Raw genomic sequence first — 67,081 nt, 5'->3', positions numbered from 1 at the left:
AGCAAGAACACCAACCAAGGTATCATAACTGAGATTCTGACAGAGCCACCAGAAGATTGATTACTTAAGCACCAGTAACATTTGGGGATTTGCAATGTTATAACAATGATTCATCACTTTCATGTCTCTACTATATTGTTTCAGCAAAAAGCTTATTAAACACACATATTTAAAGAGCATATAAAAAAGAAAAAGAACTTTATTTCAAGACTATTCCATCCTGCCTTCATGAGAACCTGTTCAAGTGTCATACTACAGTTACTTGCCTTTGTCCACCCTGCAGCTCTGAAGCAAATTCAAGTTCCAGATGTTACCAAAGAAGCTGAGTTAGTGCTACTAAATGCATTAATGACCATGAGCTTAGCAAAGGAGAAGAACTACATAACAAACTAATACAACATGAAAGATGGAATATTTAGCTCAAAGATGATAACATTCATCACCAGAACGCTTCAACTCAGATTTACAGCATCTGCTCTAGAGTTTCTATCAGCAACTAGACAGTTGCCAGGCAAAAAAGCCGACCTGAAACACCAGAGACACAAAAAAATCCCTTTGAATAATACAAGACAAGACCAATTCTTAATCATAAGACATAATTACAAGCAAGTTCTTTCTCCCAGTCTCTCCTTCCCGTGCAGTGACTCCTGACCATTTAAACCACCACACCTGATGTAAAGGAAACAGACAGAACAACAGACACCTCAGACACTCCCAACAATTCCCATTTTCCATCCCTTTCCATCCCCCTTCTCAAAGCCCTGCAGGTCCCGCTTCACTTCACACTCCTGCTTTTTTTGGACAGGAAAAAGCCACTCTCCCATAACAAGTAATATTTACAGCAGCAGAGACAACTAGGAGGTCAGAAGGACACTATGAAAACAACAACTGTAGCAATAACACATTATTTACTCATCATAACCGAAAGAACCGGAGAGTTGAACTCAGGCTCCCTGACCACAGGGTCCCCAAGTCCCCTTTGTCTCCTCGTTTCTCAACGCCCCGAAGCCACAGCCCCAGCTGACAGGGCCCCACGGCATCGCACACACTCCCGGGCCTCAGCAAACGGGACAGATTCGGATTAAAAACCAATAATAATTACCTGTCGGGAGCTATTATTGTTTTCCACAGCGCTGCCCCTGGAACACACTGAGACAGCGACCACCAGGAGAGACCCCGCCCCCCACGAGGCTCCCAGCATCACGTGACACGGGTGGAACCCTCCAGAAGCAGAAACCACCTGAGGGGCTGAGGGACTCAGCTGTGGGCCTACCCGCCTTTATACTCTAAAATGACTTTACATTACGTGGGTTTGCAGGGTGGGCACTGCCAGGCAGCTTTTTCTGCAGGAAGAGAGGGCAATGAGCTGTGCAATCCCTAAGGAGCCTTTGTTGATGAGCTACACAGGTAAGTTCTCTCAGCTTGTGCCGGGAGCAGAGGCCCCACAGCTGCACCCAGGCCCCTGCTGAGGGGAGGCAGAGGGGAAAAGGCTTCGGAAACCTCCACCTCAGCCTTGGGTCACTGCACAGACACCTTTTTGTTTGTTTTTAATCTCAGGCAGCAACACTGAGCCAGCACTGGGCCCTTGTGGCCAGGAAGCCAATGGGACCAGGGGTGGGTTAGAAGGGGGTGGTCAGTAGGTCAGAGAGGTTCTCCTGCCCCTCTGCTCTGCCCTGGGGAGACCACACCTGGAATCTTGTGTCCAGCTGTGGCCCCTCAGTTCCAGCAGGACAGGGAACTGCTGCAGAGAGTCCAGCGCAGCCACCAAGATGCTGCAGGGAGTGGAGCATCTCCCGTATGAGGAAAGGCTGAGGGAGCTGGGGCTCTGGAGCTGGACAAGAGGACACTGAGGGGGGACTCATTGCTGGGGATCAAGATGGAAAGGGGCAGTGTCAGGAGGATGGAGCCAGGCTCTGCTGGTGACAACCAGGGACAGGACAAGGGGCAATGGGTGCAAACTGCAACACAGGAGGTTCCAGTGAAAGAGGAGAAGCAACTTGTTGGGGTGAGGGTGGCAGAGCCTGGCCCAGGCTGCCCAGGGGGTTGTGGAGTCTCCTTGTGTGCAGACATTCCAACCCGCCTGGACACCTTCCTGTGTAACCTCATCTGGGTGTTCCTGCTCCATGGGGGGATTGCACTGGATGAGCTTTCCAGGGCCCTTCCAATCCCTGACATTCTGTGATTCTGTGACACTGCCTCACACACAGACCATTGCAGTCCTGCTCCCTGTGCCTCAGCATTTCTGGCAGGCCATGTGTTCTTGCCCGGCTGGGCACCCACAACCCTCATCTTGCCATCTCACAGGAAACCCCGACTGTTCATATAGGGAGCACTTTGTGGGAGGTTTCCAGCAGGTGCCTTGATTGTGACTGCTGATGCCTTTGCTCAGACACTCTGGTGGTTTTTTTTCAGTAGCAAAGTTTGTTTGAATTCCCATTATACTATAAGAATGTTGACTAAACAAAGAACCTTCCCTGCTTTGAGTTTTTTTGTTTAGTTTGTTGTTTGGGTGGGTTTTTTTCCACCACTTTTGATGCCACATTGCATCCCTAAACTGAATTCAAGTAAGTGTCTGTCTGAATACAAGGGCTGGAAAAATCTGGCAGACATACAGTGCTGTGCAGAATTTCAATTCTAAGCTGTCCAATGGAAGGAAGTTACCTGCAAATTCATTATTCCATTATCTAAATTCAGATTATCTGAACACCTCTGATCCAAGTCTTAGGTTACTCATTCTTCACTCGATAGAAAGTATTAATATTTTGTAGTTTCCTGAGGTAATGTATTTTAGCCTGCTGAACAGCAAAGTAAAATATTCATAGCAAACAGCCTTAGGGAAGAAAAAAGATGTGTTGGCGTCTACCAATATTCCCCTCCAGTGCAACAAATTTGTTAAGCAAAAACAAAACCGAAATTAAAAAAGCTGCATAAGGCTATGCTAGCAACTTCTTATTTATACCCTCCTTCAACTGTATTTTTAGGCTTCATTAACAATGCTTAGGTGTACACTCGGGTCACATTGATCTTTTACCAAGACCATTTTCAAATGCTCTGAAGAACACAAGTGTGGGCTGTCTGTAGAGACAAAGATGGAGTCACTCTCTTAAGAAAAATTCTTGCTGTGTTTCACTTACTTAGCATGACATACCTTCAGGATTCATGCTTTTGAAAAATACAGAACAGCTTCCTGGCTGACAACAGGTTGGACAGCAATAAGCATAAAAATGTGTTTCCTAGAACTGAAAAGCAGATGCTTCCAGTATGTAGAAGGAAAACTAGTAGGAGATTGTGAACCTTGAACATCAGAACATGTAGCAGGCAAGGCCAGCAGCACATTACTTATTTTGACTACTGAGAAGTTATGGCAGTAGCAGGTCTGCCAGACTGGAGCAATCAAAATTATTTCCAGTACTATAGCAAATTACAGACCTTCATATAAAGATTTCATGCCAAAGCATTTTTTCATAGCCACAGGGTTAGTATCAAATATAGGAGTATGAATTATTTTTGCTGGTATTATCCAGACTCGTGTTCCTGCTGCAGTCTTTCCCTGCTAGGCTTTATTACACAACCACATCCAGTTCACTCCCAGAGGCAAAATTTCCCTTTTTATATAAGGCAGCAGCAGCAGATGCATTCCCCAATCTGAGTGGAAGAAGGAAAACTATCACTTGAAGTGAAAATATGCTTTACCTTGACTATTTTCTGTCATAAGCTTCAGCCCATCTAGCCTCCTTCAGCAAATCTATGCCTTATTTGAGTTTATTTACATAGTCTGTAAAAGAGCATGAGCTTTGCTATGTAAGCCACAACATTTTACTGTACAAAACTGGGAGGCAAGAGACAGGGACTGCATACAAAAGGGTGGGGGGGGAAGAGGTGTCCTTAGCATACCAAGAGTGAACATAAAAGCTCTAACTGAGCTAGAGACCTCTTCCAGGACACAGACCACCTAATTCCAGAGCAACAAGCCTTTGAGTTCCTTATTTCAATCAAGAATACATGTTGCCTTCCATGTTCAATCAACATTTTCAAAGTGCAGCTTGAATTGCTAACCACTTGACAGGTAAACCGATTGCTACTGAGAACACTGGTTACCACAAATCATCTGCTCTCCAGGGATGCCAGCAGGACACCACTGAGAACCTGGACGTCACATTTCAGGACTGAACATCAGAAGCTAGCAGAAGAGAAAAAAGGGAATATTAAAGAACAGAGGCAGCATACCACTTCACCCAAGAGCATCATGCTGTAAGTACAGACACCATTGTGCAGGCATACATGCATTCCTATATGACATTACAGGCTGGAGAGTTGGGCGGGGAATAACCTAATGAAATTTAACAAGGAAAAGTGTAGAGTCCTGCATCTGGGCAGGAACAACCCCAGGTTCCAGTATCGGTTGGGAAATTACATATTAGAGAGCAGTGTAGGGGAAAGGGACCTGGGGATCCTGGTGGACAACAGGATGACCATGAGCCAGCACTGTGCCCTTGTGGCCAGGAAGGCCAATGGCATCCTGGGATGTATTAGAAGGGGGTTGGTTAGTAGATCGAGAGAGGTCCTCCTTCCCCTCTACTCTGCCCTGGTGAGACCACATCTGGAATATTGTGTCCAGTTCTGGGCCCCTCAGTTCAAGAAGGACAGGGAACTGCTGGAGAGGGTCCAGCGTAGGGCAACCAAGATGATTAAGGGAGTGGAGTACCTCCCTTATGAGGAAAGGCTGAGGGAGCTGGGTCCCTTTAGTTTGGAGAAGAGGAGACTGAGGGGTGACCTTATTAATGTTTATAAATATATAAAGGGTGAGTGCCATGAGGATGGAGCCAGGCTCTTCTCGGTGGCAAACAATGATAGGACAAGGGGTAATGGGATCAAGCTGGAACACAAGAGGTTCCACTTAAATTTGAGAAAAAACTTCTTCTCAGTAAGGGTGACAGAGCAATGGAACAGGCTGCCCAGGGGGGTTGTGGAGTCTCCTTCTCTGCAGACATTCAAGACCCACCTGGACATGGTCCTGTGCAACCTCACCTAGGCGTTCCTGCTCCAGCAGGGGGATTGGACTAGATGATCTTTTGAGGTCCCTTCCAATCCCAAACATACTGTGATACTGTGATACTGTGACATATTTGCGGAACATCTTAACTCACACTATCTAGACCATCTTCATGAATGCATAAATACCACTGCTCAGTGACAGATGTCAGAGCCCCTTACAAGTTTTGGCCTTACTTGACAAAGCTTCCTTTTTGTGCCACTGCCTTCATCCACACAGGAAAAGAGACCAGCACTTTACACATAGCCCCTTCACTAAGGAATATTCCAGCACACCTTGGGTTTTAAGTAGGCTGCCCCTTCCCATAGATCCTCAAGGAACTCTGGCATTTTTTTCCCTAGCCTTCCGTGTCTTTCAGCCTGGAGAAGCTACTCAGATGTCAGCCACGAAACCCCAGTGAACAGGATGTGGTAGGGCCTAGCCTCTTTGCTGCATGCCAGCAATTGCTAGAGTTATTTTAAGCTTTTTGTAATTGACTTAATTTGCATGCAGTATACTCTGGAAGGCAGGAACTGTATTTTCTTCAGTGTTTATATAGCACCTAGCAAAACAGACTTTTGTCCATGCTTCAGGTTCCTACATACTAAATGATAATAGAGTTATATACCCTGCTGCTGAACTATTTCTAGCCTGGGAAATAAATACGGTACCTAGGGAGTGTTGCAAGTGAGGTCTTCCAAAGTATTCCAAGTGACAGGAATCAGTCAGATGCATGGTCTTCAACCATGTGCCCTTGAAAGACCTTTCCTGATGTCAGATGTACCATTAGTGTATTCTCCATCACATCCCTAATTTTAGATACCCCTGCTCTAAGTTCTCAACTGTGCGTGTTATATAGGAGAACCCAGCCCTTATATGCCCTCTTAGGCCTTATTATGTGGTCTAGAGCACAAAACACATGCCTCTTGAATCCTTATATTAAGCAACTCAGAAGACATATTTGCATACATTCGTTTGCATGAAATTCTTTTCCATAGCAAAATGTCCTTCCCCCACCAGCAAAACACAATGTATCCAGACTAGTTCTTAATTAGCATTGCCTAATAAGCACCTTCCAGCTTGAATTTGCTTTCCTCTTATGCTAAATAGCAGCCTTCGCAGCCAGTCTTACACAAAGGACTTTCACCCAAAAAGCAAATGATTGCATGAAATCTTGTTAATTGCTCAAGTCTGGCTCCTCATTTTGCCTTTAGGGGATTTTGGTAGCATTCTGTAACAGAGGAAAGCATACACAGGTATTTGCAAAGAACATTGCTAGGACATTGCTGTGACATCTGTGAACAGCTGAAGCAGCCATCTGTTTTCTATACAGTCTAACTATATTCCTGTTAGTGCCCACTGAAATGTCTGTGTACAGGAGATGAGTAGACATACTTGCAGATCATCCTGGTTTTGCCGGTGTATATGGCCCAGTAGTTTGTTTCAGAGCATAAACTCTGATATTGGGCACCAAAATAACATTTGTTTCCTGGAGCATTTACTACGCAATGAAGAGCACATTCTACATGTATAAAACTAACAAGCAGCAGTGGAAAGCAGCCACCAGTGCACATCGCTGAAACAGTGCAGAACTTCGAGTGATCACGCAGTATTTCCTTTTGATGGAATAACCAAAACAAGAAGATACTATTGGCTTTGAAATAAAGCCAAAAAGAACTAACTTCAGACAGAAGTACCACATGCTATTTAACACCAGTAAGCATACACCATCAGGACCTCACTCTTTCACACCACAAATGCATCTCACATAGTATGTTGTCCAAAGTAATGGGGAAAAAATCCAGTGTAAATCATTTCTGCTCAGACTTCATGAGTTATATTTAAAACTCTTTATTCAGATGTTAACCTAGGCTAACCTTGCTTAGGTTGCATTGCCAGATAAAAATAATGACCTAAAAAAAAATTTACTGTGGAAAGTAGCAAAAGAGCATGCTTGTAATTGAAGCACAAGGAAAAGATAGATAAAAGCACTACGGGAAGGCATTAAAGTTTATTTGGAGGCCTGGAGAGAAACATATTTAAGCTTTAATGTGGTATGACATGAGTAGGCTTTGTAAACTGTTAGATCATGATCCAACCTACTGCAGCCTCTTCCCTCAGTTCCTAGCAGGGACAAAGCACCAGGCTCTGGTCAAAACTGCCTCAGTTTTTTCAGGCTGTTAAGTGCAATGGATTTACTGGGGCAATTCCTTTTATCTCTGCCTGACCTGTGTAGTAATTTCTTTATCTTCTGGATCAGCTCACGCAAAGATATAAGCTTCAACTATTGCTCTTTCCTCCTTACCCCACTAACCCTTGCCTTGCAACTGCTTCCGGACTTTTTGCTTACCAGAGTGTGTTCAGCAGATGCAGCAGTAACTGAAAACAGAAAGGCTCAGCAAGGGCTCCATCTACTGGGACACAGGACAGGCCTCAGGCTCTGCCAGCCCTTCATCCCCACACAGGAACTAGGAGCTAGCAGGCAGTTTGGGTGCCTTAGGGTAACAGCATTAATTCATTCACAATATTCATACAGCTGAAAATCCAAGGGGCAGACACTTGGGTAAGACAGACAGCATGTCCTGTACTTATGCAGGCTCTGAGCTCTGCTGACACTCATTTTTCATCCTTTTGGCTGCTGGACTCAAGTGATCTCTGCTTCCCAAAGCATTCGTGATTGAGAGCTTGAGAAGAGAAAAAGATACTTCACAAAGCTACATTTGGACAGAGGCTTCAGCTCTAGACTAGAGCAAACACCTCCCAGCCAACTAGCTGCCTCCGTTTTATCTTCCTTTGCATCTTCACATCCCCTCACTACTTGTAGTTTCTATGCTAAGCATGTTTTCTGATGGGCCCGAATCCTTGTCAGACAGTGCTTATTCTGTATATCAAGATAATCAATGCTAACATGTAAAAACTGTTGGCAGTCTCCCCTAGGAGTGCTTGTTATCAAATGGAAGCAGAAGGGTTGTTTCTGGTTTGCAGGCAAGCCATGAGCTCATTTCATACACACTTGTTCCTGGTGACAGAGAAATCTACCATTTCAATGGCAGCATGAACTAATAGAGCAGCTATTTCTTCACAGGAATTAAGGAGACCTAGTCATAGTGGGGAAGAGGATTCTTACTTTTTTTTCCTCTTGCAAATGAGTAGAACAAACCCTATAACTGTCCTGTGCTCTGCTATTAACAGAATTGTTTTCTTCTGTTCATCACTGTCACAAGCTATCACAGCATGTAACAACTATTTTTGTTGATGCTGCAGGGCACAGAGTCCAAGTGTTCTCTCCATCACGCTTGCCTTTCAAATCGTGCCAGATGTTTTCTCTAGGAGGAAGAAAGGTACATCAACTCTTCACAAATCAAGTGATCTAATTCTTCAAAGGCATCTCGTCGATATTGGTAAGTGGAAGGGTTACATGACAGCCCTAGAGATTAGAAATATCAAGAACTTTGAGGAGGCTACTTCTCCATACCTTGTCTATCTCAGGTGGATGTGAGATTTAACTACACTAACCAACCTGTGAGCTAAACCCTTTGAAATCTTGAGTAAAGGAGCAGTGTTCAGGAGGTACAGGTTAATAACATTTCCAATGAGTAAGCTACAGTTGCCATTTTATTTCCTTGATACATATTTGATAGAGGTGTCCAGAAATTCCAATTTAAAACCTGCTGCTTTTAAAACTGCAAATGGGAATCCACTATGTAGGCATCCTCTTACTACAGCAGCAAGAAGCTGGAAGTAGCAGGTAGCAACTGAGTAACTAAGGGTAAAAAGCAATCGTTAACAAGAAAATTGTTAGTAGGTAAGGCTGTATAATGGTAGAATAAGTAGAACATTTGCAAAAGCAAATACCACCAGCCTTTCCAAAGCACTGGGAGCATGCTCTGCTCCTTGATTTCTTTCCAGCCTTGCCCAGTCCAGTCAGCCCCAACATCTCACACAGGACCATCCTTTGCACCGACCAAGCCCACTAGATGGCATCGGTACGAAAAGAATAAGAGCCTAGAAATTCATTATTTCACAATTTATTAACCAAGAGTCAAATACAAAACCCCAAGCTTTTACTGAAGCTGGAAACCACATTTTCATGGAAGACGGTGGCATTTTAATGCCAAGTTTTCCCTTAGCTGAACACTAAGAAATAAAAACTCAGTATGTGTTCTGCGTTTTTAGAGCATCTAATGTCAACACCCCCAGTTCTGAGTGAGGCTCTTCATTGCTACTGTAAATCAAATGACATTCAGCTGCCCCCTCTGAGGGACAGGATGAAACACAGAGGCTTGCATCAGTATAATTTTTAGCTTTAACAGCAGCTACTGTCTGGACTCTAGTTTTAATGAACCTGTGTTTAATGCCCCAGAGCTTTCATCCTGTTGTGCATCTCCTCTCCAGTCCTAATTTTCATAACAATGACATCAACAGAAGCTCTCCCATCAGTTTCATTGGTTTTGACATATGCCTCAATATTTAATGACTAGAATAGACCACTGTCTTCCTTCTCCATGTCCCTTGTTCCATTTCAGGTTAAAAGTCTGAGATTTTTCCTATTTCACCATCAAATGATAAATATGCTCTGACTTTCTGTTAAAATGCTGTGGCCAGCAATTGCTGAGAAATGTTGCATTTCTGTTTAACTCAGTATAAAATAAGCAAAAATTTTACCCACTACAAACCACTAAATAAGGATCAAAGAAGCCTCTGAATCAACTCACGTGGGAAAAAGAATGTATCCATAATTTTAAAAATTGTCTTATTGCTGTATAAGTAGGAATAAGAAACAATCTTATTTCCAATTCCATTAGATATTGATAGCCAGGCTAGACAATTTCTATTGTTTCCTGCAGAGAACAAAAGCAGCAAGAATCATGGTTTCTGCTGCTAAAGATCATTCTGTCCTTCTCTAAGATCATTGTAATCAATGTGACAGAGGAATCTGAAACAAGGTGACATTTTCTACTTCACTGTGCAAAACACAAAGTAGGAATAGGTTGCATTCCCAAGCTACCAGCAATCATAAGCATCTTACCAACTGAAGGAAAAAATTAACAGACAAATACCACACACTCTGTGGTGTGTGTGCATATGCATAAATGGCAGAAGCCCTCTGAAAAATGGTGGGTATGCTTTCCCGCCAGAGGAATGACAAATAACAGGCCCAAAATGTATTCTGTTTTTTCCCACACGAGTCAAGTTTCTGTTCTTCAAACACTGAAACCACATTACACATGAAAGGCTTCCATCGTGCCCTGAAAGCAAGGCAGGCTATGAATATCTCCAGTGCATTGTTCTTGTTTCTCGTACCCGTCATTTTCCAGTTTGGGATTGGCTTTTCCCTGAGCTCCTGTGGAAGAGAGAGACCAAAACTGGAGAGACCAAAACTCAGTTCCAAGAGGGGACTACCCCACATACCCATTATGAATTGTCTGCTCTTCAAACACTAATGGGGTAAGAAACATTAAATGATATTCCTCCTTTCACAGATGGGTAACCTAGGCACTGAGAGATAAACAAGTAGCTCCACATCACCCACAACTTCTGTAGCAGAGCCAGGACATAACCACTGAATGCAGGAGTCCCAAGACTATTGCTATTCTCTCAAGGATCACTTCTCCTTTCTCATCAGGCACTGAGATGTACACTCAGCTAATGCGAAGACATGGGTTCACCTAGATAACAGCAGCTTCTGGTTCTGTTCTCATACTAAACTGAGCAAACATAGGGCAGTAAAACCAAATGAGAGAAGACCTCCTCCTCTGGCTTAAGTTAAAGAGGATTAACCTGTAAAAACTGGGAATTAAAACAAGGAACAGAACCTAACAATATTCTGAGAGGATACTGGTCGGCATGGAATTTATGCCACATTAATGGATGGCTTTCACTGCAGTTCTCATTCACAACCTGTTCAACAACAAATTTATGGAAGAGAAAACAATTTAATCTCCTTTAACAACCCAGCTCCTTTTGAAGATGAAGGTGGTGGTGTTTGTTACAACAATGCATCCTCATTTTTCTTGCAACTTGTTTGTTCGTCTGACCCTACAGCTTATAAAAATTAACATTCAGTAACCAAGATTCCAGCACAGAAGCTACAGAAAACCAGGAATGTTGATAGCCATCTGCCCAGTTAGAGGCACTAATCCTAACAGAGCATGATCTGTGAATTATTCATTAAGCAACATTTTTCTTCCCTTTTCGCAGTTGGACACGGAAAAGCCACAGTATCTGTAACATTATCTGTAACAAGTCGCGTATCTGCCTGAAACATATTTTTCCTTTTAACAGGCTTCTAGTTATGTTCAGTAGAGTGTGGAGCTTCTGTGTCAAGGGACGGCTCCCCAAAGGTCCGTGTAGGCACATCAGAGGCAGGCAGGCCCAGAAGACTCAGCAAGCATCGTGGAATCCAACTCTAGAGGTGCACATCCAGCCTTAAACTCCCGTCACAACGCTGGCATCACATTTTTGATCAGCAGATGAGATACTCAGGTTAGTGTCCTGGCTTCCTTCTCTCTTACGTAACTACTTCAACCCCCTTTTTCCCTTCAGACGTCCAGTCATTCCACTGTAATGAGGTCATGTCAAATTTGCCAAATTATTCTGAGGAATGGATAAATTGAGGGCTGCAGAGCTGTCAATCTAGAACTTGAACAGCCGCTTTCAAGACAGAGCATCAGTCGACAGAACAAGCAACAAATCACTTGACCTTGATAGCGCAGAGAACAGTCTACATTTTAGAGTCAATCTCTTTGATTCTCATAACTAAGGAATATTTGTTGCTCCTTCCACATCCACCTTCCCGCCCCTTAGTGTTCCTTCCCACCCCTGTCACCCACAGTCTAAATGGGAAACAATGTTCACATCCCAGTGAAGGTGGCAGTGCAGGAAAAGCCCCAAATCAAAACAGCAGCGCTGTGTGGTAGAAACCTGCTGCAAAAGAACTAATGGAAATTCCCTTTATTCTGAAAGGCCGAGGTCACTGTATTTAAACTCCATGCTAATGTCAGGCAAGGGTTACACCATGGCCTGTTCCATCTGTTAGCAAAACCAGAAATACCCCTCTTCGGATAGTTATAGCAGTATCAGTGATCAAGTGTACCCTTTTCCCAGAAAATGTACTTCTCAGTGAGTTAGCTCACTATGAAGATTGGGATAACGGCATAAGAAAAAAGCTACGTCTGTATATTTTACAGTGCCAGAACTTGCTTCCCCCCAAGTGGCAGACCACCCAGCTTCCCCCTGCTCAGAGACAGCAGGGCACAAGTTCCTACAATTTATGTTCCAAAGAGCTTTTTGTTTTATCATCTCCCAGACATGTTATTTTGTCTTCAGTTCCAGAAAGACACACAATGTACTTATGAAAGATATTTACATTTTTAAAGCATTGCTATTAACTGGGTTTTCTTTCTTCCTTTCTTTTTGAAGGTCATTTGTAAATAATTCAGAGCTACATACTGAAAGAACATGCAAAGCTCTACTTTTTACATACACTAGAGTTAAAGGACCAATTTTTCCATTAACAGAGAATCATAGACAGGGTAATCTGTGTGCTATTACATACAGTATGTAAATCTATTGAAACGCAGGAGTAATGCAGCACTAAAACACATGAGGTACCTCAAGGAATTCTGTTGCAGTGTTGCACAGGCATACTTTATCCTGGATCAAGCAGATATTGATAGGCCATCTTATCTAAATGCGTAGTTATAAGCATAACGAAGCATACAGTGACTCACATTAAAGCCTAAGACTATTTATCCTTTCTGAAATTTCACAGCAGCAATAACATGGGATGCTAGATAAAACATCGAGCCATATACATGTCACAAACCAGCACCAATTCATGAATAGCCTGGATGAAAACAGCAGGTTTTCTCTTGTTCCAAGTTCCAAATTTCCCCAGCTCTGTTGAGTTAAAATAGTTTATGTTTTCAACCCTCAAACACTGGGAGGCAGTTACAGCCTCTGGCTCAAGGAATCTCCAGTCACTTCTTGTAAAAACATCTGGGTGATGCAAAGGAGAAGGTCGTACTGTGCTTGCCTGCTGCTTGTACTCGTGCACTGAACTAGCACCTCACAGAGAACACTGCCATTTCTGGACTTCTGATCAAGTAGAGTTGTTCTGCTCTTTAGATTTTAGCTTTCACCAGGCAGGGAGAATATTCTTGTGTGTAAGCACAGCTAAGGCAAGACTCGTAAGTAACACCACAGCAGTGGAGTAAGATATGATGCAGCAAAAGTGCTCATGCTTCAGGAATGTTGTCATCCTCACAAGGACACAGGCACACGCTCTTCACCTTCTGCTGCCTTGTGAGCTCTGAACTAGCCACTGTCCTCTTGGCCTGAGGCTACATGAGTATATAACTTAGAAAACTTCTATGAATTAACTGGTTAAAGCACATTATCTTCAGCACATGCCTCAGGTCTTAAGTCTGCATCTTATCCCAGTCATAGGCTGCAGGGTTGATTAATTCCATTAAATTTATTGCCATGACAAAAGACACAAATGTTGCCCAAGACAGATCTGTCATGTATCTGTTAGAAGCAGGAAATGAGTCACCTAAATTTGAGATCTGCTTTCTTGTAGCATCTGTTCCTTATCCGATGGTAGACTACTAAAAAGCACAATACTGAGAATTAGCTTATGTACAGGAGACACATATTAGAATCTAATACACAAAAGAAGGTGCAGCTGGTAACCCAGGAGAGGGTAGCAAAAGGACCTGACTGCTGAGCAGTTTTCTCCATGTGCACCTGAATGATGAGAAGGAAAATCCTGTTTGAAGCGCAGTGGTTCTGGCAAAGGCACAGTATTCTGAATGACTAAGCCAGCTTGCAATTGAGCATCTTCAACTGACTAGCAGTGTACAAATGAGATTTCTCCCCCACACTGCTTTTCCAAGCTAAACAGTTTCCATTTCTACCTTTAACCTCTCTGTCCTTCCCACTCCCCTGCACATTTAAAAAATATTTTGTATTTTTAAGTTAGTTGCAAAAATTTTGTTTGGAGCTTTTCCAGGTTGGAGCCTTCAAGTCCCTGTCAGCAGAAGCCTGTGAGTTAAGAGAAAGAAATTTGCAAAAATCTGACACCTGCCACTTTCCATTGAGCTTTGGGTGGAAAATGTCCCTGGCCTCTTCCATTTTTAATGTCAGACTCAGCCTGGCGGAAAAGATTACCTCCAGGTAAAGTCATTCAGAACAGGAGTTTGCCTGCCAAGCCCCTCCTCTTTCACCACCCCGCTGATGTACCAGAACAGCCATGTGTGCTTAGGCTGAGCATCGCTTTTTCTTCTACGGGGGAGATGCATGCGGTTTGCACAGCTGGGATTGCTGCCTCTCCAGTTGCTATTTGTGAGGCTAGGACTATAACGATACTCTGATGAGATTCTCCTCTGCAGGAACGGAGCCGGCTGTCCCCTTGGCAATTCTTTCACAATAATAACCAGCACGTTTCAGGGGCTGGAAGAGATGTCAGAAGTTAGCCATGTGGGAACCTCCAGCTTCACAGAATCACAGAATGTCAGGGATTGGAAGGGACCTCGAAAGCTCATCCAGTGCAATCCCCCCATGGAGCAGGAACACCCAGATGAGGTTACACAGGAAGGTGTCCAGGCGGGTTGGAATGTCTGCACAGAAGGAGACTCCACAACCCCCCTAGGCAGCCTGGGCCAGTGTCTGTCACCCTTACTGAGAAGAAGTTTCTTCTCAAATTTAAGTGGAACCTTTTGTATTCCAGTTTGAACCCATTACCCCTTGTCCTACCATTGGTTGTCACCGAGAAGAGCCTGGCTCCATCCTCCTGACATTGGTCCTTTATCTGTCTGTAAACATCAATGAGGTCACCCCTCAGTCTCCTCTTCTCCAGGCTAAAGAGACCAAGGTGCCTCAGCCTTTCCTCACACAGGAGATGCTCCACTCCCTGCAGCATCTTGGTGGCTGCGCTGGACTCTCTGCAGCAGTTCCCTGTCCTGCTGGAACTGAGGGGCCACAGCTGGACACAAGATTCCAGGTGTGGTCTCCCCGGGGCAGGAGAACCTCTCTGACCTACTGACCACCCCCTTCTAACCCACCCCAGGTACCATTGGCTTCCTGGCCACAAGGGCCCAGTGCTGGTTCATGGTCACCCTGCTGTCCCCAGAACCCCCAGGTCCCTTTCCCCTACGCTGCTCTCTAATAGGTCATTCCCCAACTTACACTGGAACCTGGAGTTGTTCCTGCCCAGGTGCAAGACTCTAGCTTCCTGGATATTGAGCAGTCCTCAAATGCCCTCAGTCTTCAAGGGCACAATCTCAGTTGGAATAAATCAGTTTTGTTCCAAAACCTACAGGATTATTCATTTTAGCTCTTTTCAGCCTGGTCCACATCTATACTAAGAGAACAGCCTCCTCCTGTGCTTTGTATCTGCTGCAAATAGGAAAGAAACAAGCATGTGAAGTTATGAGAGTTTACTTGAGCCAGAAAACTATTGGACATATTCAACATTTGAATGGAGGTTGGTCAGCTTTAGGTTTAAATACATTTGAATTAGAAGCAAATTGCATTGAAATACTCGGATTAAACCCCTCCCAGAGATCAAGATCTCCAGCCCAGCAGAGGAGATGCTGCATGGCAGAAGCGATAAACCCACATTCCTCTTTACAAGGGAACTGCATCATACAGAATCAGCAAGGTGATACCACCAATTTACAGTCACAATCCCTGACCACATACCGAAAATCCACCAGCTTGCTCTGCTTGCGTCCCTCCATGTGCTTATTGGGGAACCTGCATTCCTGATGTTCCTGCAGGACCTCTCCAGCCTGAAGTTGGGGCATTCAAACCTGGCAGCCAGCTATATCAGACACCGAGGGGCCATGGAGAGCGCTCAGGGAAGCCGTACACAGCTGCTCATCCCCCAGTGAGCTTAATGGATTCCTTTCGTGCAACACAAAGTACTTTTTTAAAAACAAATCCCCAGAAACGTGCTTCAAGTGTCATTCTGAGCTGAATATTATAACCTGAATGTTCTAAAATAGAAGGAAATAAAAGCAAAAAGAGATGTCATTCTTTTCTCACTAATGTCATAAGATACTGATGCTCATTATTTATTGATAGAGTACTCTCACTCCAGAGCCTAGCAATCTCAACATCTTCATGAATATTTCTATGCACACAGGAAGGAGATCCTTCTGCTGCTCTCCTTACTGCTGAGACCATGAAAACCGGTCTCCTTAGAGCTGCCAGGCTATTGTCATTCAGCTATCAAGAAACTTGAGCAAGCCCATCTTGTCTATCTGCTCTCCTTAAACTAGAACTCCTTACAATCGACTGAAATCCAGTTCCAAGTCACCAGGAATACCTTTTAAGAAAAATTACTCATTTAATAAGATGGTTAATTCACAGCACAGTACATGATGTGTGACAAGGCTTTTCCAAACAAACCCATTGCCATCCGCCAAGAATAGTCACAGTAGGTGGAAGAAAGTGAATAACGGTAACTCCGTAGTCAAACTTACCAGATGCAAAGTCCTGGACTTATAAGTCCTGCATGGTGTCAGTCCAACACACCGACCTTAACATCTGTACAAAAAATGCCAGCAGGAACCAGGCTATAATGCCTCAGAAAAGATGAAAATATAAACATATGGCAGGATAGATGTGAAGTGGAAGGAGAGAGGAGGCTAACTTCACTTCAGCAAGCTAAGGCAGGGGTCCAGAGACAGCATCTGCTGAGGTGCTGCCTCCTGTGAGACAGCTGGCTTGTACAGAAAGCACTTAAAGGCCTGAGCAGTTATCAAATTACCTGTATTAACCATGGTCCTGATTCTTCCAGGCTGCCCATGTGATCTGCCCATCACTCTGATCACCAGAGAAGAACATGAGACCATGAGGAAAGAGTCAAGGGATTTCCTGCATTAGCCTGCAGCATCCACTGCCTTTTCTATTTCACTGCTTGAGCTCTTCTGAGGAATGGGGTGGATTTCACCCAGCTCGATAACAAAGGGAGAGCTATAAAAGGAACTTTTAGGAACATTGCCCGCATTGGCATCATAGGTTCCTGTGGCCTGTGTCCCTTGCCGGTGTTCAGGATTTCCTATCACCCCTCAAAGGAGTCCTTTGGGTTTAAATGGCTTTGATTGGTGCACCAGGGACTGTCAGAGAAGGTTTAACAACTGAGCAGTGAACCTTTCCAAGTGTCTTTTAGCTGTACAGAGTCAGTGTCACAGCCTCAGTGACCACGCTGGCGTTTTAAGAGGAGCTGAAAGAACAGATCTTGGAACCTTCACTCCTTACAGTTCACATTAAATTAGTAATATACATTAAATGATTATCTTAGATGGCATTATTTAAACATATCCTCACAGGACATTCGCCTCAAGCAAACTGCAACAGAAAAGCTGAAAGATTATGTAGCTTATATATGCATGAGTGTACAACAGCATGTTTGCACATGTAAGTGTGCCCAGGCAAGTTCACAAGCTTCAGCATTTATTTGAAGCATAAGGACACTCAGTGCACAAACCCAGTAAGAGTCCATACTGAAAAGCCAGTGGTTTATAGTTGATACAGCTGTTTGTGAACAGGCTTCCAAGTTGAATTGGGTAGTAGTCCACAGATGGTTCATTGGCAGGGTTTTCAGATGAAACAGAATAAAACCCGGCCTTGTTGGTTATGGCTTTGCTTTTCTTGTGCTAGGATGGGTCTGAATTCTGCAAGGAGGAGTTGTTGTTTCCTTATGCTGTTTTGTTAGGCTAGTTGGTAATGTTTTCATTGAGGGAATGTTTGTTGGCTTTTTTTGGTAAGCAAATATCTATTGGGGCTTTGCTTGTAGACAAAAGCTTTGTCTTATAAAAATATATAAAGCTGTTAATACTAATGATAATGGAACCTTGTAGGTTTTTATTTCTCTTATATTGTAAAATGAATAGCACAATATGAGTAGTTTGCCATGCTTGGTTTTAGTTATTGTAGCAACAATATAAAAGTAATATAAAAATGCTGGGTTTATGTGTGAGGAACTCTATTTTTTGTTCCTTCAAGTATAAATACAGAGTGTAGTAATAGTTTTACATAGAAAATAAGGCTGTCTAAAGGACTAGTAAGGGTGTTTTCTTTTAAAACAAGCATAAAAACAAAAGTTACAGTAACAAGATGTGTGGATTCAGGCACTTCAAACTAACTGAAGCTGTAAAAAGGGTGTTGGTTGTTGTTTCTCACATGTGATTACTGACAGTGGAAGTGCTAAGGCTTGTTAAGTGAGAATTTTTACTCATATTAAAAGACTAATAGTGCTTTTATGATCAATTATTGAAGCCTATGTGAGAGATGAGGGCTTCTTAAAGAACAACTAGTTTTTAAGTCAGTATCTGAGTCTTGATATAGTATAAAGCAATCTTCCTACCAGTGATTTATTATGAAAAGAAACTTCTGTGAAGGGTTTTATTTTTTATCCTAATATTTTTTGTTCTGTGTTTTGGGCTTTCTTGTTTGCAGACTGCTTTGTTTGTGTGGTTGGCTTTTTCTTTGTCAGTATTTTTGTGCCTTTTTTAGTTGCAAAGCTACAAGCTAAACAGAATGTGGTTTTGCTCAAGAGATTTTACGTGCTTATCTTGCTCTACTGGTGGATGAACCCAGTGCTTCTATTAGCTCTGTTAATAGAGTTTTCAAAGAATTTAAACTGTGTGAGACAAGTTTGTGTTGGGAGCCCTAAAGAACAGACAATGAGGAATGAATACAAGAGAGTAGCTGAGTAGCAATGGTCTGTGTTACTGCTATGTAGTAAGTTATTACAGGCTATTTGTGCAAATGTGAAAGGGGCTGAAACTGAGCGCTAGGGAGAAACCTGGTTTATGGCTCATAAGGACCTGCACAGATGTTTGTATACAGCTGTTTTAATGTGAACCTACCTTAGACTTCAGAGTTAGAGCCTGTCAGCAGCAGTACAGGAACCATCAACCCCTACCTCCAGTTTGTAAAGGTTTTGTGAAGCCTTTTTCCTTAATGCTTATAATATCAAACATCAGTTTCTCTCTTTTGCTTTTCTGCCTGCAGAGAAGCGTGTGATGCACGTGTCTCATGCTGTGCCAGCCTGGTGTAGTGATTGGTCGAAGCATTTACCAGTCTGCTAGAAGAATTTGCACCTTCTGGAAGAATAATGTACTACAGGTAGGCCCTATTGCCTGAAACACAGCCAGCAAAGGTCTTGTGCTGGTGTGAGCGTGATCCTTGTACATACTTACACCACCCTTACTTGGCTCTCAATAGGGCTATTCAACAAATGAGATGCTCTTGCTATAACAGGCTTGAACACTAGAGGGAGAATCCCCTCTGAACCCCAAAGTGTGACTTGCTCTTAAGGAGCTTCCTGAAGGGGCTGAACGTGATGTAAGAACAGGCAGCGGGATGGCTTGTACAAGATAATACAGAGGAGATTTTGCATGTGTAGCCTTCTTGCATTCTCTGCATCCTTCAAACATCCCAGCTGTGTGGGTTTTGGTGGAGCTGGGCGACAACACTTTGCTCTGTCTTGGTTTCTGATGCGTTGGTTCTGTTCAAGCAAAGCAGCGTTCTGGGTATTTACAGCATAGCTCGGGACGTTGTCTGTCAGACTTGTAATGCAGAGAGACAAGCTCAGTGCTGCTTGGCTTCTGGAGAGCAGGGGGAGGGATTAAATGCACATTTCTCCATTGATTTATGTCCTGCACTGAAAATCAATGATGTTCTCTCAGATCTACTCAACTTTTTGAAAACTGGCAGCCTGTTTGGTCAAGTGTGTGGGGAAAAGTTCTGAAGGAATTGTCTCTTATGATATGGGTAGATGGGATAGACACAGCTGCTCTGTAGGAGCTGTTCTATTTACATAATGATTATAGCTTTTGTACCATCAGGCTATATTAGTTGAATATGCTGTTTAAAGCTTTTTCCTCTTTGTTACAGAGAGGACAGCTGTTTCAGAGAAGAGGAGCCAAATGCTGCTTTTGTTTCCATCTGAGGCTGGGAGGGGCAGATGAAATTTTAATAAAACAATGCAAGAAGGATAATTTTTATCCATGTTGTTTCTCCCTGATGGGATCTACATGAATCTAGGGTCTTTTTGACCAGGGTGACAGTGGTTTTTGTCTTCCAGTAAATGCTTGAAAAGCCTGTACTGTAATGAAGAGCTAAGGTACTGAATTCCTACAGAGCTTCCAAGCATGGTGCCCCTCCTTGTGGACTCGATAAAGATTGCTGTATTTGTTTTCATCCCTGAAGAGAGAGAGCAGTACTATCCTGGTTTTTACAAGGAAGGTATATAGAAACTACATGGGGTTATACAGGGAACTGATGAGAGAGCTTGAAACTCAAGTCTGAGGTCTCAAAGCACAGGCTGGCAGCTCCTTCTCTTAGGTCTTGGAAATACTTTCATAAGTGTTCCTAACGGAAAGGATTTTTGTTGTGCCTTCCAAAGCTTGGGCCCAAGTTGCACAAGATGGGTAAATCTGATTTGCAGTCAGCTGTGTCTGATGGGCTTTTATTTCTGAGTATGCCCTTTTTTTAGAAAAACGTGCTGTTGCTGCTTATGTAGATGTACCTTAGCAGATTTAAACCAGCTAGCTGGTGCCTTAGTATCTGGTTATCGGTAGCAATACTAAAATGTGTATTCAGCTTCTTGAATGGTTTTACAGCCTCTGGAGTTTCAGGTAGCTGGTGTTACTCGCTGGTTAATACCCAAGCAGCCTAGCTGAAGGGGCTTTGCTTTTCTGAAAAGCAGATGTATCCTAGGACATATGGATGTAAAAGTGTAAGCATGATGTGTGTATTTGTCAAGTGCAATAGGTCAGGACAGTTGTGTGTATGCATACATGTAAAACATCGCTGTTGTCTTGCTGTGAGCAGCAAGTTATGTGCATGTTTTACTAAAGAATAAAGAAGTTATTTTCCAGCTAGTTCAGCTCAGTAGGTGGTTAAAGTTGTCTATGAACTCCCTGCCACATTTGATCCTTCTTGCAGAAACTGAGCAGTTTGTCTTCACTGCTGTGATGGCAGAAACGGGGTGTCTGAGCTGGTTTTTAAAACCCCTGTGCTTGCTAACTGCACTGGGGTGAAGCTGAAGATGCGCTGTGAAGGTCTCTTGGGCTGTTTTAAAATGGCCTTTGGAGACTGAGTTATAAGTTGTATCCCGTAGTCACTAAATATAGACAATCAATTTCTGCTTGATTTGGGTTTTTACTTTGTCAGTGAAGCACGGATAAAATGCAAAATTAAATCAATTTGGGGCAATTTTTTTCTCTCCTAGGAAATCAAAAAGGAAACCATGAGGCAAATGGAGAAAGTATTCCAGGAAGACTAAAAATCTTAATTCTGCTATTTACTAGCTACAAAAGACGGTAAAGATAATGAATACATGTGAGTGTGTTTATTATTCTGAAGAGCATATGTGTTTTTTTCAGAGTGTGTCTCTCTGGCCCTTGAGTGATGAATATGATTTTTTTTTTCCGTGCTGGATTTTTACTGCCTTGAAACTTAACTGTTTTGACACTAGAGAAATCCTCTTGTTTCTCCTTCAAAGGTAAATATATATGTTATTGCTTGAAATTAGCTCTACCTCACCCACATGACTGGTCTTCACTATTAATCCCAGCTGATGGCAGGGAGGGGCTCCTCAGAGAGGCAGCCATGTGGTGAACATTGAGCACAGTGTTTCCCCCGCTTCTCTCCTTTTCAGACAGGCAAAATTGTTCTACGCTGCTGTCGACGTGAACTCCTTGCTGCACTGCCTGTCTCTTCTCTTCCAGAAACTTGAGGGCCTGAATTACCGGCCACAGAAGAGCTCTCGCTGAATCTGGATGGAATATGGACAAGACGATGAATAGCAGAAGGGAAGAAAGAGTGAAGTTGGTTATTTTTCTGGCACATGGATGCAATTACACTCGGTGCATTCCAGAGGCGTTCTTTTGAATCCTGTGCAGGTCTGCCTGCTGCTCCTGGGAGAAAAGAAGAAAAAGGCAGGAAAAGTCCCTCTTGCTTGGAGACGGAATGTCTGCACTTTCAATCCTCTTTTTAGGTAAGTTGGCTTTTTGGTTTTGTGTAGCGCTTTTAAACAAACTTCATGTGCTCTCTCTGCGTGACTGAAATTCATTTCTGATGAGCTAGAGAAAGGGATTTGTGAGCTAAAAACTTTTATGGAGAACTCAGATTAGGGTGGTGTTTGGGTTCTGATGCTTTTCTTGTTGCTTTAATAGCAGGTTGATAGTCACAGACCTTTTAATACCTGGATTCAGTTTTAGAAGTGGTGGTTAAATGGACTCTTTTTCAAATCTTTTTTGTTTAAAGAAGGTAGCGCTTTTAAGCAATGAAATAGGGGTTTGAACCTCTTCAGCAAAACAAGGTGAACAAAATGTCTTTGTTTCAGGCATAGTGTCAGATTTGTTTAACTCTGTTTTGATTTGCTTGGGCGTTTAACATTTGGATTTTAAAATAAAAAGGAATTATTGTTTTGAGTGATGCCTGAGATTAGAAACAGATGTGTTGAAGTGCAAGAGGGGAGGAGTTGGAGGGGGAAAGGATGGGAGAAGGGGGCTAAAGGGGCACCGAGTAAGAGGGCTGCTGAAAGAGTGGAAGGAAAAGACATAGAGATTGACGGAAAAGGAGATGAGTGGAGAACGGGAAAGGAGATATTAAAGAATCTATAGGAGAGTGAAGGCGGGAGGGCTGGAGAGAGCTGCTTGTTAAAGCCGTAGCTGCTGGGGGAAAGAGTTTGCAGCCCTGAGGTATTTGAAGGGGTTTGCCCACAAAGACTGACTCAGAAGCAGCCTGGGTTTCTGCATCTCCAGAAGCGCTGTGATGTGATGAGTGAGCTTCTGTCTCCTTTCTGCTCACCAGATCGTGCTGACAGGCGCATAGCTTGGAAATGTGTGGCTGGGCAAAGGCTGTGATTCTGGGGTCATCTTGTACCCTAGGAACCTGGGTACCGGTGTGAGAAAGCAGGTTGGTCTTTGATTCCCTGGGATGAGTGGAGCCTTGCAGGGTGCTGGACTGGTGTGGCTGACCACAGGTAGAATCAGTTTTTGGACAGCTATAAGAAACGTTGCAAGGGCCAGCCCTGTTGAAGTCCCACAGGTGTGGAACAGGGGCTAGCCAGATTTCTAGGTATCTGAAAGACAGGCAGCATTTGCACAGTTGCTGAATAAATCATAGAGAAGGTTTTTGCTCTAGGGATTGCTGTTAGCAAAGGTTTTGTTTGTAGGAGTGTGATGGGCTTAGATGTGCTGCAGAATCTGCAGGAGAGTGCAGGCAGCAGTTGGTCACCCCTACATATCTGCGATGGCCATTTGTGTCTCAGTATGGGGGACATAGTGTGTCCTGGTTTTGGCTGGGCTAGAGGTGGTTTTCTTCCTAGCGATGTGTTTGGGCTTTAGAATGAGAACATGGAGAACTGTAGTTGTTTAACCCCAGCTGACAACTAAGCACCAAACAGCTACTTGCTCGCTGTACTCTGGTGGGATAGGGAGAGAATCAGAACAGTAGAAGTGGGAAAACTTCTTGATTGAGACAGAGAGGTTTAATAAGTAAAGCAAAAACTGAGTGTGTGAGCAAAGCCCAGTGAGGAATTCATTTGCTATTTATCAGCAGGCAGGTGCTCAGCCACATCCAGGAGCCAAGTATTTTCAAGGAAACTTTTAAAATAAGGTGAGAAGACGTGCTAAAGTGTGGGCAAGAGCATGACTGAGCTTATTTCCCTGGTAAAAGCCAGGTAAATGAAGCAGGAGGGAGTGAGGAGCGAAGGTGGCCTGCTGGTGCGTGTGCCTCTGTGGAACTGTGTGTGACATCTGATTCTCATCTTGTCTACAGCTGGTTGAAATTGTTTCAAATTCCTTGTGTAATGCACTCCACTCTTAAAAATCAAAATGGAAATTTCCAAGGGAAATGTGTCATTTTTCACTTGAGTGTAATAACTTCATAACAGAATGTTGCATTTCTCAGCAAGTAAAGAAACTAGCAAATGCTTTTATTGAAGTGTTTCTTAATTGGTTTAACTTTTGCAGGTGCTGGAAGTCTCCATTGCCTACTTTTACCCCCTCCAAGTCAATTGTGAATATTTTTAGTGTGTTCTGTTCAAGTAAAAAGCTACCTTCCTTGTAATCAAATATGTTTGTATGAGCAATGCTTGTCTGTGTGGCTTTGATACTGGTACTACGTGAGTTTTCTTCACTTGTTGGCTGGTATATGTGCTCTGCCCTTCAGAAACCAATAGTTTGAAGATTATGAGCAGTACATATGCTAAACAAAATCATCTGTTTTTCTGGTGTCCTGCTATTGGACTTGAACCTTTTATGTTAGTGTTAGCGGTTGCTTACCACAGTGTACACTGGGTCTGCATTACAACTGCCTGACAAAGATGTGTTCGATGTGTTAGTGTGTTATATGGGGGTGATGTTGCTGGAGTGGGTGCAGCTGTCCCAGCGAAAGTACCTTTTGTACAGATGGGGCTGAGCTCTGTGGTCAGTGACTCTTCCAGCGCTATTCCGGGGGTACGCACTTGCTGTATTGAACACCAAGACTCTGTCTCACTGCACTGGAAGAAAGGTTATGGCATAGATCCTTCCAGTGCCTGTTGGCATGAGCGATTGGGTCTGACAGCGTGCGTTTGCTTAGGTAGTCACTGGACTTCTAGCTTGAAAATCTGTGATGATACGGAGGTGGCTCCGCAGTGGTAGGTGAGCCTGGGGCTGTGCTCTAGTGCACTGACTCTCCTGCTTAAGAGCACAGGCAACCTGCAATGTGCCCTATCGCATCTCCTTGAGATCCTGCTCCTCAAAGCCTTGCGTTGGTACACTCCAGCAGAGCCAGCTGCCACTGCAGTGTTAGTTATTTTCTTTTGCACAAAAAGCACTCCTGCTGCCACTGAGGTTACTGGGAAGATTGACATTTTAATGGAATGCCTCTGCCTGGAACTAGTAAAAGGCAAGGGAGACTTCATTAAGCAACCTGAAAACTAAGCTGATGGATCTCTTATTTCTGCTGATTTATCCAGGTATTTCCCAAATTTCTCAATGGTAACTAAGAGTGTATATAATACACTTGCTATTTCTTAGCTTTCTCATGGCTCTGTTGCCTCTGCCTGTTTGTTTAATGATACAATTAGAAGCATGGTGGGACAAAGGCTTTGCCCCCTGTTTTTACAGCACTTAAGCCAAGACGTGGCTCAGGAGTGGACTATGAAAAGAAGGATCTGTAGTTGTGAAAAGGGGCTTTGTGTGCCGTTTTGCTGGGTGGAATTTACCTTCTCTTGGTGTCATTGGATTCTGAAGGAATTAAGGTAACTTCTTGGTGTGTTCAGCTCAAAAGACTGTTCTCCCAAGGACAGCTTCATATAACTGATAATTGACAAGTCATCTGTCCTGAGAACTCCCAAAGCAGTCAAAGCATCTAATCTAGGCAAGATTCAGCCTGTTACAGTAATGGGAACTTAGGTCTAGGACAGAGCAAAGAGCTGTTTAATACAACACTGCTGTAGGAATGTGTAAGGAAAGGGAGCAAAGAAAAGCAGCGTGTCCATTTGCCACTCCGGGGGAATTCAAAGGAGCTAGACATAATTGAGTGAGTTGCTATCTGGCAGGGTATCAGGGTTAACGCTCCTTGCGAAACACATTCTTCTACAGCTGGGGATGGTTTGTGTCAAATATTTTGTCAAGACACTTAATGAGAAATGGCCCATTTCTCTCTAGCAGTGCTTTGTTTTATATGGAATAGTTCAGATTCTTAGCATCTAACAAAAATATATTTATTTGGGGGATGCTGTTCTTTCCATTTTATCATGGGGAAAGAAGGAGAAAGGTACCTTTCCAGAGTGAGGAAAAGCAGCATGCCAAAGTTGAGCTGAAATTATGAAGAGGAATTTATGTTACGGGAAACAGAGCCAGAGAGAAGGGGAGGAGGCAACTTTTCTGAACTTCCCATGGAAAACAATTTGTGTTTTGCCTTTGTGCCCACCCTCGATCCTGCCTGGCCGTGTTTAGTTAGTGGTCGGTTTCTGTGGGGTACTCTGGCCCACTTCAGAAAGACATTTTGTGTAAGAGCTTCCCAGAAATGTCATTGCACAACTGGCTTGGAGATATGCTGATGTTTATCCTCGGAATCACAACAAATGCCCCTGTTTTCCTCAAGGCAAATACAGGGCTTTATAGAGAACTTAGCAGGTTTGCACCCTGAGATTGGTTTGAGTTTTCAGGAACTGCCTGAAAAGAAATGTGAACGATTGCTCTGACAAAACTTAGTGTGCATTTGAAATGTTTTTTGGGTGCATGTGTGTTTAGTACCAATAACGTGGGGTGCTGTGAGCTGCATCTGTGCATTTTCAGAAATAGTCTGACAGCCTTAGTCAGATTGTACCTTAGATTTCTAGCTACATCAGTTGCCTGTTAGCCAAGGCAGTAGTTGCTTGTGTATCTCTAATGTATTTTATACACTTGCAGAGCAAGCTTTGCTAGTGTGCACACAATATTGTGCATTTCTTGCACGCGCTAACGTGTTACAGGAGTCTCCTCGGGGTGCAGCGGGAGCTCGGCACTGCCCTGTCTGAAAGATGAATGGATTGTCTTCTTTTTCCTCAAAGCTGTTTCTTGGCCTGTTTTTAGCAATGGTTGGTTTACAGAGGCAGCCCAGCAGAAAGCCAAGGGTGAAGTCAGGTCACTGAGGTCCGTGAATAGATACTCAAATGACAGGATAGTGGAGGATGCAGAAACGGCTATGCAGGAAGCACAACAATGGAAAAAGTGTGAAGGGATGGAAAGTTAAGTCAACAGAGGTGAGGAGGTGCATTTCTATCTTTTTTCATCTCTTTGATGCTCTTCTGACTTCAATCTGTTCCTTCGGTATTACCAAGTGGAAGAACAACATCTCACCTTTGCCAGCCGGGGGTTCAAACCGTGTCTCAAACATGCTTTTCCCTGGGTAGAATGCAGAAGGTGTATGCAGTAGTGGCTGGAAGCTCTAGCAGTGGGATAGGCACCCAGAATAAAGCTGGGTCCTTCTCCCAGAAGCTCACTGACTATTAGAAAAAGCACCTGGGCAATGTGAGGAGGATGGGTGCTGCTGGGCCTCAGCACCATTGCCAGGCGTTTCTCAAGCTGCTTTTTTGGTACATTGGTTTCTTTGTGTGACTTGGCAGCTCTGTCTTTTCTTTGCAACAAGCTGCATAGGTACTGAGCAATTGTATATATATCACGAACAACAGTATAGATCACGAAACAACTTCTGTCCTCATCAGCTCCTTCATCTTCTCTAGGAAAGCATGTGGCAGTTTAAAAAGTCAAATGTTGTAATGCAGCATTTCTCTTAATGGGCCAACCCAGATTAATGATGTCGGAGTTGCTGTCCCACAAGAATCAATATACATTACAGTATATTTTCAGCCTGTCTCTTCTCCTGTGTAGCTGCCATCCATTTTTGTGGCTGGAAAATGAGTACGAAGCCTTAGTGTATGTGACTTCCCAACTGATGAGGTAGAAAGGTTGAAGTTCAGCTTAGTGCCTGCAGTTTAATTGCCTTTGGTAGGAAAAGGTCAGTGAAATTTTTGTTGTGCTAATAATTTGCGTTGGCAGAAGAGAGGCTGCTCTCCTGGAAACAGTCTTTTGAAATGGAGCGTGCACGGTTAGAGGCAACTGATGTCAATGACTAGGCTGCATTTGGTCTGCCATCACACGGCACTGCTGCTGTAGCCTGCTTTCTGGTGAGCGTCACACCAAGCTTTGGCTCAGTCTCGCAGAGCTGTATTGGGTGCAGAAGTGGGTGCAAAAGTGTATAAAAGCCATTGAACAGAGGAAGAAGCGGAGCTATGGGTGGGTCTGCACAACCTTAAGGAGATATAGCAGTTATGTCACGCGTCTAGAACCCTTGCAGCTCTGACCAAAAGCCATTTTCCTTTTAATATGAACTCAAGCATAGGTAGAAGCAGTGATGGGCAGATCACTGACAAACTCCTGAATCCATCAGTGACAATTTAGCAGGCTGAGGTCTTAGAGCTTCTGTTTGGAGGTAAAGTGTCCATTGTACTGAGCTGTTCAGCAGAACAAAGCCTGGGAGCCAACTAATGGTAGGTGGGAGTCCCCTGTCTTTTCCCCTGGCTTTTGATAAAGGAGAACACTTGTCTGTCTCAAAGTCTGTGCACCAGCATTAACTCAAGATCAAACTGTTCCTCTTAACTAGCAGCAGAGGCACAATAACTCTAGCCATACTGTAATCTGTCAGTGAAAATGCCTTTCAGAGGCTGTTTTGTAAAGGGAAATGCTGTGCTTTGCTGGATTATCTGAAGGGAAAACAAAAAGCAACAGCTCAGGAAAGCGTTACGGAGTGGTCAGTGCATGGGCTGGGAGTTTGGATGCAGATCCCTCCTCTGATCTAGATCTTGGCAAGTCATGTTCATCCCTCTGTAGCTCTTCTTCCACTGCCTTGTGCTTTCTACTCTTTGGCTATTTAGACTGCAAGTTCTGTTGAGCAGAGACTGGCTTTCCCTGTGTGCATGGGTGGCCGCTAGTACAAGCGAGGCCTCTCCAGAACTGGAGTGTGGAGAAGAATGGCTTCATTCCCCTCCCCTCCTTGTCCCTCAGCAAAAATATCAGAATTAGGTGGTTTTCCAGTATTTGGAATATTTGAGATGCATGCTGGCTGAGTCTCATAGCTCAGACTGCTTAGGCTATTTTTTTGCTTTTTAAAGACTTGAGAAAATTTTAAAGGCCGTAGAAATGCTCAATATAGACATGAACCTTTATTTGTAGGGTAGGGCTGCAGAGTGCTGGGAAACGGTGGGGTGGTTTAGGGTGTGTGGGGGAAAGTCTTTCGTATAACACAGCAGGCCTTGAATATTGAACTAGAACAGACTCAGGCACTTCTTTTCTGTTAAAAAAAATATTGCAGGGTTTTCACCCTTGAAGGCAAATCACTTTCTGACTTCATTGTTTAAATTTAGGTTTTGTTTTGCGGGGGGATTGTTAGACTTGAAGCGAAAGCCTTATAGCCCAGGGACTGTCACTTCTGATTACTTCCAGTGACACTTCCAATTATTTCCAATCACAATTCCAGGGACAAGAGGAAAAAGGAGCCACGTTCTCCAACATGGGGGCTTTTTATTTTCTGAACAAAGGACCGTTTATCAAACCTCTGCAGAAAAAAGGTGCAGAGCCAGATTTGGAACTCCGTGGCAGGGTAATTGCAGAGCAAATATGCTGAAGTGAGACTTGAGGCCAGTGTCTGGCAGGGTGCTGGGAATCCTGCTGCAGATCCTGCCTTGTTGAGTAATATTAAGGAAATAGCTTCATTTTCCCCAGGCATTATCTGGCACTAGGCCTCATTTCAGTGCAGCGACGCGCAGCTTCAGTGAATGTCTGCTAAATGCTCTGTGGGTCTTGTAAGACATGAGCGTGTGCAAGTGCTGCTCGTGGAAAGCAAACAGCTTAGTGTGCTCCAAATGGGAAACTTCAGTCTGCTGAGGGAACTTGACTGACTTCTAGGTACATGAAGGGGAGAATGAGGTGCAGTGTGTTTTATCCAGTGGTGAGCCTATGAGCTATTGTGTTCGTCAAAAAATGAAGCAAGACATGATTGCCAGTGGAAGCCGGAGCACTACCAAAATTTGATGTCTCTGGTAGCCTTAGTTCAGACTTGAAGTGTAAAAACAGTCTTAAAGTAGTGTTACAGCTTTCAGTTGTGCTCAGCAAAGCCTTTTGTTTCCTTAGTCATACTGCATTGGGCTGCGGGTGAAGTTGGGCCTGTTGGAAAATGCTGCTTTCGGCTGCTTTGTGCCTCAGTTGCTGTTCTGCAGAGTAAGAGAAGCTGGAGCCCCTGTGTTGCAGTTCAGGAGTCTTCCCATCGGTGCTACTCAGTGTGGCAAATGGATTCTGGCTCATCTGGCTTTGTCACAGCTCCTTCCAGTTAGCCCAAGGCTACCCCTGGAGTGAACAGAGGAGACAATTCTGCAGCTGTTAATGCAGACGCAATCTGACCTGGTACAAGAGAAGCTCAGAGCTCTGAGCTCCTCTGCTCTGGAGCTAATGATCCTGCATTGCACAATACTTTTCCCTCTGATTACTTGGGCTTGCATCTTTGTCCTATTTAGCAATGCCCTGGGCATGTTGCTTCCATTGTGGGACAGCAATGAATACCCATTAGTAAATGTCATTGAATGCAGTGGAGGCTGTGGTGTTTCTTTGAGTTGCCAGCTAAGCATCTTCCCCTGCTCCATATCCTTCTGTGAAAGCACCAGGAGAGAGGAGGAAATCCAAACCCAGAATGTTAATGGAAGAAACTGGCCCTTATTGCACCAGATGGAATTATTTAGGAAACCATTGTGACAATGGGCCATAAATGTGGAGGGGGGACAGTGTGTTTTCTCCTTGTTACTGAAAATTGGTGATCTTACCAGCAAGTGAAGAGTGCATGGTGGGCGTGAGACTGTCAAAGGGTCTGTGACTTGCCCTCTCTGGATCAGGTCTATAAGTAGCCAGGTTTAGGCTGGGTCTGAGTTATGGGAGGGAAGGACAGCAGTAGCTGTATATTCCTGATCTTGAGGGAGCAGCCCTGCTCATTGCTTTAAATCATTCTGGGGTTTTATTTTTCTGTGTCAGCACTGTCAGAGCCTATAATCCTCAACCGAAAGAGGCCATCCTGCCCTACCGAGAGAAGGACTTAAAGTGAGGAATCCCCTTCAGCAAGGATGTGGCAAGCAGACTGACGATGTAAAAAAGTTAAAAATACCCTGAGCCAATATGCATAAAATTAGGGCCTGATTATGATGCAGAATTAGAAACAAAGCATAAAGAATTCCTCTAGTCCAGGAAGCTGGTGGAGCCCTACAATGAGCAGCACTTAGTGCTAGCTGTGCATTGCAACAACAGTAATTGAGCAGGTAATGATTAGACGTGCTTTATAAACACCCACCGTCAGTTATGTTCATACTGTGCAGACAGGGAAGACTTGATGTAGCAGATAAATGTTATTTCTGCAGACATTTTAAATAGCAGTCAGTGTTCATATATTCTCTACATTACCCTCTGATCCAGAAGTAGTACATAATATATGAACATTTGGAGTAGATGCCAGGAAAAATGTCTTGTGCAGCTGCGAGAGATTAAAGATACTGGAACATTAGACTTGCATCAGTCCTGAGCTGTGATATGAATGTTGAGACAGGTTGGCCTTATGGGCAGAGCAGCTCTGTTCATTATATGGCTCTCAGGTTTCCTGGAAGACTGAGCAAGATCCTTCCCTTGTGCTTCAGGTGGAGACAGACTTCTTGTACAAGTACAGCGTGACTAATGCTTGGAAAATGGGGTATGAGACTTGGTGGTGTTTTTACAGAGTCAGAATTTTGCTAAGAAGCAGCAATGGGAAGGCAGGAATCTGTTTTTCTTCCAGTTCCAGCCGTGACCCTTGCAGTCCATTGGAATGAAAAAGTATCACTTGGAGGGTTCAGATCTATTGTTAAGTAACTTGTCTTATCTCAGTCATCATCCCAGGAGGTGGTTTTCTGAGTCCTTTTGGAGCCTTGGTTTCCCCATCCATAAAAAGGGAAATGTCTCATTGTATAATGTGGTTTATGGTCATCGGAGGAAAAGATGTGCAGTATTGGTAAATAGTTTGACTGTTGATCAGCCTTCCCTTTCCAAAGAGCTTATAGCTGTTGTCTGTTTGCATTTGTATTTCATGCCACTGCGATGTAACTGTGTTCTGACAGAGCTGGCTCTTGCAGCATTTAGGGGAGGAAGAGTTAGAAATCTTCAGGACCATACCAGTCCTTACTTCAGTTCTTTATAAATTTTGTAAGAAATACACTGAGCCATACTTCCTAAAAAGAGGAAATGCATGAGTCCTGTCTCCTGTGTTTAGAATAAACAGAATCTGGATAATTTAATCTAAGAGGAAAATGTTCTTTTGAGGATAAACAGCCTGAATAAAACATTTCTGAGCAATCCCATGACAGTGCCCTCCCCTTGCACCATCCCCCAGACAGCAGCTTCTCTCCTGAAGAATGCCAGAAGCAGCTGGCTGACCAGGGGAATTGGCCTCACTGCAAACCAGACTGTAAATCTTACTCAGGATACCCCCTTTTCCCTGCTCCAGTCATCCTGGTACCTATAATCATCCCAAATGACCCTTGAGGATCAAATGGGACCCTGCACGTGGGCACATTGTATTTGGCTTATTCTGCATAAATGATAAATAAGCCCCATTGCGTGGCAGACAGACACTTGGGTTTTGTTTCTAGATGTTAATGAGGGCCAGATGCAGACACTTGTGTGGTCCGGGGCCGGCGAACTGCTGTTATCTACAGGATGGAGCCATTTGATTTCTTCTCTACTAGGCAAACATAATAAACTATTTTCAGTGTTACGAAGCTGTTGCAACTTTTCCATTTGCTGAGCTTGCTGGGCTGAAAAAAAATGTAGGAGGCAGAGGGTAAACTAGCGGCTTGAAACAGGAAAATGAGGGGTGTATATCTCCTGTCACTCCACATATGACAACCAAAGTTCAAATAGGCATGGTAATTGTTGGTGCAAGATTTCCTCATTAAAACTCTGTCCTAGACACAATGTCTGCACTTAACAAGCATGTGTTATACAATTAAGAAGTGCTATGAGAGTTAGGATACCCACTTAGCGTGTTATCTTGTTTCCAGTTATTATTAGGAGCTGGTCTGAATACAGGAAGAGGGTAAAGAAGGGATTCTTCCCTGGCCAGATTTTTCCTGATATTTGTAGTCAGCAAATGACTAATACGCTCAGCCAGCCATACTCTCTTCTGTGGCCCATAGGTTTGCCGCAGTTATTCATGCCCTTGATTCAGTTCTGTGAGCTGTCACAATTGCATCAGACTCTGACAGATGCCTTAGAAAACTCCACAGTAACCCTAACAAGTATTTAACTTCCACAGATTGAGCCAGCGAGTCAGACTCCTCCTGCCTGAGAGCAAACATGGGAATAAGGAGCAATGAGTTCCTGCACCAAATGAGTCTGACAGTTTATCTACGTTGCTATTTCACTCCAATATAGTCCAGTATCAGATGGAGGTGGGGGAAGAAAACCCACATAACTGACAGTATATGGAATCATATGGTTACGTGGGAAACTTCTTGCTGAATATCAGGCAGTTAGGAAAAAGTATGGATTTGTATACCTGAAGTAATACATCTAATTTAACTTGTGAGGCGTCTAAACATCTAATGTCTTCCTGAATAGGAGTCAAACACCTTGAATCTGTTTCCTAGTAGCCAGATGCTCTGTTTCTTAATGTTCATTCCTGAGCAAAATGGGTCATGTGCCCCTGCCAGCCGAGGTGGTTACCATTGTCTTCCCACTAATGGTGCTGGTTTTGGAAATAGTCTCTGCCCTGTTGGAGCAGATCTTCGCGGAAGAGAAAGATGGAAGTATGTTTAAATCTCACTGAGATTTTATTGGAAAACATTTTGTGGCTCATATCTCAGTATAAATAAGAGGCGTGGACACTGGCTGAGTGGGTAGGTCTGAACTGCTGAACTTCAATGAATCTGATGGGTTGGATGTAATGGAGAAGACAGGTTGGATCACTTCTCGGATTGACAAAATAGTCTGGGGAGCCTGTTGAGTAATTTAAGCTTTGGCTTTGTTGAGTTTGATGCAGCCTTGGGTGGTTTTGTGGAGAGCTGGCCTTCCGGATCGCCCGCGGCCTCGCAGCCGTGCTCTCTCTGTGGGCAGCTCAGGACAGGAGAAACGCATAAATAATTGGCGTGTGGTGCTTTGTTTAGGAGCTTGTGCCTGGAGACTTAGTCTGGACCAGGGTAAAGGTCCCTGCAGTAAAGCCCTGGCAGAAGGCGGCTTTTCAGCTTGTTAAACAATGCAGCCGAGCTGGGTTTAGCTGAAGGAATGTGAACTGTTGGAGACGGGAGATGACTCTGGGCTATGCTTACTGTCAGATATACACAGAGCTCTGTCAGAATGTGCTGTCTGGCATCTCTTGGCACCTCTCACGTTGTACCTGCTTACCTTTTATAGTTAATGTTTGTTTTTTGCTTTTTTTGAGCACCGTGTGTCTAGGCGAACACAGACACAAGGATGATGTGGTAGACGCTTTGCCCAGATCAAGAGACAGGATGCTGTGACTGTCTGAAAAGAGGGAAAGAATTAACTCATCAAGTTCAGTAAATCCCACCCTTGGTCCTGGCTGAGCCTTGGATCCTGACATCATTGGGTAACTGTTGTCAGAGGGCTCTGTAATCTGGAATAGAAGGGTCTTTAAGAGCTGCTGGCTAGAAGTTGAGCCTTGACAAATGCCGAATAGAAGCTGAGACTCAAAGAATTACCAAGGAGTTTAATGTGCCACTGAAGCACCAGGTCAGTTCTTAGACTCTAAAATAGACCACACAGGTGTCTGGCAGTTTGTTTTCGTTAGTTTGTCTGTTTACTTTTCTTAGTGAAGTTTCCTATTGGAATAGAGGCCTGACTTACCCTCAGTCTTGTAATTTATTCTGGAGACATGTACAAGGCTTCTTTTGTTGTTTTGAGAAACCCCATGGAGTTTGAGGCTTTGTCAACCTCTCCAGCTATTTGAAAAAAGGTTAACAATCAAAAGTTCACATATGAACTTTTCCTGTTGTTTGTACCCACACATTTTTTCCAGCCTGAATCAAGTCTTTAAAAAAAAAGGCTTTCTGGATATGCAGCAGCGATTTGAATGTTCTATCAAGATTAGGCTGCTTTAGGCCACAAGCAGGTACTATGTCTATAATGTATGGAATAAGGTCTTTGATTGTCCCTCCCTTTGTGTATGTTCTGTGCTGTTTCTTTACCCGTCTATGTGCTGCTTCTGCCAAAGTGTATAAACCCAGAGGAACTGGAATCCAAGTACAGGCTTTTAAATTCAAAACATTTGAGTGGGTTAGAAATAATGTGAGGAGTTAACATCCCTGTTGCTTTGCAAAAAATATTCAGCTGTTCAGGCACTTGATAACCTAAAGATTTTAAGTTTCAAGTCCTATGGGTTTGCTTGTCAGTCTCAAGCTGCCTCTTGTCTCTTCTTTTATATACAAATTAAGATACCCAGAATCATTACTATCTTTATTATCTGCTCTGTGCAGCATCTAAACAACGTATATCCTTGTCTGAGGGCTTAGACATGTGACCTGATATTATTACATTAGGCTAACAGACATCTTCAATTAGCCAAATTATGTACTCAGAAAAACAGGAGTAGAAGAAAATTTTTACTTAGTAATTTGACCCTAAAGATGAAAGGCTCTGATGCTCTTTTTCAACTGCCTCAGCCTTTAAAATAGCTGGATTTGCCACATCAAGAGCCTTACAATAGCAGGGAGGCACCAGGCTGCTGCTGGTGTTTGTCGCATTTATTTTTGATTGCTTATTTATTTGGTCTTAAAAGTTCTTTGGGGGAATCTCTTATCGGCTCTAAAATGTGGTTGCGCTAGTGAAGAAGCAGTGACATTAAAAGTAATTGACATTAAAATGCTGTGACATTAAAATTAATCATGTTTGATGGATGCTCGAGACCGAATCCGCAAGGCTCCCGGGTTCGTGTTTTAGCAAGTTGACGTCTCTTCTCCCCCAGTTCCTGCGGCAGTTGTGTAACTGCCCTCCCCTCCTGCTCCCCAAGCCCTGTGCACCCAGGGGATGGTGCTTCCCAAGGGAAAAGGGGTTTTCTTGGAATCAGCTGCTTAGTAGCTTGGGGTAAAGCGGCTCTTCTCATTCTCCATCCAGTGAACTAGCGCCACGTTCTCAAAATCACCATGGTACTGGTGACACTGGTTTCTTCATGGCAGTGTAAGGTTGATGATGGGAGGGACCACTGGGGTGTCTGGAGCGTTTGTTCCCCGTGCTGTGGCAGTTCAGGCTGAAGCAGCATTGCAAGCAAACCTTGCTCTTGCAGGATGAATAGGGATTTGTATTTTGTTGCCATTTTTAGTCATGGAAAATACTTAGTTTTTGCAACAATTGCCAGGTTCAGCAGGAAACACTGTCAATTGCCAGTTCTGCTCCTGTGCCACCAGCACCATATGAAAAGGAAACTGACTTTTTCTTCAGGACTTGAAGCTTCTCAAAAAGCTGGAGGGGATGTGGTGTGACCTGACACCTGTATTTTACAGCCAAGTGCTTCAGCAGCAGCGAGTGTTGGGAATGGCCAAGGGCTGGTCGCTGCTCCTGTGCTTCCTTTGCCCGGCAAGAATCGGGTGGAGTTGACAGCAGCCTGCTCATCTTCCTTTGGGTAGCCCAAGCTTGCCTGGGGTGTTCCCTGCAGGCAGGGAGCGAGAGGGACAGATGCAGCGCTTCTTATTCCCAGTGTAACGTTTTTGAACTTCCTTTTTTAGCCATGTGAAGCTTGAAGGGGCCTCAGAAAAACCAACCGATGTATCGGGCAAGGAGCCAGCTACCTCCTTGCAGCTCAGCTCTGTGCTGGCTTCACTTTCTGTCCTATTTGGAAACTAGAAGTAATGAGCTGACATGAGCTGATTCTTTACTTTTTTTTCTTCCTTTCCCACTGTGGTCTGTATAGGGTGAAATTCAGCACAGTGGTTATATTGCTTTTTTCCACGGCCTCTTTTTGGCACTGAGTGGTAACTTGCATAAGATTAATGTAACTTAACTTTTATAAGAAGCAAAAAGACTGTGCCATCAGCTAATTTAGCTGGAATTAAAGCTTGGCCTGGTGCTTAAGGGCACTGATAACTTTTGCCTTCTGCAAGAAGCCAGTCAAGAGTTCTTTCCAGTGTGTGGTTTGATTTGGATGGACTTTGTGAGTTGTACGTCTGCCACTGATTCCTTGTGACCTTAGTCTTGTGTTCCTAGTTATCCATGAGCAGATTGAGCTTTAAATATCTCCTTTTTCCTTTGCAAACTGAAAACAATGACACTTAGGAGCTGTTTAGACAGACAGTGTTCTTACCTGGTCTGACTGCAAATACCTTCCTAGAGCCGGGGGGAGCAGCTGTGTCAGCTCCTATTAAAGAAACTAGACTTTCCTAGAGAAGCCAAAGCAGCAAAAATCCGTGAGTACTGCAGGTACTAGCCAAATATTTTGCTGGCTTTTTGTGGCTTGAGAACATGGGAAATTCTTCAAGTAAAAATTAACCCATAGGAACACTGAAGAGCAATAGTATAAGAAGTTTATTTCATCTTGCAGGCAAGCACATGGTGTGGCTTTTGCAGAGAAGGCACCTCCCAGCAAACATGGGTTTATGTGCATTTCCAGCATCACCAGTAGGGTATGGAGACAAAGGATCCAAACAAGAGTGTCTGAGCTCCACATACTTCCTTCATTTCCCCAAATCAGAGCATTGCTGGATAATGTCAAGTACTATGCAAATACTTAAGGTTTTACCTTAGCACATTTGCCATTGCCCTTTTTATACTGCTTTCTGTGGTCTGTTAATGATTTAGTTATTTTTCTGGTACTTTGAAATAAATTTCAGCGTTCCTCAAGTAAATATTGGGGAAAACCCAATGTTAAGTAGATGTGTCTTTCCTTGCAAGTTTAGGCAATCAAGAAACAGTATCAGGTGATGTATCTGATCAGTTACAATAGCTTGTGTTTTTTTCATAATACGGAGAAAAAGAATCTTGAAGCTGGTACTGGAGTGAAACTGGAGACAGCTGTGACCTTCTCACTGATAACTGTCAGCAGTGAAAAAAGGTTGAATTAGTCAAATAAACGATGTGCTTGGTTATCCCCACAGACCACCCACGCCGGGGGAGCTGGGCTTTACTGCGAGTGTGCCTGACAGATGGTTGCCAGACATCACCAGGGGCTGGATCGTGAAGAACCCACCACCCTGGCCCAGCAGCTGTGTGCGCAGTTTGTGTCATGGTGGCCAAAACACGACCATGGCACTTGAACTTGTCCTCTGTCCTTGTTTTTTCCAGCCAGTCCAGTTCTGAATAGTTCCAAGGATACTGATTCCACAATCTGTGAGTCCCTATTCCTGTGGTTAAGTGGTGTCATAGTGAAGTTTTGTCCTAATACCTGGCTGGAATTCCCTCTTTTGGAACTTGTCTGTTGCTTCTCATCCAGTCAGGCACCTCTGACAAGTGTGGCTTTGATTTCTCTATAATTCTGTTGCTCTGTCTGTAAGCTTTACATGCACATCCCTGAGGCATGCAGGTTTTCTTATGTAAATTGAAAAGGAGAGGTGCAGAGAAGCTGTAGCTTGTCCAGGAAACCTGACTTCTGCATTGGGGCTTGAGGTCCTTTTCTAGCTTGAGCTTTCCTACCAGGAAGCTTAGATGAATTTCCTGAGATCCTTGTTCCCATAGAACACCCATTTCCTTTATGATAAGTCAGGGCTGTTGATAGAAACACTTCTTGATGGTTGAAGAAATCAGTTGGTCAAATTGTGGTAGGGACCTCGGTCTGGATAAGAACACCTGGGAAGCTGAGTGATGCTTGTGGGTTGTTCAGGCCTCTTGGTTAAACTGAAAAGGAGGGTGGAAATTCCAAGTCCCAGTGGTAGAGCTGGTCATGTGTGCTACCATTCCTCCTAGGCTTACTTTTGTATACTTCACCCGACCTTTGCAGTATGTTTCTTGATAAGATGCCTGACCTTTTCACATCCGATTAGCAGATTTGTTCAACTGTTGCCTGAATCCTGTTTTTATCCTCCTCCCCTCTCCAAACCCTCTTCCTGTTCAGCATCTCGGAAACATTGCGCTTGCTGACCGGAGCTCCACGCAGCTCTCACACTGGGCTCTTTTGCTCTCAGGAGGCTGACACCCGATGCCTGTTCTTACAAAGGCTCTGCCTCTCTAATCTTTCTTGGGGCATCCCTCGCTGTAGGAAAGGGACCTGTGCCAGGGAACTGGGTTGCTTGTTTGAGCAAAGGTCACAAGAATATTTGGCAGGCGTGATGCTTGTGTGTTCTCATTCAGAGTTTCCCCTAGCAATGGCCCTAGGCTTTTGCAGATTTTGTTGCTTTGCAGAGCCCTTGGTATTTGCAAACATGCAAAAATATATGTAACACGCGTTTCAGCTGCTGGCATCGGAGCCCTATGGTGAGCAGAGAGGAAAATCTGCTTTCCTCCCTGTGTAATTCCTATTGCAGAGGCAGTTTGTTTGTTATGACCATGAGAAATGAAGTAGCTCAGTGTAGTTCAGCTCTGATTCTGAGCTGTTTTAACTCTGGAATAGTTATCCCTCTCTGTTGCTCCAACAGTTACCAGGTTTTATTTAGCTCAAAGACTGAAGCTTTTAGTCTTTCCACCTGTGTTTAAAAGCCAGCTAGAATGAGATTTGAGAAGTCAAGACTCTGAGCGTGCTCCTGTTTCTGAGGGAAGGGAAGTGGATCTGCTTTCTGGTTTAGTCCTGGCCTTTCTCAAGCATCTTGTGTGCTAACTTAATTCATGCTTTGAACTTCTAAAGTAGGACTAGGGTTTTGATACATCTACAGTAAGATTAAAAAAGAAACAAAACAGGTTTACAACTAAGTAGACAGTTAAAACCAATAAACAATACACTTTTTCCATTTTTAATGTCCAAACACTTTAACAGAAGCAAAAATGGAGTAATTCATTTTTTTCTTTATGCTGCTTCTAAGGTTGCAGCGTTGTTGCTGCACTTAACCAACTTGATTAATTGAACTTTATTGTGTAGTCATGTCCTTTTTAGGATTGTAGGTTGCTGTCAAGTGGGCTGGATCCAGCAGTCCAGCTCACGTGCTGCAGTCCTGTGGGGAGTGGAATCCTCCTCTGACCTGACTGTCTCTGGCTATTGTCAGTGCACAGGAACACCTGAGGTTCAGCTGTGTGCCCAACACTCACTGTAAAAAGTATGTAGGAATTTATCATACTCTCTGTTTTGTGCTAAGTAGCATTTCCTTATTTCCTGACTGACTTTTCAGTCCTTTCCTTAGCTTTGGTATCCCTTGCAGCAGCTGTGCAGTGTTGCTCTGTTAAAATAGCTGTTGTGCTCCACTTTGGAGAGCTGCCCCTCTGAAGGGAGGATGCTTTCCAAGTTATGCTTGTCTCTGTTAAAGCCAATGCAAGTTCTCACGAGTATAGTATTTGGTTTTATAAATGTTAGTGCCTCGGGATCACTTTGAACACAGGACCTCACCAAATGCAAAAGGACTTTTTTCAGTACAATGCAAACTAATAGTGTGTAGAGATCTAGTGAACAGTCTGTGCGATGCCAGCTCCCTCAAATGCAGTTGGCTGGGCATCTCTTCCAGCACTTACAACTGGGGTTTGCATTCCTCAGTAATCCCCACTTGTTCGGTTTAACTCTGATTCAGAAAGTGGGATTTCCAGAGCTCCGCCTCTGCTCATCGGGGGCCCCGGTGGACATATCCAGATGCCATCACTCCTGGTAACAGTAGGAGAAAACCGATCTATCTGTTCTCAGAGGCTGCTTGCAGCTGGTGTGCTGTTGTGCCAAACTCCAGGGACGATGCAGAGAGGGAGCTGAATAATAGTGATAAAATAATCACAGAATCACAGAATCAACTGGGCTGGAAAAGACCTCAGAGATCATCGAGTCCAACCCTTGGTCCAACTCTAGTCTGTTTATTAGATCATGGCACAAAGTGCCATGTCCAATCTGAGTTTAAAAACCTCCAGGAACAGCGAGTGCAGCACCTCCCTGGGCAGCCATTCCAATGCCTGACCACTCTCTGCACAGAATTGCTTTCTAATCTCCAGCCTAAATTTCCCCTGGCAGAGTTGAAGCCCATGGCCCCTTGTCCTATTGCTGATGCCTGGGAGAAGAGCCCAATCCCCACCTGGCTACAACTGCCCTTCAGGTAGTTCTAGAGAGTGCTGAGCTCAGCTCTGAGCCTCCTCTTCTCCAGACTAAACAAGCTCAGCTCCCTCAGCCTCTCCCCATAGGGCTTGTGTTCCAGTCCCTTCCCCGGCCTTGTTGCTCTTCTCTGGACCCTCCAGCACTTCAATCTCTTTCCTGACCGGAGGGGCCCAGAACTGAACAAAATACTCCAGGTGTGGCCTCCCCAATGCAGAGCACAGGGGAAGGGTCACTGCCCTTGTCCTGCTGACCACGCTGGTTTGGATACAGGACAGGACACCTTTGGCCTTCTTGGCCACCTGGGCACACTGAACAACCTGATCCTTTTTTCTTCCTTGTGGTTTATACCGAAGCCAGTGCAAGGATGAGGGTTAAGAAAATGAAGCTTCTCACCTATGGGTTTGGTAAACACAAAGCAGTTGATCCCAACAACTATAGCATTGGTGAGAAATAAAGGCTGCAGGCAACTAGGTGGACGGTATCTATAACTCTTGTGTTCATTGCAGAAGTGTTGCAGAGTTTAATATATCTCCTTAGCAAGACTCATGGGGGCGATGGGGAGGAGCTGCTGCTGTCCGTTTCTGCCCTAGGGTAGGCTGCAGCTGAAGATTTGAGACTGAGTAAGTATGAAAAGTGACAGAGTGCTAATACATTAGACATCCATTTGGTATCATATTAGTAGCGCTTGTAGTGGATAAGTGAGATGTCACACCGCGTTATGTGCAATTATAAGTATGCGGCTGAACATCTCATTGAGGTAACGTGGGTGTGCTGAACAGGGACTGAAGCCTGTGCCTTAAAAGTACATCAAACTTTGAAAATCTCTGGGAGAGAAAGATACAGAAAGGCATGAAGTGAACTTGTGAATACCTTCCTGGTTTCTTGGTACCTTTCTGGCAAGCTTAAAGCAAGCTGAATTTCTATGACAAAAAGCAGCAGAAAAGCACAATCGGTTCAATGCTTTCTGGTTAACAATCTGACATTTTGCTGAGGAAAGGATAGGAGAAGGGATGTTCAATACAAGAATTATTGGCCATCTTTATCAATTTTGTGTCTTCCTCCCTCCCTGATTTTTTTCAGAGTTGACTCACTGATGCAACCTACTCCTTGGGTTTTGAAATTGGTGAAAGAAGATACGATGGACAAATGCTATTTTAAAAACAGTTTTCTTGCTGTCTCTCTTATTTTGTATTCTGGGTTCTGCTTGGTGTCTGCCTTGGGCAGATAACTTCATTTCTGTGTGCCTTCGTTGTTATGTCTGTGAGCTGACAGCAATAGGCTCACTGGGAGACAGAGCCCTAAACATACTTCTCAGAGAGAAGATAGTCTAGAAATTATTACTGAAACCATCTTACGCTTTCAAGCCTCATTTTAAACCAGGTAAAATAAGTGAAATTGCTGATGTTGAGGGGTGGAATGTCTTGTTCTCTTGCTTTCCCCAATACAAGCTTTGTAAGGTACACAGAGCAGCCTGAGATGCTTGCGGAAAAAGGGAATATCAGACAGTCAAAGGTGCTTCAGCCCCTAAGGAATCTGTGGTTTGTACTGACAAGCTCTCTGCAGATCTAGTCCACACAGCTTAAAATCACCAGCTGCGTTACTGAAAGGCTGAGCTGTGCAATGGTAAACAGAAGACACCTGGACCAATTTACTTCTAAAACTGCCTGGACTAAAGGCCTAAGTGACTCACGCATTGCTCTGTACAACACTGTGAACCATTAAAAAAGGAAGGTGTGGTTCTGATGCCTTGTTTTCTGGTCTCCAAGGCTGTAAACCCAGAATCTCCTGCTTGCAGTTGGTTTTTCTAAATGCAATAAGGACAGGCACAGTACATACATAGCTGCTGGCTGCCTGTGAAGATCCTCAGCTAATGGAAAGCTGCAGTGTTTTTTCTAATATTCCACAATCTCTCTAGGCTTTGGATTCAGTTGTGTCTGGTGCTGTAACTTGTTGGCATCTTCAGGGACAATTTTGCCTCTTAATTCTAGGAATGTATTGGTAGCATCCTTAGATTCCATGTGGCCACTGGTAGCACAGGATCAGTGTTTGATCTGTCTGTGCCTTTGTGGCACCAAACAGATTGTGCCCCCCTCCTGCACTCTTGTTTGATGCAAACCTCTCAAAATCAGAGGCTTTGCTTTGTGAAATATTGCTTTTTCTGTTCTTGGGCCTTCCTGGCTCCTCCGCACATTCAATTCCAAATGCTTCACGTCACCACTTGGAAACTCGGCAGCGTGCAGGACTCTGCCCCTTTGCTTTCTGTTTTAACAGCCTCCTCAAGCACATGTGGTTCCAATTACACAGAACCTCTGCAATGCTGTGTGGATATGGACGGGGATAGGCTGACCTCTTTATTTTACCACAGCCAGCCTGTTCCTGCGGGAGCCGACTCTTAGCTCACATTTTTCTTCTTTGAGATGCTTTTGCTTCACAACCAAATTCCTGCAATCAAAGGGCGGCGGAGGGGAGCGACTGCAGGCAGCGTGCGCTGGGGCCGCGTCTCGGTCACTTGGGCCACTTGAGCTCTCGGGAGAAGGTGACCCGTGGCCTTTCTGTCTCTGCCAGCCAAGGAATACAGAAAGCAGATGTCCCAGAGCACAGCCTTGCTGGAGTTAATGATCCTTAGGAGACTTCGGCCGCCCCCAGCTTTTCCTCCCTTGTGCAAAGAATGCAAAATCGCTGTCTGTAAGAAGACACTGGTTTATATTTATTTTGGCGTAAAATGCTGTCAGGGTAACTAAGTGTTGGGGCTGGTGTGGTCTGAGGGGAGCAGGGATCTTGACCTTGTGGGTGCTCCTTACAGCTCTGGAACAAACCATTGTCGCCATGCACCATCCTGTGCATCTATGCACAACCCAAACTGGGGAGATAAAAGCCTAATGTGCTTGGGCCAGTCACCATTACTCAACAGTGATAGTGGGGGAGAATTCGCTTTCTCAATAGAGCTTAATTTTAAGGCCTGCTGAGCCTTAAATACTGTGTAGCTAGTGTCTGCGGTATCTTTAGCGCTTTAGCTGATTTGAGCTTCCAAGGCACTCCAGCATCTCCAAAAGTTTTACTCAAGATGTATTTCTTTGGCCGTAAAAGTGTTCGTCAGCCTCCTGTTTAAGCAAGTCAAATTGTAAATTTGCTTATCGCAAAATGCTCCGATTTTGCTCGTTACCACTGGACAGTGGGGGACAGGCTTTGGCTTTTCCACGGAGAAGTTTACTAAATCATTTCCTACAAGACTATTGCAGGATTAAACTCTGAACAGATGCGAAATGTCTTAAATTCCTGGCACAAAGGAGTCGTTCAAAGTTGCAACATGGCAGGCTGCCCTGGGCTTTTTATTTCTTAACTCTCACACATATTCTCATATATATCTGATTTAGACGTACTGTGTTTTCAAATACTTTCTTGAGTGGGGAAAATGTTTTTAGCACAAGAGCAAGTCAAATGTGTAGATTATTCAGCTAGAGGAGCACTACAAGCCTGAGTAGTTCTGTGGATATTTATTCTCTTTGGGCTAATTTCAACTGCTTAAGTATAAAGTTTTTGAGAATTTGGATGATTTTGACTAAAATGGAGTACTTGTACAAGCAGTTCAGCCTGCCGGTCTAGCTGAGACTAGCTATGGCACAGCAATGAGAGGGGTTTTTTGTAGCAGCCTACCTGCATTTTCAGAAGAATGTGTTACTTAGGTCTACATGACCAAAACTTCCGTCTCTGACAGATCCCATTTTCAGATAGTGGAATTACATGGATGGGAAAATAATTAAGAGCATCACAAGGAGGACTCAAAACCAGATCATTGGTTATGAGAAAACTTTTATGTAGGGGACTGTTCCTTTCAGAAAGGATGTGATGTGCCTTGACAACAGCGGCCATTCACTGTTCCTGTCACTCTTCGATCCAGGAACCGTTTTGATATTAATGAATAAAAGCAGACAGAGCACCTATCACAGGTGGAGTGGGAATTGTTCAGACAGTGCTATAAACTGTGTGTAGATACTACTGGAGCTCGTGCTTTTGCTGGTGCAAAAAGCTCCCACAGCAGCAGACGTGAGTCACGTCCCCTGTTTGGAGTTACAGGAGAATTACAAGTTGCATTTCTGCTCCTCCTTGGAGCTGAGTGTCTTGGAATAGTCTGTTGCAAATGTCATCATTGAAAAAAGCCAAAATAAGTTATAAAGAAGCATAGCTGGAGAAGAAACTTCACAGATGTTCCTGGAGCAAGTTTTCAAGGCCCATTTTGGATGTTCATCTCTTAAAGCTGGTGGGTGAACTTGGTTTTGCTTTACAAAGCATCTTTGTGGATTTCTTGGGTCTCAATACTCTGAACCTTTTCTAGGCTATTCCTCCGAATTCCAGCAGTAAAGTGATATAGCACAACTTATTACTTTTTAAAAAGCATAATCTATATTTAGCGTTGCTCCCTAATTTGAACCTCCTTCTGGATCTAATGAAAGATTTAAATCTGGAAGCTCTTTAGCTTTTAGCACATGAATTTGCCCACAAATAAAAATGTCAGCAAAACAGTTATTTTCACTTTGATTCTGCTTGTATGTTTATGTGCCTTGCAGCTATACATATTTAATGTGCATTTTTGTATATACATAGGCTTGTTATTGGATGGGCACAAAAATAAACTGAGCTTCATAACAGCATCTGTAGGAAAGCATGTATGATCTTGTTAAGGATTCAGATGTGAAAACACTACTTTGGATGTTCATGATCTGTAATAAAATCAAGTACAAAGTCCTGATTTGCTCTGCATTGCGCATTCCTTCCCTCTGCATCCATTTCACAGTGCGCACTGCTCTGAAATTCAAACCATCTTAAAATATATATCCAAAATCAGTAGTCCTTTAAAATCTCAGAATGAATTCTGGCAACTCTTGAGTTTTAGTGTTGTTTAAAATATGTGTTGCTCTGTATTTCTTGGATATTTCAAGCATCAGTGAGAGACGGAAGACAACAATCTTCCTCCCTTGTCTGCAGGGTGTTGGGTGAGTTATTGTCTTCTGAACAATAGAGTGAACATTTTAGACATTGCAATGGTCTCCTCCCCTCCGCACACAGAGCATTGCACTGCTTGTGGTGCGTCAGCCAGCCTGGCGCTGCACCCCCTGCTTTGATTTCAGGCCCACGGCCAATGCTTTCAAAATGCTGTGGCTGCAATCAGCTTGAGGGTTCCTGCTCTGCAGGAGAAACAAACCAACCTCCCTCCAGAGTCATGGGACAGGGGCTGAGTAAGGGCTGAGTAAAGCTGAGAGAAGCTATTCCCAAATTGCAGCATAAAGAGCCGCATGCAGGATGTGGAAGCGGAGGAGGGTTTTTTTGGGGCAAGAGCTGCGGAGCCTGCATGAATGTACCATTACTGAGCTAGACTTGTGGAAAACCGTCTATTGTTTTAATCTATTGTGTGCTGGATCCAGCCCTGAGGGCGATACTCTGAGCCGGCTCTGCCCTCGTGTGGCTGCCAAGCGTTGAAGGGGAGCCAGATGTGGACCCAGCCAGATGTGCACCCAACCAGATGTGCACCCACCCAGCAGAGCAAAAGGGCTCACCAGGAACCAGCTGCTCTTGCAAACCAACCGATGTGTGTCCTGGCCGGCACATGGGGGTGTTTGCTGCTCTCTGGGGTTGTCTGCAAGCAGGCGCTCTCCTTTAGTATCTGTATAAATAAAACTTCAACTGAGGGCTGCGAGAAATAAATGGTAAAAGCACTATATGCAAAATCTCTTTTTCTTTCTTTATTTGACCTGTTCTTGGTATGTGTTACCTACACAAATACAAGAGAACTTTCAAGGGACGTTTATTCTTCACTGAATAATAAAACACTTAATCTAGAGGGGGCTTGGATGTATTATCTAGTTCTTCTACCCTACCCAAACTATTGAAAGGCACAAAGTGTGTTCACATGCAACTCTCTTTAGGTTTAGCACGAGTTATTTCCATAACTGGCGCCTTATGTTGGGTTCTTATATGAAGTTTTGGTTTGAGCTTCCTTTTACCTTTGTACAGGTACAGATGAGTGGAAAGGGAAAAAAGGCTTTTGTTTAAGACACCTGTGAAACTTACTGACTTTCTTGTGAGTTTGTGGGCATTAATAAAGAGCTAATAAGGACTAAAGGGGCAAGTTGGTGTTTCTGATGTGGGTTGTTTGTGGTTTGTTTTGTTGGTTTTTGGGGGGGGGGTGAATAAGACAAACATGCCATGGAAAATTATGCAGTGTGTGTGACAATCTAGTCCTCAGTTCAATGATGAATCTATTCCAAATGATTATCATGTTGAAAAAGCAAGGGATGCTTTAGAAATTCGCAATCTTTATCTCACTGGATGTCTCCCTGACCTTATCCCCATTTAGAAGATGAGCTTATAGCACATGGCTCTTTCTTAAACTCAGAGCATGTTTGCTGGGGGCAACAAGAACAGCCCAAAGTGTGAGCTCTCCTCAAAACAGCTTGTCCAAGCTCGTTATACTCCTTCAAAAGGCGATTTATACATCCCGATCAAGGCTTTTAATGTAAAACTACACTTTAAAATGCAGAATAGGCTGTGAAGTGTGCACAAAACCTCAGTGCTGCGCCGGCACAGGACTTTGAAAGTGTTGCAAATGTTATGTGAGTGCTCACTGCCGCGGTGCTTAAATTAAACCTATTGATCAGTCATCTAGCGAGCGGGAGCGTGTTAATGAAGGCAGCGGGGCTGGAGGAGAAAGCAGGCGCTCATCTTCGGCACAATGTGTAATTGTATTTGGCAGATGGGGCTTTGAGACTGGTGAATCCAGTGCTAAACTGGATTACTTTTCCTTTTAAAGCAAGCAGCCAATGTGGCTGAAAAGGAGCTTTCACTCTCATCCATTTACACAGAGATCCACGTAGAGGAGGGGAACTTATCCTTTGCAAGACTCCACCTGTCTTGAAATTCTAGGTGTTTTATATATGTGCGTGCACGTAGCGGCCGATGCCTCTTATAGAAGTGCTTGGCAAGTATTGATTAAATATTAGAAGCTCAGGAGCTGGGGAATGATCTTGTGAACAGTTTGGAGGCTGATCTGAGAATGAGCAAGAATGGAATTAATTTTCTAAAAGCAGAGCTGGTCCTGAATAAGCAGGAAAAGATGAGCAAGTGTCACACTGGATGTAATTCTTCCTCTGGTGTGTTTTGTTTTGTGTTCTTTTTCCGCTTAAAGTAAAGGTTAAAGATCTGCTATTTAAATGCAAACATAGGAACAAATTTAGCATGAGCTTCTCAGTAACCTTGCGATATTATCACAGGATTGTGTGTTCAACCTCACGTGTGACTCCCTAGTGCTGCCAGCTCTCACAGTTTTCATCAGTTTCACAATAATTGGTCCAAGAAGTGAGATATTTCATCTCACTTCACTTCATGGGGGAAAAAATAACACTTTTAGGCTTTCTTCTTGCATAGCAAAGCTTAAGAACAACCCAAGCGCGCTCTGAAGATGGAAACACAAAAGGCAAATGGCACTCGTGCCCCAGAAATCCCCATGGAAGCTTGGTTGGGAGTTCTATTCTTTGGTGTCACAGCAGACCTGGGAGTCCCTGACCTAAATCCTGTAATCTGCAATACCTTTTATCTTTAGGGTCAGTTTTAATTGAGTGGGAGTTAACAGGCTCTTTTTTTTGGGGGGGGGGTTACTGGCTACCATTTAAAAGGCTCTGCTTCCCTCTGCTGGTTCAGCTTGGCAATGTGGTTTGTTTTAAATGCTGACAAACTGGTTTTGACCACTTATGATTTTTTCAGATGTTGCTATTCAAAGATGCTTTTCTAGTGTACCTGTACCGTGCCCTTCATAGGGTTAACCCTCTTGTTCCCAGGCTGGTCTCTTTATTTCCAGCGCTGAAGTGCATGCACACACATCATCCAGTGTTAGGTAAGAGACTTCATGCTTTGTCAGGCTGACATAGGAATGAAGCGATGGGCTCTGAAGGTCTTTTGGGTGGAAATACCGCTTATGAATTAAGGTAATTAAAGGTGAAGGCAAAACCAAGGAGGTTAGTTGAAATTTTGAGTGCCTGGAGGACGTGGGTGCGACTTCAACGTTGACAGCTCTGGGTGTGAAGCCATCTGTTCTTCGTGCTTAAATATTAGTGTGAAACTAACTGCCTGTGTATGTATAGATGTCCCCTTTAATCAGCTGCAATCTGTCCAGGAAGCTAAGCTGTGGGATTTTCTTCAATGCTGTGAAGCAAATGAGGAAGAATCCAGTAAAACCTCAACTAGCAACACTCACCAGTACAAGCGACACATATTTGATCCTGGCCTTTGACCACCAGCTTCTCTCTTTCAGCTTCCTGTTCTGTTTGGCTGTCCGAGGCTCAGACTGAATTCAAGAGGGTGGCTGAAGAAAACGTGACCTTGCCCTGTCACCATCGCCTGGGCCTCCTGGAGCAGGGCAGCCTGGATATCGAGTGGCTGCTGCACATTTCAGAGACAGTACAAAAAGCGGTAGGTTCAGCCCCAATTAACATCTGCTGAGAAAAACGTCTCATGTCTATGTTGACATCATCATCAGACGTCATTGATTTAGAGACTTCTGCGATCTCGCTTGCAAGTTATTCTGATTAAACAAGCAGCGTTTAGAAAACACGACCAACTTATTTAGAGATATTTATAACAGGGAAAAGTTATCTGATATTCACGCATGCTGTATTGGAACAGGTTGTGTTGCAGTTGAGTTTTCTTTAAACTAACGCTGTTATGTAATGAATCATAATGAGAGAAACTTCAGAAGTGCCCTTCAGGTTTTCAGAAATGACTTTGGGATTTTGTAGGCCCAGCTTTTGAAACCTTGGTTTCAGGAAAACATGCTGTAGTTTAGTACTTATAAAAATCAGATCTGTAGTAACTTACTTTGACACTAGTATAAATGCTCCGATATCAATATATAGCATAAATACAATTTAGGTGTCAGTCTCAGACTTGAAATCGATATTCAGTTCTCCACCCTGCCACAGGCTTCCTGTGTGACCCTTGGCAAGCCACTTAACCATGGAGAACCTCAGGCTGCTGTTCCTGAAAGTGCTTTGATTTGTTGTTTGGCGTGAAAGCGAAGTTCCAAGTGGCTGCTCAGTGAGTGTCTTTGCTCCTCAGGTGATCACCTACTCTGGAGGCCGTGTCTATGATGACCTGAACGAGGAACAGAAAGGGCGCGTTTCCTTCACATCCAACTTCCTTGCTGGAGATGCGTCCTTACAAATCATATCCCTGCAGTCCAGCGATGCGGGGAAGTACATCTGCAAGGTTAAAAATGCTGGGCAGTACGAATGGGCTCGCATCACCCTCAAGGTTGTAGGTAAGGTCATTTTATTGTTTTTCCAAACAACAACAACAGAAATCTCCAGACGCATTTCCTGGAGGGAGATTTGTTTCAGCAGGGTATAAATACACAAAGACATCTTATGATCAGGTTTCACTGTCCGACTCTCTATCTGCCTTTGCGTTTTTTGGCAAAGAACAGGACACAGGAAGAGCCTAAAGAACTGGTTTGAGGTAAGTACAACCACTTGCAAAATCATATGGACTGCTCTTTCCAAATTATCTCTATGATCTCATCACACAAACTAGACTGATATTCTAGCTTAGCTGGCAAGCTCCCTGTCCAGATCTCCTGCTGAGGACTCCGGGTTCATGTCCCAGGACTCCAAACAAATCCAAGTCCATGGAGATGACAAATAAACTGCTGGGGTTAGCATTTTGCTTCCCTGATTTCAGTTTATTGGTTGGTTTTTGACATGCACGCTGTCGTCCCATGGAAGAAGTGCTGTGTCCTGCCAGATGCTGTGGGGAGAAGGAAGAAATGGAGAAGTAAGAGGAGGAAAAGGATGTTCTTTAAATAGTACTTAGAAGAGGATCGCAGTAATACAGCTCCACTGATGGGAGCATCCACAAGGCAAACTGCCCCAGGGTATTATAACGTGTCATTTCTATGTCTGAGCCAGGCAGCTCCACTTGCTAGAGTATGAGTTTGCACGCAGTTGCAGTTCAAGTCCCGTAACAACCATCCCCGGTGTAATTCTTTAATGCATTCCAGAGAAGGCAGCTCTTGGAAGCTGCTTGAACTACATTCTTGTGCCAAAAAAAGGGTTTTCTACTGAGAAAATAGTCTCCTGCATGTGCATGTCTTTTGTTTCTTCTAGAAAAACCTTCCAAGCCCAAATGCTGGCTGGAAGGGGAGCTGTTGGAAGGCAAGGAGCTGTCCTTGCAGTGCCGTTCCGCCTCCGGCACTGCACCCATCTCCTACCGATGGCAGCGCATCAACGAGGAAGACGAGAGAGCGGAACATCTCCCGCCTACATCGAGAGTCAGTAAGTCCGGTCATTTCCTCTGCTCGCAGCCAGATGGCCGCCCACACGCACGCACAGGCACAGCCATGCGCCTGCTTTTTAAATGGGGTCGCTTGGTGGCAGTGCCAGTGCCTCTCAGTGCAGCTGGACCTTGTGCCGTGCTCCACCCTCAACGGGGAAGTTTGTTTATTCTTTTGCTGATATTTTGTGTAGCATCATTGAACTCATTTGATCCACAAGCTCAATTTGTGCTTCTGTGTCCTGTTAAGGTTCCTTAGCCTTTTTTTTTTTAATTAATCCCAGTGTTGTTTTTCCCATTTCAGACATTTCTAACCCTGGGCAAGTCCTGCTGAAGAATCTCACGCAGATGAGCACAGGGTTATACCAATGCATTGCCACCAACGAGGCTGGACAAGAAAGCTGTGTTGTTCAGGTGACAGTGCAGCGTAAGTATTGGCACATAACCAGCATTCGCACCACCTAACGAGCAGCAGCGCTGTCCCATCTTCACTGATAACTCTGTGCCACACCTTTGCCCTTTCATACTTAAATCACGCAAAGTAGTTCTTACTTATTGCATTTCGGGTTGGCGCTGCAGTCCTCTGTATAACCTTGAGTGGTAAATAAGTCATTTGGGCTCAGATGTTGTGATCTGTTAGAAATTTTGATGCTGAGAACAACTAATAAAATATGAGGGGGGAAAATGGTGATTGAGAGGTTCCAGAGTCTCCAATTTTTAGAATTACTTCTGGCTGGAATGATTACATGAGATTACTCTCAAATACAAAACCTGTATGTGGCTATTCCATCATTCTAGTTCCAAATTATGTATCTGGCACACATGGGATAGTAAACTACCTAAAGGCAGCTGGAAAGGCTAACTTTGACATGAAGTATTGTGCAGAATAAAAAGCAACGTTTGACATAGTTCAGTTTTAATCCAGATTTAAAAAACTCTGTCCTGAACACCAGAGATGGGAATCAGTGTCCTGCCTGATGAAACCCATCAAGGGTGTGTGCCTGTCTGTGTCTGTGTCTTTGCATATGCATGCAAGGAAAAAAGTGGCATTCAGCAGCAGCACACAGAGGACAATCAAGTCCAAACAATACAGTTCAGGAGGTTTTTGTGCTGTTATCAGGGGAGATCAGAAGGATCTGATAACAGTGAAGTCTCTTCATGGAGATTCCATACCTTTGGCATTTTTCTGCCCAGCCAAGCCTGAAATAACTGGAATATGGTCATGTAGCAAGGAAAACCTCTTTGCCTCAAGCACCTGAAATAAAAGCGTCCGGTCAGCTTTTATGCCAAATTGGTTTAAAGCCTCACTTTGGTTTGCTAAACCCTCCATAGGGATGAGCCTTAAGGTAACAACTTTCAGACGAGCCAGCCTAACCATTCTTAGCAAAAGAAGTTGTCATAAAGTAGCAATTTAGGGCCCATATACACTAGGAAGTGTTCTGTCATTAACTTTTTTATTTTGGATGAAAAATGCCTTGCACCTACACCATATGGTCTCTCTTTCCTCCTTCCTCTCTTCGCCCCTCAGGTCACATTTTCCCCCAATTTGAATAATTCATTCTGCAAATGGAGTGTTGAAAGGGAAAAAAATCCTCATGGGGAAACATTCTAGTTCAGACACTCTTCTGCCTCTAGGAAACTGCTTGGTGCTTTGTTTCCCATGTAGAGTGTCCTGTCTCCCTGCACTTTCTGTGGTGCTGTTCTTTTACAAGTCTATTTTTCCTCATCGTTTCATTTCTGGCCCGTAGCATAGATAGCACTTGTGATCCCACCCTTCCAGAGCTCAATACTTCTCTCACTCTTAGCTCAGCTTTAGAAACAATGCTTGAAGATAAACTGGTTCAAGTTCTGTGAGCAGACACACCTAAATAAGTAGATTAGCACATTCTGTTCTGATTTATACCCAGTGCTGGAAGTTGTAGTGTGGACAGGAACCTGACCGTATGACCCCAGGGAGAATTTCCCATCTAACATGGTTTATTTTCTGGACGACAGACGCACAAAATATCGGCATGATCGCCGGAGCGGCCTGTGGCGTGGTGGTCGGCCTCTGCCTCCTTTTCCTGGTGGTGCGGCTGACGATAAGGAGGAAAGAAAAGAAGAGATACGAGGAAGAGGAGGCACCAAATGAAATCAGGTAACGCCTTTTATTTAATCCCCCACCTCTCACCCTCCCTCCTTTCAGTTTCACACATCACTACAGTTGTAAGTAACCTAGGTGTAAGTGTCTTAAAAGGTGGTTTAAAAAGCTTTTTAAGACTCCTTGAAATATCAGTGACAAATATCTCGACTGTGAGTACCTTCGTGAAGACCTTCCAGAAAATTAAAATGTCTTTTTTTTTTCCTCCCTGGGACAAATTAGCATAAAACTCAACAAAATATTCCCTCTCACACTTGCAATTTCAGCATTTGCGTAATCCTCTGCAGTACTAAAGTCAAGCCACTTGTCCATTGCTTTTCTGAGAGGTTTGAGTGTTTTCTTTTTTATTTTCAATGGCAATTTCTGTTGGGAATGCCTCGAGGCAAGCCGGGTTTCAGTCTTTCTTGAGTCCTTTGAACAACTGTGCTTCTGGATTTAGCTCAGGGTGAAAAATCCTCTGCGCAGAGCTGAGAAGCCTCGCCCTGAGCGGCTGTACCAAGAATGCTGACGCACGCTCCTTAACCTCATCTGTTCCACGCGTGTGATCTCTGCCACTTCACTCCCTAAGCAGAGATTGGGCTCTAGCCAGTCCAGCCTAAGCTTCTCAAGGAAGGAAAGTGCTGGAAAAATAGATTTCCAGGAATGAGTCTTAGCTGCTCTCACCCCTGAAGAAACTCCTTCCCTTGTTCCATCCGTACTTCTATTTGTAAAGGACCGCCTGCCCTCATACGACATCTATGTACCTTTCGGCATCTCTATAATCCCTTCAGCAGCTGATTATGTTGCCTGATGGTCAGGTTGCCAGCAAGAAGGTAACCTCTGCTGATTTCTTCTCTTCCCTTCCCTTTGCTTTCAAATCTACCATGCCTTTTCATTTTTAGTCTGAGCTTCAGCCTCTTGTGTCACCTTTTCACACATGACTGTTCTCCCTCTTCTCTCTTTCTATCTCTGGGCCCAGTTCTTGCACTTCTTTCACTACTCAGATTTTTTCCTAACTAGAAGAACCGGTTTCAGCTAGTCCTGTCTAAATGATTTGTCATTATGAGTCAGGATTACAGAGCAGACAGTTCTATCTGAACTGTTTGCACTGACACTTGGCATTCATTTCACAGACCTCAAAGCTGCACACAAAGGGCCAGTCGTGTGCAGCGTGAATTCCAAATCCCTTTGACCAACAGAGAGTTCAGCCCACAAAGCTGCGTAGCACAGAATTCAGAAAACCCTCTACCTTGCTCAAACTGCTGCACAAATACGCCCTGGTGATTTGCAGCTTCGATAAGCAGCTGCTTATTGCAGCAGCAATTCAGTCTGGTAAAATTAATTAAAGTGTTTCTGTTCTTGTGGTATTTGAGCTCTGTCATCTGTTTGATTGCAGAGAAGACGCAGAGGCACCCAAGGCCCATCTCGTCAAGCCCAGTTCATCTTCATCTGGTTCCAGGAGCTCACGCTCAGGTTCCTCCTCAACCAGGTCAACAGCCAACAGTGCCTCCCGCAGCCAACGGACTTTGTCAACGGAAGCTACTCCTCATCTAACTCCTCCCCAGTACGGCCAGAGGGAGACGGAGAGGAAAGAAATCGAGCCAAAGAAAGTCGACTACACTAACCTGATGAAAATGGGAGCGACGCTGGTCATGGTGCCTGCGCAAAGCCGAGCGTTCCAGACTGTGTGACTGCTCGTCTGGAGACTCCTGCAGTCCAGAAACACTTCACACACCACCAGCCACATAGGAATTGTTAGGTTAGTTAGCTTCTTGGTCAGCTTCATTTTAATCACTTGTGATTATTCACGCCACGAGAAGCCCTCCCACCCAACTCTTTCTTACATCTTCCAGCACTGAGGTTCTGATTCAGAATTATTTTTTTGAAGAAAGATACATTTGAGGGAAAAGGGAGCATTCTTTTTACATTATCTTTTTCGGATGTGGAACACTACAACAGTTAGGTGCTGTAAACATGAAATGAAGCCAAACCTCATGGTTTTAAAAAAGGGATCAACAGACATATAAAGACACATAATATTCCAGAGAGGTTTTGTGGGGAGAGAAAAGTCTCTTGCGCTGGTTCCAGAGAACTTTCTCACAGATACAGTGTCTTATCTGAAGATTCTGAGGCAGACTCTCTGCTGAGGATAGTCTGGTGCTCAACCTCAAAGGGAACTGACAAACACTTCATGTTTTCTGCGTTCAGTTTTCTCATGAAATACTTTTGGAGGCTGTAACTAAAGCAGAAATGCAAGGATCACTCAAAAAGGTCAAGAGTTGCAGTATTAAGGCATATACCTGAACTAACCTCTGCACTAAAGGACCCTTTATGTCAAGGAAATAGAGGTGCTTTAATTGCCAGAATACACTTAACGATGCACCCAGCGAGACACGGCCAGGAGCCTGACTCTGCTTTTATGGTCCACACTGCAAAGCCACAGTAACTCCCTTGGAGTTGTATCTGTGACAAATGAGCCTTAGTGTGACGAGAACTGGGCACTGAATCCAGCATGAAGGCAGGACCTCAAAAAGCGAGGGCCACTAATCTACCAAAAAGCCTGGACGAAGCATTTGGAAGATATCTTTGCTATCGCCAGGTTGTGAATTCACCAGTTTTGGGGTGAGCCGTGCTGTAGAAACCTTACGGAGAGCTCTTCCCAAGGCTGAACGAACAGCATTCTTGAGCTGACCTTCAGGCATCCAGGTAAGACTGCAGGACAGACTGACAGAGCACATAGTGAGGAAAATACATCAGGGACAGGTAAACAAGCACAATGCTACTTCCATTAGAAAATATTTGTGTGCAGTGTCCCATTCATACACCAAACACTGGGGCAGGTGCTATTCTTGAGGCTTAAACCTTAGCATGACCCTTAAAAAAACTGCAAGAATCATGCAAATATTTTTGGTGATTAAATTAGCCAGAATAAATGTTTCCAAGGAATATAAAGTCTTACGCTTAAAGGTGAAGAACAAAAGGAGATGATGGGAAATAGGGACAAGCTTCCCCTGGAGGCAGATGCTCGTGTAATTCTGTCGGATGTATTTTCCTCTGAAGGACTTGGCTCTGCACACAAACCCTGAGCTTGTAGGTTCTAGATTCCTGTATTCCTGGACTGATGATTTTCTATTAGAAAAATTAGGTGCTTTATTTCATTTGAGAGAGGGAGGGTTTTCTCCAATTTGTGGAATGAATCTACAGGAGAAGCGTCAGCACAGAAGAACCACAGATTTATAATTCTTTCACTCCAGGGCCTGTAATTATCTCCTTTTCTGTCTGAAACCCAGAACTGTAGCTGCTTTGCTTGAAGTCTTAGACATTTTGATCAAAGCCAAGCCCTGCTTGGGCTACTTCCTTATGGGAAGTAGTTTTGAAACTTGCCCTCTGCTATCTGAGAACTTCTCTTCCTAGTCGTAGTCACCCATTTTCATCACATGTACCAAAATTTCACTTGCTCTCTCTCTACGTAGCCACCCTTGGCAGGACAAAGCAGTGCCGTGTTCTGCAGAGGAGGCAGTCCCGGGTCACACATTTAAACAAAGAGGTGTTTGATGAGCTTCTGCCTTCGTGACAGCTCCTGGGGTTGGATACTGTGTCATTTTACCCAGACAGTTTCCCTGGATGCTCCAGAGGCACATTTCCTGGAATGCTTTGGTGGATTTGGTGGTGGCTGTCGCAGCAGCAGCTCTAAGTGTCTGTGATTCCTCTGCAGTTGCTCTTTTCCTGGAGCCTGAAGGCTCAGGCATTCCAAAGCACTTACAAGGTACTCCAGAGCTGGGAAAGTCCCCAAGAGCATGAGCAGAACTGCTGAGGCTTCTGTGCTTGCTCCTTGTGCTTAATGTTACCCGTGTTGCAGCTGAGGATAGTTATTCTATGCATATAAAAGCAGGAGTGCTTTTCTCAGTAAAGAATATGCTCCTGAGCAACGAGAAGCTTATTACCACAAAATTAAGGGTAACAATCAGACAGCTGAGCTGGCTACAGCCCGAATACAAAGTACTGTAGGTTGGCTTTGAGTCACAGGTCGGAGTTGCAATTAGCAGAGAGGAAGGAGGATGCTCTGTCTGCAGGCTGGAGGCCGCTTGCTGCCGGCGAGGAGAATCCTCCACCCTGCTCCTGATTGCATAGGACGGGTTATGGACCTCGGGGAAAAGAAGTTATTTGGAAGCAACTGCTGAAGCCTGTCGTGCGTGTGATCGTTCCCGGCTGTTCCCAGCCCCGTGGGAAGCAGGAGGTACGTGTGCCCACCGTCCGGGTGCGTACAGAGCGCCCGTGTACAAACCGTCTCAGAAAAAGGCACAGAATGAAGATGCAATGGTGAGCGGGCACCGTGGCCATTTAAAATCATCAAGTCTGAAACGCCGCGGTGCTTTTCAGGCCACACTTCAGTGATCTCACGGGTGAAGACAAAGTCAGTTCTGCACTTCAGCCGCTACCGTGAAGCCCAAAGGGAAAAAGTTCATTACTCAAAGGAAATACGAGACAGAGATCATGTCCAGGGTATTCTATTTTCAAAGGGACGTTTGCTAAGCTCCGGATGATACTATCAGGAGTTGCAAAAGGGAAGCAAATGATACATAAGCCAAACTCTATTTTGTAAAATAGTGTATTTGAAGCATTTACTGTCATATAACAGTTACTACTAGCGTGATTAAATGCATACAATGTTAGGTAGCTTGCTTTTGTTTCTCAGCAGCTAAACTAAGCTTACATCTCTTCTACCTGCTATAATTGGTGTACTTGTACTGTGTCTGAACAACTCAGAGGAAAGCAAATATTTATTATTGATTCCTTTGAATCAATGATTTCATAATTTTTTTTGGTTGGTTGTTTTATAAATAAATGTGCTGCAGCTGAAGTGCTGCAGCTCAACTCAACTTGTACTGATGCTCCATCTTCTGTGGTACCATGTGTTACACGCAGTCAAGCCGAGGAAAAAAGTACAGCATCAAAAATACCATTTTTCAGCTAACTAGGACTATGTGCATCTTTGCGTGGAAGACGTGGGGAAGCTGGTCTTTTTCCTGGGTATTTTTTCAGTCTTACTTATGAGACATGGTATGAAATACGTGCAGCCGTGGGTGTATTGAAGCAAATAGTGTTTTGACTTCCATGCAGCTATTTCACCTGAGATATTTTGGCTGAGGATGCGGATGCTTCCGGCTAATGCGGTAAATAGTGCGAGCGCAGACACAGCACAGACACAAACGCTTGGTGACAGTGTCCTCCCACTCCCACATCTGCGACCTTCCTTTCGGTTCATCTCCTGAGCTGTGCGAGGCCAACGAAACCCTGAACAACTCCGGACCTTTGCCATCTTTTCCACAGATAAACATTTGGAACCAGCCAACAGGAATCTCCAGTCATGTAGGTGGAATTTAGGGTAACTAAGATAACTGTGGTTGATTTCTCAGCCTTCTTTCCCCGGGGGTGTTTTGCGCAGAGATCTCCTGACATCAGCAATCTTCCTTATCCAATCTGGGAGTAAAAAGTGCAACGTGATTACGCAGTATTTAAAACAAAACACAGTGGTCTCATAGGTGTGTCCCGTCTATCCGTGATTCATGAGGAAACGCTGTTAGTGGCTCCCTCCTGGGTTGATGCCACCCAAAATCTGATTAAGCCATACACGTTTTGAGAGGGGTTGTGCAATTGCATATTTTTGTACAGTATCAGGAATCTTGGGTTATTTTTAACCTGGATCGGCTCATACGCTAAAGGGGGAGGACACGGTGGGAAAGGGAAGGGACTGCTTTTGTCATTTTTAAACTTTAACTGGGCCGTACAGATGCAAACGTTGTACAAATAACCAATGCTGCTGTTGTGAATAGGAAGGGTGTCTGATAATCTCCACTCTCTTCCCAATACTGTTTTAAATGCTTAAAGCAAAAGCAGCGCTTGATCTCAACGTACTAAATTAGCTTAAAAAAAATATTGGAATTAATAATTGACAAAAACTACACAGAATACTTGCCAGAGTCCAGCAAGCTGAGCCTTAATTTTTCTGATATACAGTAAATGAGCTACTTTTGTATGTTAACAGCCTCTAATTGCCAATTCAATGAGTCATTTGCCAAACTGCCCTCCTCCCTGCACTGACTCACTGCTGTTGAGGCTGCCTTCACTTGCTATCAGTCTGCGCAGAGTACGGTTGCACATCTAAATGTCACTATTTAATCTGAAGGTGCAGGTAGTGCTATTCTTAGCTCTTACTGAAATTCTGCCCACGACTTAAAAAGAAAAAGGCAAAGAGTTGAGCGCTCCAGTAGCCTGACAGGTAATGGGGTGATGGTTCCTATTGACAACCTTATCTTAAAGGCACAAGGTAGTGACAGCTAATGCTCAAAGAAACGGAGCCGCTTTCGTTTTCCTGCTGCTCCTCCTAACCTTATACACCCAGGTTCCAACTCCACACTGCGCCTTTTGCCCCCATCCAAAGGTCCCGAGTCAGATTCCAGCCCATAGAGCAAGAACTGGAGGCACAAAGTGTTGCTTGACACGAATGACTTCACGTCTGCCCCAGGAGCCGGGTTAGGACCGGGGTTTTGTGTCGCCCTCGTCTTAGCGACTCCCTCTGACTTTTTATGCTTTTTGCCATGTAAATAAACAGTTGGTGCAATTCCCAGCCCTCCTGCCTCACTGATTGGTGACCTATGATCAGTTTGCAGCCCAAAGTGCCCAGACCGGCCCAACGTTTGTGGTCGTCCATCCGCTCCTTGATCAGCAAGGACGCTGAGCAGCCTCCGCTCCCTTTGCACCCAAGTAACTGTGGCTGGGAGCAGCGCTGACGTGCGGAGGGTGACATGTGCCCCGCGGTTTGGTTTGGTGCGTTGGTGCTGATTATGGAAGGGAAAAGCTGGGGGTGCTGTGGGGGCTGGATTCACAGAACATTGCCACATTAAACAGAACAGGGTTAGAGCAGCAGCATGCTGCTCAGAGAGATTATTGTGCTGAGCGAGATTCGCTGCAGCAGATGCTGTGGGAGGCCTTTGGGAAGCGTTGGGCAAGGAGCATGAAGATGAGAACTCGGCCATTCCTCCGGGGTGCACAGCGATCTGGCAGGGCTCTGCCCCAGGGCCGGCCTCCCGCACCTCCAGCTGCCGCGTGGGAAACCGGAACGCTCTTTTAAGCCGGGCCTGCCGTTAATTCGGGGACGAGAGGCCGGCCGGGTCCCGCACACAGCCCTGGGTCCGGGTCCCGCACACAGCCCTGGGTCCCGGCCCCGCATGGCGCCGCCATTTGTGCCCCCCCCCCCGGTTCCCCTTTCCCGCAGCCCGCCACCCTCTATGCAAATGAACCCAAACCCCGCCGTCTGATTGGTCAATCTTACCCCAAGGCGCCTTCCCCCTAGCGCGCGAAATATGCAAACGAGCCTCCAGCGCCGCGTTGCGATTGGCTCCTGGAGCTATTTGACTGTCCCCGCCCTCTCGTTAAGCCTACCATAGTCTGTGTCGTCACCGGCATGCCGCCGTTGGAGGGCTCTGATTGGCTCCCGCGCACACGAAGCTCCGCCCCCTGTCCGTTGCGGAGCCGTGGGTGTTTGTGGGGGGAGCGAGGAAAGCGCATGAAAGTTCGAGAATACCGGCCGGCCGGCGGGCACGCCCCCTTCCTGTGCGCGTCACGGCGGGCGGGGCTTCCGGCCGGCGCCCATTGGCTGGAAGGGCGGCGGAGCGTGCGAGCGGATTGGCTAGAACGGCGGGAGGGGGCGGGCGCTTCTGGAAGGTTCTGAGAGGCTATATAAAGGCTGCGGGGCGGGCGCGGAGCCGTCTCATTGAGCGGTACCTGCTGCGGAGCTGCTTCCCGTGTGCACGTCCCGGCTTGTCCGCGCCGCCCAGGTAACGGGCCTGGGGACGGGGTGGCCATCGGGGGGGCGGGGGGGGCTGGGCTGCCGCATTGCGGGGTCGGGCAGGATGGGAGGTGGGAGCGCTCTTGGGCTTTTCCCTTCCCCTGCGCTGGTTCTGCTGCTTTTTCGCTTAAGTCCGACCTAACGGCGGTTCTTTTTTCGCTCCCTTGTGCTCCTGAAGTGGGGGGGGAGGCAGGAGGCCGAGCTCCCGTGTCCCCCCCGCGCCGGGCACGCCCGGGGGGTGCGTGGGAGGTGGAGCCGCGTCCGTGGGGAGCCGGGCGTGCTGGGGCTTGTAGTTTGAAGGCGGGGGAGCAGCGGGTCGGCCGGGGACGCTGCGTCCCGGCGGGTGCAGGGGGGGCCAGTGTCGCAGCGGGGCTGGGGCCGTGCCAGGACACATGGACTCCATGTCCCGGCGGCCATTTGTTCTCCTGTCATGTGATGCGGGCGGGGCGGAGCTTGGGGGGAGGCGGGGCCGCGGGCCACGTGACGTGTCACGTTATCGGTCCCGTTGGGAGCCACGTGGTGGCTTTAAACCCATTGATCTAAAGAGCAGTTGATTGTAAACCAATCACACATCTTACGTTTTATTTTACACACGTTTATGGTTTTTTTCCTCAGACAAGATGTCGAAGGGACCAGCTGTCGGAATTGATCTCGGCACCACCTATTCCTGTGTCGGCGTGTTCCAGCACGGGAAGGTGGAAATCATTGCCAATGACCAGGGCAACCGGACCACCCCCAGCTACGTCGCCTTCACGGACACAGAGAGATTGATTGGTGATGCTGCCAAGAACCAAGTGGCCATGAATCCAACCAATACAGTTTTCGGTAAGAATGCGAGATTGGTGTACTTAACATACAGAGAACTAGCACGGTAGTGGTAGCATTCCTTGCTTATAAGAATAAGTGGCCAATAGCACAATTAGTGTTTTTTCTTTGAAATTAAAACCTCGTAATTTGTTATTAATCTAAATAATGCAAGCGCATTACTAATAGTTAAGCTCTTATTATATACTGGGGAATTATATGCCCTACAGGTACAGACCTGTCTTGCTGCAGGTTCTTGGCATTTAGTGTTAAGTGGCCTTGACTAAGCGTCTTGTACTTAGTCCTAGTCTTACTGTGGTTTATGGTACAGCGGCTGTAGCCTTGCTGTGGTGGCTGCGAGGTGATTCTGATCCGTTTGTGCGTATCTGAGAGAAAAAAGCATCACTACATGCAGCAAGATCTTGACGCGGTAGTGATAGTTACACGTTATTGCTTTTTAGGAACAACATCATGTTACTTATTATGAGGAAACATACGTGATGTGGCCAACTGTTGTTTTCCAGATGCAAAGCGGTTGATCGGGCGTAGGTTTGACGATTCTGTTGTCCAGTCTGACATGAAGCACTGGCCTTTCACCGTGGTGAACGATGCTGGCAGACCCAAGGTCCAGGTGGAGTACAAAGGCGAGACAAAGAGCTTCTACCCGGAAGAAATTTCTTCCATGGTTTTAACCAAAATGAAGGAAATCGCAGAAGCATACCTTGGGAAGGTGAGGTTTAGGTTTTCAGTCAAATACAAAGAACAATTTCTTTGTGTGTGAGTACATAACATACATAACTCACCATTTCGTTTGCTTTTTTCTTTGTAGACTGTTACTAATGCTGTAGTGACTGTACCAGCCTATTTCAATGACTCTCAGCGTCAGGCTACAAAAGATGCTGGAACCATTGCTGGGCTCAATGTTCTGCGAATTATCAACGAGCCGACAGCTGCTGCCATTGCCTATGGTCTGGACAAAAAGGTATGTTATGGAGTGACTACTGTGTCTGACGTCAAACCAGTCAACCTGCTGAACTAGCAGTAGAAAACAAATTGCATTATAAAAACTGATCTTTTCTTCCAGGTTGGTGCTGAAAGGAACGTTCTTATTTTTGACCTTGGAGGCGGCACCTTTGATGTGTCTATTCTGACGATTGAAGATGGCATCTTTGAGGTGAAATCCACCGCAGGTGACACTCACTTGGGTGGAGAAGACTTTGACAACCGCATGGTCAACCACTTCATCGCTGAGTTCAAGCGCAAGCACAAGAAAGACATCACTGAGAACAAGAGAGCTGTTCGTCGCCTGCGCACCGCATGTGAGCGTGCCAAGCGTACTCTGTCCTCCAGCACGCAGGCCAGCATTGAAATTGATTCTCTCTATGAGGGGATCGACTTCTACACCTCCATTACCAGAGCTCGCTTTGAAGAGCTGAACGCCGACCTGTTCCGCGGCACCCTGGACCCTGTGGAGAAGGCCCTGCGGGATGCCAAGCTCGACAAGTCGCAGATCCACGACATCGTGCTGGTTGGTGGGTCTACTCGTATCCCAAAGATCCAGAAGCTTCTGCAGGATTTCTTCAATGGCAAAGAGCTGAACAAGAGCATTAATCCTGATGAAGCTGTGGCTTATGGTGCAGGTAAGGACAAAAATTCACATCACTGCATGTTAGGGCTGAAGTTTCAGCAGTGCTGGTGTAGGCAGGCACTGCATTATCTACCTGGATCACTAAAGCCTTTCCAAGCTCTAAGCACTTTCCTCTGACTTGCAATGATGAATCAGGTTCCAAAGCCATTCGTAGTTTCCACCAGAAGTTACTGATGATGGCCAAAACCTTCCTTGGATGTCTGAGCGAGCATCAGTTTCACTGTAGCATGATTCCGTGTATTTGTTGCAGGGATTTTAATGTGTTTTTCTCCTCCTCCAGCTGTTCAGGCCGCTATTCTGTCTGGAGACAAGTCTGAAAACGTGCAGGATCTGCTGCTGTTGGATGTGACTCCCCTGTCTCTTGGTATTGAGACTGCTGGAGGTGTCATGACAGTCCTGATCAAGCGGAACACCACCATCCCCACCAAGCAGACCCAGACGTTCACCACGTACTCTGACAACCAGCCTGGTGTGCTGATCCAGGTGGGTGGGCAGCACTGCGTGAACTGATAATGCACTCACATAATCATATCACCCTGTCAGTGCTTCCAGCGATAGTTGAAATGAATCTCTTAGGTCAGAGATGATGCTTCTAAATGCCTGGTTGCTGTGATGAAAGTGTTTCCAAAGCCATTCGTAGTTTCCACCAGAAGTCGAAAGACTTGTGTTGGTCCAAGTACCTTCCTTGGATGTCTGAGCGACCATGTCACTTCAGAACAAACAAGACATTATAATTTAATAGTGTGTGGTCAGACTTATTACTTAATTAGCTATTTTTTCTCTCTAGGTCTATGAAGGAGAACGTGCTATGACTAAGGACAACAACTTGCTGGGCAAGTTTGAGCTGACGGGTATTCCCCCTGCCCCCAGAGGTGTACCTCAGATTGAAGTAACCTTCGATATCGATGCCAACGGCATCCTCAATGTGTCTGCTGTGGATAAGAGCACTGGCAAGGAGAACAAGATCACAATTACAAATGACAAGGGTAAGGATCCCATGGTTTTGAGGGTGGGTGGGAGACTGGTTACCTGATCAAATGTGGGAGGTCATAATTGATTCCCCACTAAAAATGATGAGAAACAAAAGAGTGACCTGAAATGCTGCTGTTTCCTGCAGGCCGGCTGAGCAAGGAAGACATTGAGCGGATGGTACAGGAGGCAGAGAAATACAAAGCAGAAGATGAGAAGCAGCGTGATAAAGTGTCTTCTAAGAACTCCCTGGAGTCCTACGCATTCAACATGAAAGCGACTGTTGAAGATGAGAAGCTCCAGGGCAAGATCTCTGATGAGGACAAGCAGAAAATCCTGGACAAATGCAATGAAATCATCAACTGGCTGGACAAGAATCAGGTACGTCAGTGTTCCATGTTTGGTGTTTCCTTCTAGTGTCTGAGCTCCAAAGAAAACTCCAGAGGATGGAGGAAAACTACTGGTTGCTGTGATGAAAGTGTTTCCAAAGCCATTCGTAGTTTCCACCAGAAGTCGAAAGACTTGTGTTGGTCCAAGTACCTTCCTTGGATGTCTGAGCGACCACAGCTTGCAAGCGTATAGCTTTTTGATGCCTCCTAATGGAAGCAGGCTAAGCTTGCAAGTATGATCTTAACTTAATCTTCCAGGAGCAGTGTATGCTCCACGAGTGATTGGAGTCCTAAATCAGGAGGTTGGTGGGGCTTAAATTGAAGGACCCAAGCCTGTAGGCACATCTTGGTCTATTGTGCCAGATAAAAACTATAAGCGAGCTGCTGTAAAAACAGATGTTAACACTAAGACTCTGTAAGTTAACTTTTGGGTTGTGTCCGCTTACTGAGAGCAGCAGATACTGAGATGTTGTTGTTTCTGTGTTTCAGACGGCTGAGAAGGAGGAGTTTGAGCACCAGCAGAAGGAGCTGGAGAAGGTGTGCAACCCCATCATCACCAAGCTGTACCAGAGCGCTGGAGGGATGCCTGGGGGGATGCCCGGCGGCATGCCCGGCGGCTTCCCTGGTGGTGGAGCTCCTCCCTCTGGGGGCGCTTCTTCTGGACCAACCATCGAGGAGGTGGATTAAAGCTGGGGGCAGCGCATTCCACTAGCAGTTGGTGTTGGAGGACCCCTAGGTGGGGTTAGATTGAAGGACCCAAACCTGTAGGCACATCTGGGTATATTCTGCCAGATTAAAACTCCATAACTGAGCTGCTGTAAGGATAAATAAAGAAAACAAAACATTTTCTGGGCATTTTAAATACTTGAACATGTGCACAGGAGGGGAGATGAATATCATTGCACTTTACAGTACTGTAAAAAAGTGGAAATGCAATTCATGTCCTGAGGAATAAAAACTATTTAATGGGCATCACAATGTTTCTGTGTTCACTTCTTTATATGTACTGAACAGTGAAAAATGAAGTGAAAATCTGGTAAGGAAAGATATCCTAGTGGAGTACGATCTTGCCAGATGCACTAACACAGGCTCCAGCTATAGGAACCTCACAGGCCATTTCTGGTTATGAAACTGCTTCCCATAAAGTAATAAACTAAAGATAATAGGTGTGTTAAGCCTTGTTTTGGAGGTCAAGGCTGTTAGGAGCACATTAACATAGGCTGAGCTTTGCTTTCAGTCCAAGATCATAGAGCTGCACACTCCAGAAAAATACTCAGAGTTAACATGAATCAACAGTAAAGAATGTATTTCAACCACAAAAATGCCAAGTGGACAATTGACTGCTTTGGGCCTTAGAGTGTTAATTGGCTCAAGGATCCCCTGCTTTGGGACAGGTAAGTTCAGAAGTGGTTCTTCATTTTAAAAAATTGCAGGGTGGGCAGCAGGCTTTGGGTACCACCTTCCACAATAATATTTTGCTTATCTATAGTATTTTATTAAGTATTTGTATATAGGTGAGGTGTTACACACAGCAGCAGTGCTACTCAGTGAAACCTGCCACAACAGAGGAGCAGTTTCCATTAAGTTGTGTGACTCGAGGCCATAAAGCTCATCACAACTCTATTGCTTATTGTTTGGAGATGGGTTAGTCAGAATAAGCCACAATTCAGTACTGATGATTTATCTAAGTGCTTCATGTGTTACAACACTGTTCTGTCTTCACAGAGTCACTTCTTTCTCAATATTGGAGAAGACTGGAGAGGTTTTCTAACTTTATTTTAGCAGCAGTGCTTAACCAAAGGGAAAAACCAATTCTCTGACAGTTTATGGCTCATTTTGCTGCCTCTGAAGTGCCAGTCCCCTGCGTTTCAGCTGCTGAAACACCAACAGGGAGTCTTTAAACTTTGCAATTCATCCCAACAAAGTCCTCCAGTTCACACACAGGTATTGTGGGTCATTTTTGGGGTGAGCGGGGTGGTAAAGGGGAGGTGGCCTGTGCCACTGATGTCTTGATTCTTAAAAATTCTGGCATTGTTCAGACTTAATGGAGATAACAGGACGAAAATGAGAAGCTCAAGGTTTTAGTGACCAACGTGAGATTCGGGTCATTCCGAGGGGCCGCCTGCAATTCCGGACTTTGGCCACAGGAGGGCAGCACAGACCGTGAAATGGCACAGGGGGAACTTTGCTTTGCGTTTCTCTCCCCAGTTTCGAATTAAATGCCAAA

General features: G+C 44.7%; 2 protein-coding genes and 1 long non-coding RNA gene across 3 annotated transcripts; 2 read left to right on the top strand and 1 right to left on the bottom strand.

The window, feature by feature from the left end:
* Positions 1-21,906: 21,906 nt before the first annotated feature.
* On the top strand, positions 21,907-54,905 carry CLMP (CXADR like cell adhesion molecule; the record flags this gene model as incomplete). The annotated part of the gene is given in 8 exon segments (XM_080357829.1): positions 21,907-22,013; positions 22,015-22,052; positions 49,062-49,219; positions 49,865-50,066; positions 50,911-51,078; positions 51,381-51,503; positions 53,072-53,213; positions 54,592-54,905. Coding segments are annotated over 8 exon segments (1,233 nt in total). The 3' UTR covers positions 54,887-54,905.
* On the bottom strand, positions 50,265-52,573 carry LOC308048600. The gene is made up of 3 exons (XR_013923156.1): positions 52,562-52,573; positions 52,250-52,331; positions 50,265-50,551 (listed from the first exon to the last, which is right to left on the bottom strand). It is a non-coding gene; the product is annotated as an uncharacterized lncRNA (long non-coding RNA).
* Positions 54,906-60,895: 5,990 nt separating the features above from the next.
* HSPA8 (heat shock protein family A (Hsp70) member 8) lies at positions 60,896-65,832 on the top strand. The gene is made up of 9 exons (XM_080358079.1): positions 60,896-61,033; positions 61,660-61,869; positions 62,373-62,578; positions 62,678-62,830; positions 62,933-63,488; positions 63,777-63,979; positions 64,284-64,482; positions 64,614-64,846; positions 65,344-65,832. The coding sequence occupies exons 2-9, from the start codon at positions 61,665-61,667 to the stop codon at positions 65,539-65,541; spliced, it is 1,953 nt and encodes a 650-aa protein (XP_080214205.1). The 5' UTR covers positions 60,896-61,033; positions 61,660-61,664; the 3' UTR covers positions 65,542-65,832.
* Positions 65,833-67,081: the final 1,249 nt, after the last annotated feature.

This window comes from Nesoenas mayeri, assembly GCF_963082525.1.
Source record: "Nesoenas mayeri genome assembly, chromosome: 22".
In the NCBI taxonomy this organism is placed as follows: domain Eukaryota; kingdom Metazoa; phylum Chordata; class Aves; order Columbiformes; family Columbidae; genus Nesoenas; species Nesoenas mayeri.
Note: the sequence above shows the minus strand (reverse complement) of the source record. Positions and strands in the feature narration are given on the sequence as shown.

Coding starts and splice junctions, on each gene's coding strand:
- HSPA8 (XM_080358079.1), top strand. CDS start 61,665: ATGTCGAAGGGACCAGCTGTCGGAATTGATCTCGGCACCACCTATTCC. Junction 62,579..62,677: donor CAGAAGCATACCTTGGGAAG/GTGAGGTTTAGG, acceptor TTTTCTTTGTAG/ACTGTTACTAATGCTGTAGT. Junction 64,483..64,613: donor CACAATTACAAATGACAAGG/GTAAGGATCCCA, acceptor TGTTTCCTGCAG/GCCGGCTGAGCAAGGAAGAC.